Genomic DNA, 60948 nt, shown 5'->3' with positions numbered 1-60948 from the left:
GTGTGTGCCACTTGACCCGGCTTTTGCCCAATTTATTTACTTTCCGTTCTGTAGCTCTCTAGAATTTCTGCCTCTGGAATTGCTATTCTCAAAGTCAATCCTGACTTTATAGAAAGATCTGAAGCTCAGAGTTCTAGGAAGACTACATAGCTCCTTGCCTCTACTTCCTGGGCCAACTATTGCTTTATCTGGGCCTCTAAAATGAGTCTATAAACACCCGAAGGGCAGGTCTGTGGCCCACATTTGTTGCTTCCTGTAGGTCTAGCACAGTCCTAGCCCCAAGGAAACATTGCTGATCCTTCAGCTTTTGCCCTTGGACACAGCCCTTCACCTCTGCCCTCCCTCAAATCCTCTTAGAGGTAAATTAGTCCCCAAGAACAATCCAGCAAGCAAGTATTGTTGGTTTTCACAGGACTCTCAAGAAAGACTAAAATTAGAAGCCAATACTATTTTTTTATTTTGAGATTTAAAGTAAGCTTCAATTTCTCTTCAGATAAAAAAATCAGATTTGCTACTGTTGGTCACATTCTATTGTAGAGATAGGCAGATAGGAAGTAGCCAGTGCCATCTTACAGAGTGGGTATGCTCTGATTTGCCCACCGTTCCTCCTTTCCCACTTGGGGTACTTTTGAGAAGTCCTAACCCTGAAGGTTTCAAGTTTATGATTCATAACCATGGAATATCTGCCTACTTTGGACCTTCTTGGAGATCCTTGTTGCAGTCTCCTGGCCGTCTCTAAAAAGGCGCTTTCATTATTCCCCCAGGAACAAAAGTTTACCCAGCATACTTTAGCCAATACCCACAGACCAGGCTGCCGATGAAAGGGAAATTGAACAGAATTGTGGGCTTTTCCCGGCGATCACTCCTAAGAGCATGGCAGTGGGCTTTTCCCGACGATCACTCCTAAGAGCATGGAATACTCTCTGGAAAACTGGAGGTACCGTGCTTTATTTTGCGGAAGGATCAGTGACTGGTAAGGAGCAGCTTCATGAGTGGGAGGAGAGGACCATTCCAAGAAGTGTGAGATGCCTGTGATGGACTAGAGGCCGGGTGCTTGCAGCCTTCCTCTCCGGGGTCAGCAGCTTCTTTCTTAGCAGACACTTTGTCTCCTCAGATACCACAGTGGAGTATGTTAAATGAGACTTCTTCCCTGAAGCATCTTGATAGAGGTTGGGGAATAAAGAAAACCAGGGTGCACACTCTGTGGGTTCGTGAGTACAGACCTGTAGCCCTGTATAGCCCCTGGAAAGATGAGGAAGTCCAGATCTGGAATGGGTATTATATTGAGAGCTCCAAAACCAGTGAAGTAGCAGAAGGCAAGGGCAAGGGCTCAATAGGCTTCTTTATTTAACCCTCAGCAATCCTTGTGGGGGTTTATGCCCAAATTTACAAATGAACAAGAAAATGGAAAGGTGAACGTTCTGAGCGACTGCTAAGATCACACAGGCTTGGGTGTTTCCAAAACCTTTGCTGTTTGTTTGTTTGATTTTTGATATGGCATTTAATATAAAGGTCAAGCCGAAGTCACATCCTTTATAGAGCTTTATTTATTTATTTATTTATTTTGTCTCTATTTTTACTGTATTCCACACAGTGTAGTTGTTAAGGATGCAAGCTCTGAAGACAGAGTGCCTACGTAGATGTCCTAGCTCTTTGTCGTCTTAAAACATTTCTGTGTTTTTGTGTGCCTGACCCTAGCCAGGTGCCGCCAAAGCATTAGCAGTTGTGAGTCTAGCCTGTTCTCTTCCCGCTGTGCCTATGGTCTGCCTTGCTTCCGAGGAGTCCAGATCTACATCCTCTGTCTATACGCTATCGCCTCCCATGGATCCCCAGCTTCACGGTGCTTGTGGCTTTCTTCTGTCCTCCCAGCTGCAGCCTGTTCCTTTTTTTGGCCTCACTCAGGTTGAGTGGCTTCTTTGCCTGGGTCTAGCTGGCTTCTCTATGGCTTCCCTACTCCACCATCTGACACCAAGGCGGAATTCATGGCTTCAGATATCTTCCTCTGCATTTGGAAAGATTCTCAGTGGCAACCCTGATCACATAGGAGGCTGACTCTACCTCTCGAGTTTCCCACCATCCCTCTAATTTTCCAAAACCCCGAACAGAGGGAGAATCACCCGAGTTTTTATTGCTCTCTTCCCTCTCCTTTCATGAACTTGCAGTAAAGGCCAGGACCAGTTTCTGTCAGTAGATACTAGTCTGGGCCACAGCCGACTGGCCACTTGTACTCAGCGTTGTTTGGGTGCTCAGCTCCCAGCCTTGCCTCTTTTAACTATTTTCCCATCATGTATTCCTAAATGAGCTTACCCAATGGTTGCCTGTTCTATTTTCCAAAGGTCTGTTAGCAACTCATTTGAATTTTACACGTGAAGTTGCTGTGAGCAACCTTCCTTTCACTATGAGATTGGAGCAAAATGTTGCAAGTGGGTTGCCCTATTTCTTTATCAAAAGAGTATTCCCTTGGCAAACCTCACCAGAAGTCCTCTTTCCCCACCCTCTGCACTTGCTTTGACACTGAAACAACAATGAGGCTTTGAGGAGCCTCCCATCCACTAGCCCCACTTCTAACTGCAGGAGACCGGCCGGTGGCTCTCCTGCTGCCACAGAGGCAACCCCTCCCAGCCAGCTTTGAAAACCAAGAACTTTCCAATCATCGTTGGCACGCCCCTCTTCCTCATTAGACATTGCCCATCTGTCTGCTAGTGTATCATCACAGCTTATGATCTACCTGGGTGAATCAACTTCACCTGCTCTCTAGTCCCCGTGACCCAAAGTCCTGACCCCTGGTTGCCCTCAGCAAGCCAGCCGGGTCTCAGTGAGATCATTCCAGAGCACACCACTTCATCTCCATGGCCTGCTTCAGCTCTTCAGTGTTCCTCCCTCACCCCGCGGTCCAAATCTGGAGTTGCCTTGGCGGCTCCCCAGCTACAGGCCCTCTTTAACTTATCCCTGGACTCGGTCTCACTTCTAAACCTGAAAGTCAAGCTTCCTGTGGCTCCTCAGTGCCACCTGTCTTCTGCCAGGCACTCATGCCCAGTGTCCTGGGTTGCCAGGCACCTGCACACGATGGCTCTCAGAAGGCAGTTACTTGGTGGCTAACGGAGCCTGGCCAGCGAGCTGTGCTGTATGACTCTGCTCCGGATTTCCTTACCAACCTGGAAACTAGCTTCTACAGTCACACTGTGTGCCAGTCCCTACCCACTGTGAGGCTCCTGGTGACTTGAATGATAACTTTGTTTGTTTTCTAGAGTAATAGTAATGTTACCGTGGCCCCTGCCTTTCGTGTTATTTAAGACCGATGCCTAGTTTTTGCTATAAAATCAACTGACTACATTCACTCCACAACTTACAAAGTCACCGGATGTGGTGGCGCACGCCTTTAATCCCAGCACCTATCTTGTTGAACCTGAACACCCAAAAGTTACAGTTTGGGATTTGGGATAGAGTTCAATGATAAAGCATGTGTTTAACTGTTCAAAGCCCTGGATTCTGTCATTGGAACTGGAAAAAAGTTATTCTGGCTCTGCCTTCCCCAACCAAGAAGGCAGGTACTGTGAACAGAGCCTACTTTTTTAGCTGCTACTAAAAGACTAAAAAGGGAGAATTTAGTTCAAGGCAAAGCCTTGAGCATTCCTTTGCCTACCCCTTTCCTCCCTTCTCCAAGGCTGCCCTTGATGTTCAGTTTAGTCTGATTTCATTTAGATAAGCTTGCTGGAGAGCCTTGGGAAGAGAGATGATGCTCCCGATGGGTCTGCAGCAACCTACCACCATGTTTATTATGCAGGTATTTATTGCAAAGATGGCCTATGCCTGGAATTCCAGTACTTGGAGGCAGAGGAGCAAGAGTTCTAGGGTAGTCTAGGCTGTACATTGAGACAACGACTCGAAATTAGGCACATTTAAAGAAAAATTTTATTTTTAATTACATGTAAGCATAGGTGTCCAGAGGCGCCAGATTCCCTGGAACTGGAGCTATAGGCAGTTATGAACTACCTTACCTGGGTGCTGAGAGCCAAACCCTGGTACCAAGCCATTCCCAAGACCCAAAAATGAATTTATAAAATGTAGCACCAGGAGTTGAACTACTGCCTAATGCATGCTAGGCAATCTCTTTCTCTCTTTCTTTCTCTCTTTTATGAGACATGGCTTCCCTATGTAATCCTGGCTGTCCTAGAACTCACTCTATAGACCAGGTTGGCGTCAAATTCAGAGATCTGCCTGCTTCTGCTCCCAAGTGCTGGGATTAAAGGCATGGACCACCACTGCCTGACAGGCAATCTCTTTAAACCATGTTTCATCTATCCCCATCCCAATAACTCCAATTAAAAAAAATAGATTGTGTAGGCAACTGCATTAAGCCAGGGTAGTGCGCTGGAGAGGACTATTAAGCTGCACAGAGAGAGGACTGGGATGGTGCTCATGCTACGTCATAAAGAACAACATGAAAATTGGCTGAAGGGTTAGTAATATCGCTTGGTTAGAGCATGTGCGAGGCTCTGGGTTCAGGTCTCAGCACAGCAATCCTAAAACCAAGCACAGGGGCATATGCCTACAATACCAGGACTTGAGACGCTGATGCAGGAGGATTGCTATGAGTTTCAAGCTAGGCTGAGCTATATTATTAGTCCCAGGCCAGCTATAGTCTTGTCTTAACAACAAAACCAAACTGATAAAGATTATCAGTGATTGAAATATGGAATGACCTTTTTTTTTCTGTCTCTCTTGTCCTAACTTTTAAACTCTGTCTACTTCATAACCAATACTTGCCATTGCCCCTGGCAACCCCTCCACATAGTGGCAACTCAGCAAATGCCAATTGTTTTTAAACCAAGCAGATGACTGGTGCAGGTTGGGCAGATCACTCAAGTGGGCTGAGGGCAGGGTGCCTGGAGAAGAGGCTAGCCAAGAACATGCCTCATAAGCAGGGTGGTGGGAAGGCATGGTGGACACAGAGGGCCTTGGCATATCCTCTGAGGTGTGGAGCAATGGTGTCCCTATGAGCAACAGGGAGATGAGCTGAGTGGCTGTTCTTGGTGGGAGTGGGCTTCTCAGAGGACATTGAAGAGGAAGCATAAGGTGATCAGTAGGGTTTCCCACCTTAGGGGAGGGATAATATGGAAGATGAACATGGACTAGGAAGGGGTAACTTCTGGGGAGAGAACTGCTATTGGGATTTATATAGTAATAGCTCTGATGTCTCAGGCAGATATCCCTGGCAGGGCTGTGCTCTCTGGGGAAACCTAGCAGCCTCTCCTACAAGAGAACAGTCTTGTCACTTCCTTGTGACAGGCTCCATACTCAGAACAGACATCTAGAACTCCTGCCACGTAAACATGACCTCTCACCAGACTCGGGAGTCCGGGACAGAGGGGTTGCTGCCCCTGTGAGCGACCTGATGGCAAGAGCTGAAAGCCACAGCTATGTGTAGGTCAGCGAATGGGACATAGAGATGTGTGTGCCTCGGGTACCCTGGCCCCAGCTGCCTTCCACAGAGAGCTTCTCCTCTTTCCTCTCTGGGGCCAGGCAAACCTAGGGAGGGAGGGTATCCAGGGGACATGGAGTCCCCGAAAGCCAGACCATTTCCTCTCCTTCTCCAGCCTCAATAGATCACAGTATTCTGTCCGGAGGCACAGGGTGGGGGTTGCAGGTGGGGGAAGGGAGAGAGGTGCTGAGAGGGGCTAGGATTTGCTGAGTTTAACCATCCAAGTGGTAATTCTTCAGCCTGAACTAGCCAGCTCAAACTGTCAGGACTGCGGAGCAGACCTCAGCTTCTCTAAACACCACAGCCGTGCAAGACTGACCTATGTCCAGTCTTAGGGAGCAGCCTTGCAATGACCCCAACCTCTCTCTCCCCTTCTGCTCTTAGCCCGGAAGCTGTAGGCTGACTCACAGGCACAGGTGTCTTGCGAAATTTCATTTCATTTCTCTTCCCTTCCTGCCCTGTATCTTCCCTTCTTCACTCATTTCGTTTCATTTTATTTATTTATTTTCCAGAGCTGAGGATCAGCTGAACCCAGGGCCTCAAGCATGCTAGGTAGGCATTTTATGACCAAATTACAGTCCTAGCCCAGTTTCTCATAGCAAATGCCATTAAACTTTTCGCTAACAACTGAAGGAACCACTGAATACCCGATCCTGTTGGGCCTGTCGGCATCAGCCACAGCCCAAGCTGCACTGAGAGAGAATTTGCTACTCCATGCCTGTAAATAGAACAAGCCCTTGAGGGTGGGGCAAGGTGCCCAGGCTGTTCTGAAGGCAGCACTCTGCAGAGGCTGCCCCTGGGGAGCTCAGACAGATGCAGAAGGTGGCTTTTCCAGCAGGCCAGGCAGGCGGCCCCCCAGTCCTCGGCTTATCTCCCACTGGCAGCTGCGTGTTCACGCTCCTTGCTTCTGCTCCTACAGCGTGTCTGACAGACTCTTGGTGTGTGTACTGGTATGCATGTCCATGTGTGTGCTCACCCATGTCTGCTCCAGACAGGCACAAGGCACAAACTCTGCGTGGATGATCTGGGGTTGTGACTTTTTCTGTCAGCACAAGTGTAGACCTGGTCTTCTTCTTTGTTTTTTCATTTTTTTATTTTGTTTTGCTTTGTTTTTTGAGGCAGTGTTTATCTGTGAAACACTCCTGGCTGTTCTGGAACTCACTTTATAGAACAGGCTGACTTTGAACTCACAGAGATCTGCTTACCTCTGCCTCCCAAGTGCTAGGATTAAGGACTTCGCCACCACCACTGGGTTATAGACCTGGTCTTCTTCTACAGCCCCTTGGCTCATTTGCTGTCTCCGAGGAGGGAGCTTGCTCCTTCCTGGGCCTGAAGTAGCTTTCTTTTTAAGACAGTAGATCTTTTTAAAACCTACCATCAAGTGCTTCTCTTCCCCAGGGCAAGCTGATGTTCTGGGCTGCCTGGCAGAATACATAGGAACATAATTGTCCTTCTGAGCTTGGTCTGGGCTGAGCTGTCATTGTCTCCACACTCCTGGCCCAGGGGATGGCCCTTAGTTTGTCTAGAAAACATTGTTGAATGTGTGGATTATGGACTTGACCCGGGAAGCAGCAATTCATTTTCATAAACACTTGGAGTTGGCCCTGCTCTGGTGTGCCAGCCACCTCTGTTCTGAGTCACTTCCTGAGCCAGTGGTCTAAAAACCATATAGATAGACCACTACTTTGCTTTAATTTTTAAAATTAATTTATTTTTATTTACGTGCCTTGGAGTTTTGCCCTGAGTGTTGGGGTCCCCTGGAATTGGAATTACAGACAATTGTGAGCTGTCATGTGGGTGGGTGCTGGGAATTGAACCCAGGTCCTCTGGAAGAGCAGTCAATGCTCTTAACCACCGAGCCATCTCTTCAGCCCCTTAAATTTTTTTTAATCACATCATTATTCTGTAATTGTACTGCATGTTTGTGGGTGCGCATGCTCTGTGTGCATGTGGAGGTGGTTGGACAAGTTGTAGGTGCTGGTGTCCTCTCCTGCGTGGGTCCCAGGGATTGAATTTAGGTTGCCAGTAAGGGCAGCAGTTAAGTCTTCTCATCTGACTCCTTATCGCCACTGTGGAAAACGACTTGGAATTTCCTTTTCAGGCTGATCATGTGTATATCCTACAATAGAGAAATCCCATCCCTGAGGATATACCTGGAGAACCTGAGGCACACTTGGAGCCTTTAGGAACATCGCACAGCAATCTCAAACTAGAAATGCCGATAAGGAAGATGGCACATTCGATTGTAGGACTTCCACACGAGAGAGCACTAGACAAGGAAAAAGTTGAACAGATTATAGTTCTGCTCATTAGCCTGGAAGAAAAACAGTAAAACTATACAATGATGAACCAGATAGCAAGACACACGCACGTACACGCACACACGCATGCGCGTACACACACACATACACCACTCACTCATGCACAGATATACATGGTGTGAGCCCAACTATAAAAAGTTAAGACAAACAAACAAAAAAAAACCACACAAAAAAACTAGCATCCAGTCAGGCAGCAGAGGTGCACATCTTTAATCCCAGCACTGAGGAGGCAGAGGCAGGTGGATCTCTGTAAATTAGAGGCCAGCCTGGTCTACAGGGCTAGTTCCAGGACTGGTAGGGCTACACAGAGAAATCCTGTCTCAAAAAAAAAAACCCAAAAAACAACAACAAAAAAAACCCCCAAATAACAACAGCTACATCCCCCCAAACAAAAGCAAACAAACAAACAAACATCCTAAAGAATATCGTGTAGTGATACACAGACAGGTAAGAAGCCACCTCAAATAAAAAAGGATACCAGCACACCTGTGAGAGGGTGAAGCACGAGTACAGCCTGAGCCTAGAGTTCAAGGTTAACCCCAGCAAACAGTGAGTCTGTCTCGAAAGTAACAAAAAGAAACAAAAAGATAACAACTGGGTGCTGGTGGTATAACTTGGTGGCAGAATCCTTGCTTAATATGAATTAGGTCCTGGATTCCGCCTCAGTACAATAAAATAAAAAATAAAGTAAAATAAAATTGTGGAGGGCTTCAAAGTCATTTGAACTTATTTAAAGAAAAAGCAAAAAACATGGTCTTGCTACGTAGCCCAGGCTACCCTGGAAGTGGCAGTCCCACTGCAGCCTTGCAAATGATGGGTCTGCAGGTGTAGATCACGGACTGCACGGACTGGCTTCCTACACATTTTACTGTGGGAAGAGAGAGCAGTGTGTGGTCTCCCTCTGCCTCCCGTTTCCATCCAGACCCCGTTCTCTCCCCAGCCGGCAGAGGAGGGGCCACAAGGTCCCTTATAACAGCTCCTTTCTTTATTTCTGAGTGGGTCAGAGGCATGTGGGGGGTGAGGGCCTCCCTTCTGCAGCTGGGCCCTGGCTCCTCCAGGGTGGTGGGAAGGCCCGGGGAGAGCAGGGTCAGACGAAGCCGGCTGGCCCTGCTGTTTGTGCCAACTCTGGATTAGGCCAGGGCTCTGGCCCACCTGTTGCTTCACTCAACCAGCGTGAGCATGGCCACTGAGCGCTTGCTGCAGGACTGGGTGCTGCCGAGCGTACAGAGACGTGGAAGGGGTTTATTGTTGTTAGTGTAGTTTTCATTTGTTTGTTCGTTTTTTGCCTTACCCCACAAACACAAAGCCCAGGCTGGCTCCAAACGCCGGCTCCTCCTGCCTCCACCTCCGGAGTGGTGGGACTGTGGGCACTTGCCATTACGCCGGGTGAGAGGTGATTTCTGAACTCTATGATCTAACAGTATTACTAGAGGGGACCATACCCCCCCCCAACTGTGTTATCAGCAAAATAAAGACTAGACATCACACAACCGCCCACCAGAAGCTGTGCTGGCGATGCTGCTATACAGACGGCTCAATCACAGGCTTCAAGCTTATAGCCCAATGGCAGAGAAATGGCTATATCAAACGAATGCAACCCGTCGGGCGGGATGGGGGCTTCCTCCGGCTGAGCGCTCGGTCTGGTTAATCTAACAGCAACCAAGACCCAAGAAATACGTGGTAGAAAGGAGGCTAGCCTCTCTATCTGAGAGTGGGCAGATGAAGTGTGCTGAAGCCACCTTCTAGAACTGTCCCTGGCTGGAAGAAGTAGGGGGAACACGTGAAGAAGAGAGCCCCCCTCCCCCCACCTTGTCCTTGCAAGCTCATGGATGCACACAGGCCAAGGCAAGAGGGAGGCCATGGAGGGGGTGAGGAGGAGACAGAGGACTGGGGAGAGGCTGGAGAGTTCTTCTGAAGGAGTCCTGCATTAAGGCTTTAGGGCTGAAGCAAGGACACAGTGAAGGAAGGGCTAGACTTCCTGGATGGAGGAACCAGCTGGGGCAAAGACATAGGCTAGGAAATCAGGCAAGGAGGGCAATACAAGATGGCTCGTAATAGTGTTTGCCTTCAAATCCTTAGGTCAGCTCATCTTACTCTTCCCTCCCTCCCCCTCTCCCTCCCTCCCTCCCTCCCTCCCTCCCTCCCTCCCTCCCTCCCTTCCTTTTCTTTCCCCCCAGGCTGGCCTCAAACAGAGATCCACCTGGCCCCGCCTCTACTTTCCAAATGCTGGGATTAAAATCATGAACCACCACACGGCTTTTCTTTCTATAAGACAAGGTCTCAATAGCTAGCCTAGGATGTCCTGGAACTCTCTCTATAGACTAAGCTGGTTTTTGAACTCACAGAGATTCCCCCCACCTTGTTTCTCAAGTGCTGGGATTAAAGGTGTGCACCACCATGTCTGTCCTTCCTCCTTTTTAACACTGGGTTTAGTGTATTGCTCAGGCTACCCTCAAACTCTTGGATCTAAACGATCCTCCTGCTTCAGTCTCCAAATTATTGGGGACAGAGATGCTCTGTTGAAATGCTAGGTTTTTATTTTGGGGCATTTTCCAGACAGTTTTACTTTTATATAACCCAGCTTCCCTTGAACTGGATATGTAACCAGTCCAGGCTGGCCACAAACTCACAGCCATCTTGCTTCCCACTTGTGAGTGTTGAGAACACAGGCCGCATGGCTATACCTAGTGTAACCTTTGATCTCAAATGTGCTAGGACACCTGCCGGCTCTAGGGGAGGCTTGTCCCCACTGGCTCAGGGTGGAGGTAGATTGAGCAGCCTGGCCTGGAATGGGGAGGCAGGTTGGTGGATCGTGGAGAAGTCAAAAGTCAAAATTCCAGAATGGCTCCTGATTAGAGGAAGTAGGCGTGGCACACTGGGAGAGCCTCCACCCTGCACAACCGTGGCTCTGAGTGCCTGTGCTTGGGGCTGATGGCTGAGGCTGGTATGTGAACAAGGCCCCTGCTTCACCTTAGCCAGGGCTTTTCTAAATGCCTGCTTGTGACGTGAAAAATACTCGCACGTAGCAAGATTGTCATAAATCACAGCTGTGCACATTAAAGCGCCATCCTTAGGAGAGCCTTTAATTCAATCAATTGAATTCAATCAAAAAGAAACTCCTTACAGACTCAAAGGTGGTTTTGTCCTGGAGAAGCGGGAAGGTACAGGAGAAACGAGAGTCAAGCTTTTCTTTTCCATAGACTTTTCAAAACTTACACCGTTTCGGAGACTGGAGAGATGGCTCCGTGGTTTGGAGCACTCGCTCTTTCAAAGAGGATCTTGAGGGAGTTTCCATGCGCCCACATGGCAGCTCCCAAGTCCCCAAGTACAGTTCCAGGGAACCCAGCTCCCTCCTCTGCTCTCTGCGGGTACCAGACACGCAAGCAGAGCACATACATACATGTAGGCAAAACACGTATACACATAAAATACGTTTTGAAATAAAATTACAGTTTTTGAAACAGTGCATAATAAAAAAAAATACGGCCCTCGCCTTTGCTCGGTCATTCTTGTACGAGAGGGTGGTGACAGAGGACGATGTTCTTTTAATGTTCTAAATTAGCAAAATACAATTCATGATGAAATTTCTGTCTCGGAAACGGGGCATTCATCCAAAGCATCCTCCTGGCAGAGTGGGAAAAGTGGAATGGTCCGACCGCGCACCTGCAACCCCGCGGATGGCCGGCAGGGGTCAGGCGAGCTCCACGCAGAGCCCGAGCAGGTCCCGCGGTGTCCACCGCTACGCTAAGCGGCTCGCAGAGCTTTGAGGCCGGAGGCGGAAAGAGAGCACTCGGGATCTGTGTAGGCTGCGGATCGCGACCAACGACCACCCAGGTCCGAGGGTCCCAGCTCCCATCAAGGCCCGCGAAGTGCTAGGCACTTCCCCTAATCTCACAAACTGCTGCTTTACACGGTCTCAGGCTCCACCCAACCTTTCCCCGGCGTCGGGGCGTGGCTGACTCACCCTTGGTCCCTTAGGTTTAAGTAACTCCCGTTTCAGGGCTTTGCACGGGGGCCTTAAGCAATCTTGCCTGGAGCACCCAGTTGGTTGCAAAGGTCAGGGAACTGGTGTGCGAAGTGAAGCAATATTACAGAGGTAAGGGACTACCACTTCGCTACAGGGTTAAGACTCAAGTCTCTGGGGACAAACTCCCTCCAGGCCCACGCTGGGTTGTTGTAATATTCTGTGGCTGCCTTAGCCCAGTGTCACTTCCCAGGGGACCCGGGTGTCTACATTTATGTATCACTAGATTCTGATAAAGACCATGACCAGGCCACAATTAACACATCTCATTAGCCCCTGCCAGCTGCCCAATCCACTTTTCAGGATACAGTTTGTTTTGTCTTTTATTTTATTTATTTATTTATCTTTATTAACTTTTTTATGTGATTTGGTATGAAGGTGTCAAATCCCCTGGAACTAGATTTTCAGACAGTTGTAAGCTGCCATGTGGTTGCTGGGAATTGAACCCAGGTCCTCTGGAAGAACAGAGTTCTTAACCGCTGAGCCATCTCTCCAGCCCTTGTCTTTTATTTTTAAAATATTTCTTGAGTATATCACATTAAACAACAACAACAACAACAGGAAAACAGTCACATCCTTCCTTTGTTGTTACAGCTGGATGAACACAGGTTGGGGAACTGTAGAGATTTCAAGGTTCCAGATGCACTGGCCCTCCCACCGCCAGGATCTTCTGTTGCGTCATAGCATGGTAGGGGACCTCACATGACAGCAGGCACACTTGTTTAACAGCCTTATCTTATAAAGCCACCAAAGTCACGAGGGTCCAACTACCCAAGCCATTAGCAGACGGCTGGGGTTAGGACTTTTTAACGTGTGTACTTGGGGGCACTCTCAAGTTGGTAGGGTCCCAGGGGGCATGACTGGGCGATATGCTTCTGTTAATTTGTGGAGGTCAGAGAACGACTTGAGAATCAGTTCTCTCCATCCGCCACGTGGGTTTCAGGACTCCAATGCAGATGGTCAGGCTGCTAGGCAAGCCTTCATGCCTTGGCTGACCATTAGGACCCAGAACAGCTAAGTGAAGGGGCAGCAGCGGGCTCTGGATCGTCTCCTTAAGATGAGACTGGGTTGGGGTTGGGCAGGTGCCAGCTTCACCTGTCTCAAGCCTCAGCTCTTGGCTGTAGGCTCAGACCAAGTACCGCTGGGCTAGGATCCAGGAAAACCACTTAGACCTTTGGGAACTGAGGAGTTGACAACTCGGGTGCTCCACCTAGGATGCTATATGCATCAGCCCCAGGTTGGGATGTTCAGGTGCTCCACCTAGGATGCTATATGCATCAGTCCCGGGTTGGGATGTTCGGGTGCTCCACCTAGGATGCTATATGCATCAGCCCGGGGTTGGGATGCTCGGGTGCTCTACCTAGGAGGCTATATGCATCAGTCCCGGGTTGGGATGTTCAGGTGCTCCACCTAGGATGCTATATGCATCAGCCCCAGGTTGGGATGTTCAGGTGCTCCACCTAGGAGGCTATATGCATCAGCCCGGGGTTGGGATGCTCGGGTGCTCTACCTAGGAGGCTATATGCATCAGTCCCGGGTTGGGATGTTCAGGTGCTCCACCTAGGATGCTATATGCATCAGCCCCAGGTTGGGATGTTCAGGTGCTCCACCTAGGAGGCTATATGCATCAGTCCCGGGTTGGGATGTTCAGGTGCTCCACCTAGGAGGCTATATGCATCAGCCCCACGTTGAGATGTTCAGGATGTTCCATTTTTTTCACTACTAGCCCATCTGTTTCAATTCTGACCTTGAAAACATCAAGCTGTCTGGATAGTAAGTAACAAAATAAAAACAAAACCACCCTCAGAGATTGGGCTGGGCATGGTGGTGGCACATTCCTTTAATCCCAGAATTTGGGAGGCAGAGGCAGAAGGATCTGAGTTTAAGACCTGCCACGGATACATATTGAGACAAACCAAAACTCAGAGATGTGCCGGGTGTGTTCATGCCTGTAATCTTGGCACTAAGCAGGCAGGGGCAGGCTAGATCCTGTCTCAAAACCAAACAACTCTCAAGGATGGTCTCCAGAAACTTAATACGGTTCTCCTGCCTTTTGATGCTGGAAAGCCCCACTTTCTTTAAGAGAAATCACAGGGAGGTGCATATGCCTCATGCCTGTAATCCCAGCTCTTGAGGTTAAGGGCAGATCTATAGTCCAAGATCTTAGTTCAAAGCCAGTCTGGGCTACAGGGAGCCCCAAATAAAACCATGGAGAAGTTGGAAGGGGAGGGAGGAGATAGCAGACTCAGTGCTACATGGCTTGCCTAACACACTCCAGGTTCAACCTCAGCACCACAAAAGAAAAAGTTGCTGGGAGATTCGGGTCTGCGACTTCCCACTCCAGACTCCTGGCAAAGACACTCGGGATACAGACAAGTGGCTTGCTTCTCCTCCAGACACTGCTTTGGGCACAGAAGGGTTCGATTTGCAGTATGTTTAATACAAAATGGCAGCAGCCGCTGTGCAGCCATAACAAAATTAGCCACAGGGTGTCTAGAGAAATGTACACAGGCAGAGACTGGAGTTGAGCCAGGCAACCCGGGCTGGCCACAGGGCCTGTGCCTGCTGCCCAGTCGGCTGCAGAAGGTCACACGAACAGTCCCAGCGCTGGCCCGTGACAGAGTGATGCAGTCAGATTCAGGCACACCAGGGACGCCATCCAGAGACAATCTTTCATGCTGTCATGGCTAGACCAGGACTCTGTCTTCCATGGGTCTGTCACATAGATGTTCTGGAACTGTTTAGACCTTAGGGAAACAGCTAACGAGGACAGGGTTTTTGCCTCTTCCTCAAGAAAAGAGACCGTTAAGAAAATTGGAAGCAGCAGCACTCCCGCTACAGTTGCGTTAAAGGGCTCCCTGCCAGACGTTTGCCCCAGCTCAGGAGTAGGGCACCTGCATATCCCAGGTGCCATCCCAGAGGGTCAGAACATCAACATCGGAAGTGGAGAGTAAGGGCACAGTCACTGAAGCCCCCTACGAGCCCCAGAAAACCCCAAGTCCTTTGTGTGGTCCATTTTAAGCTTTCCTGACAGACTGGGCTGACACGGTCGGAGAACCCCACCTCGTGCGGGTGGTGTGCCTCTGCTTCTAAAGGAAGGCCTCAGTGCTAGGACGGGGGCGATCGGCGGTGCTAGCGGAAGTCGGCATTGAATGCTCTGCCAATGACCAGCCGCCTCACTTCACTGGTCCCGGCTCCGATCTCATACAGTTTGGCATCTCGAAGGAAGCGGCCCATGGGGAAGTCATTAATGTAGCCATTTCCACCTGTGAAGAGAAACAACAGGTGGAAGAGAAAGGACAGAATTGAAGGCTTGAAAAATAGAGCCAAGGAGTCATTCTCTAGTACCTTCAGGGATTGGTTTCTTTGCATATAACCTGTGTGCATTCTCCCAATACCCTCCACTCCCCGTGTAGGCAAATGCTCTACCACTGAGTTATGACCCCAGCTCATATTTTACATATGTCTAGGTTGTTTATATATCTAATGTGATACAAGTGCCATTTAAATAGTTGTTATATTGGGATGTTTAGACATGACAAGAGAAGTCTATGTTCATCTCAGGACAATTTTCCTTTTGTCTTACACTTATTTATTTTGTGTGTACTTGTATGCATGCCCATGTGCCTTGGCACACATGTAGAGGTTGGAGGACGTGTGTGTGTGTGTGTGTGTGTGTGTGTGTGTGAATTTTCTCCTTTAATCAAGTGTGTCCTGGGGACCAAACTTCCTTCCTTCTGTGAAAGGGTGTGCCTATCCTAGGCTGGCCCTCAACTCACAAAATAGCCAAAGCTGACCTTGAACTTCTGATCCTCTAACCTCTAACTTCCTGAGTTCTGGGATCTCAGGTATGTGCTACTGAGTGTGCTACACTGAGCTAGAGCCCAGGTTGGCCAAGAAGTTACTAAGTAGCCCAGGTTGCAGTCCTCCTGCTTCAGTTTCCCAAGTGCTGGGATTATAGGTGTGCACTCCCATGCCCAGCCTTTTCTGAATATGTTTGATCGTTGGTTGAACGCAGAAGAACCCCAGGATATACAGGCTCTGGAGGACAGCTGTCTAAAGAGAAGCAGAGGCAATGAGGGACGCTTGTTGGGGCCAGGAAGGCATGGGAGAGCTGGTCTAGAAGGTCAGAATGCTGAGGACCTAGAGATGGACAGGGCAAAACCTGGGCTGTGGACTGCAGAGTGTTCACCTAGTGTGCCCAGAGTTCTGGATTCAGTCCCCAGCACCACACACAAACCATGTGCAGTGGCCTATGCCTATAATCCCAGTCGTCAGGAGGTGGAGGCAGGAGGATTCGAAGTTCCAGGTCATCCTTAGTTATAGGACATTCTCACACACCTGAGACCTCGTTTAAAAAAAAGCTGCAGAATCAGTGGCAGAGATGGAATTCAAACCTAAGCCACCGATGAATGAGGCTGCTCCCCCCGAGACTCTCTCTCCCCATTTCCTGCTGGCCTTAGGCCAGGCAGGGAAGATAAGGAACACTTGGAGCCTCCAACCTCCCCCCTGCCATTTATTTTCCTCTTCCCTTTTTATTTTTGGGGTTTTTCTTTGAGACAGGGTTTCTCTGTGTAGCCTTGACTGTCCTGGAATTCACCCCATAAACCATGCTGGCCTTGAACTCAAGATCCATTGGCTTCTGACTCCTGAGTGCCGGCAGTAAAGGCGTGTGCCACCACCACCCTATGGGTTTTTTTCCCCCTCTTAAAAAATTGATTTTATGTATCTGGATGTTTTGCCAGCATGTCTGCTCACCACATCCATGCCCGGCGCTCTCGGAGGCCACACAGGATGTTGGTTCCCCCTAGAACTGCAGTTACAGATGGTTGTGAGCTGTCAGGTGGGTGCTGGGAATAGAACCTGGGTCCTCTGGAAGAGAAGCCAGTGTTCTTAAGCACTGAACTGTGTCTCCGGGCCCCACTCTCTTTACTTACTGATGGCCATTACAAAAACTTCCCTTTCCTCATCGCTGGAGGCAGACAGAGCCTAGGGAGCCAGCATGACTGTGGCTAGCATAAGCCGAATGAGGAGTGGAGAGGGAGGGCCACTCACCTAAACACTGAATGCCGTCCAGGGCTACCTGCGTGGCACACTCGGCTGCATACAGAATCACACCGGCACAGTCCTGTGGGATGAGGCTTTGCTCAGCAGGGTCCTGACAAACACACAGGCCCCGTCCCCGTCCCCGGAGATGACCCACCAATCCGCCTCTTCTTCCCCCAGAGCTGGCCCTCACCTTGGCAACGATGTGGCCTTCATCACAGGCCTTGGCGACGTTGTAGACATATTGTCGACATGCCATGAGGCGGGTGTACATGTCAGCCATCTTCCCCTGCATCAGCTGGGTACAAAGGGAGGCGCTGGGTCAACACGCTGGAACATTCTAAGGACTAAAAGCAGGTCAAGGGCAAGGACAAGCTGAGGGGCCAGAGAGAGTTGCCGCCTGTGGGGCTAACTTTCGGCAGCTCCTCCAGGCAGGCGGGCGGGATGAGAGATGCAGCTCCCTTTCCCCTAAACTCCAGCAGCTTTACCCTCCAGCCTTGCAGAGTCGAGTTCGTCCGTCTCCAATAGGAATGGGCAGGACAAAGTGACGGACCTCCAAAGCCAGGCTGACTGGGAAAGGGGCTGCATTCTAAGAACTCAAGCTCATTGCTAGAAGACAATAACCTGAACCGCACCACTATCTCCTCCTCTCCTTTAATCCAGCAAAAGAGGACACTTCAGAAAGTATTTCCCTTACCTGGAATTGGCCGATTTTCTGGCCAAAGGCTTCCCTTACGTGCAAATAGGGAATGGTGTGGTCCAGGACAGCCTGCATGATCCTGCCGGAGGAAGACAGCATGGGGGTGTGATGTCAAGTGGGGTGAAAGGGTGTCAGAGGATTAGGCCTGAGGGTTGAGGTGGGAGGAGGAGGAGGAGGAGGAACTGAAGTCCCCGACAGAGACTCCCTGCTGTCTCAGTGACAGCATTGCCTGCCCAGCTCCCAGGCAGGCCCTCTGAGATCTGTTGGGTGTGGTGGAGCAGCAGGCAGGTGTCAGAGTCTGCGTTTCTTGTTTCACAACCACACTGACTAAGCAGAGTTGCTCTCGGGCCTTACCTGCCATCTGTCACATAGTGACATTTCCCTCTGTGTGAAGAAATTAAATACAGGAGGAGATTCACAAGGACAGAGGATAAACCACAAAGTAGCTTCCTTTGTTCCTCCCTTCCTTATCAGGGGGAGGCTGCTAATCTAACAAGACTGGCAAGTTCAGGTTGCCCTGGGTTTCACACTCATCCAGGGGTGCACTAGCTTCCCCAATAAGCCTCACACTGGTGAAGCTTACCCAGGAGGTCCCCAGCCCCCTCACACTTACCCAAGGGGTCCACCTGCCAGCACCAGGCGTTCCAGGTCCAGCCCACTCATCAATACGTAGACCCCCTTACTCTCTTGGCTCAGGATATTAGCAGCTGCCGGGATAAACGCCAGAGAGGGCCGTTCATAGCCTCTTCACTTTTACACAAGGTACTATGTTACACAAGGCACAAAAGCACACTATTTGACCTCCAACTCGCGTTTCCGGCGAGAGGAAAATATGGCTTTTGTCACTTCAGTCAGAAGCGGGGTTCTCGGGACCCTGCACCGTCCACAACACTACAGAGCCCCAAGTTGTTAGGGCTTTCTTTCCTCACCCTGGACTCCCTAGGATTGGTTTGGAAGTCACGCTCCCCTCTTCGCTTCTTTCTACACCTGATGTCTACTCATGCAGAAATCAGAGGGCTCATCCGACTGAGGTCGTGTGCTCAAGTTCAGGGTCACCTTTCTGTGATGTCCATGAGAACTGCTTGGTTGAGAGTTAGGGTGGTCGTGACAGAAGCCGATGGGCAGCTACCCCCTAGTGAGGACTCGGGAGATGTGGACTTGACAACTTAATCCACCTTTAAGGCTGGTGAATGCATTTTCTGTCTTTTCTAAGAGGCGAGTCTGTATGGATTCTTCCTCGAGACTCTTTCTGGACATGGCATTCTGTTTCTGGAAGGTTCACACTGATACAGGAAACGGTCCTTATTCATGACCAGATCCACGCCCTCTACTCTCTCACAGAGCTACATGGTGTCACGTTCACAGTTACGGCACAGGGAAGAAAATATTCCTGCAAAATCAAATTACCTCTCCTTCATCGAGTCTGGCTTCTGTCAATTTATTTCAGAAGGGCTTTTAGCATCATTACCGAGTGTAATTCAGAGTGTTGTGGTTTGGACACAAAATGGCCCCCTGCGGGCCGGTGTGCTGAAGTCGGGGTTCTCCGTGCAGCAGTGTTCTGGGGTGGGGTTTGGGACGTGACTGGACCGTGAAGGCTGGCCCAATCAATGGATTAACCCGATGATGGATTCCTAATTTGACAGCATTAATGAGACAATGGAGACAAACACAAGGCCTCCAGGAAAAATGGGCCACTGGGTGTGTGCCTTTGAGAGTCTAATGGGACTCTGGCCTCTTTTTGATCTCTGCTACTTATCCTGATAAGCCGTTCTCCCCAGGCCCTTCTACCTTTATGCTCTGGCTCACAGTACTGCAGGAACAGCAGTACTGTGGAGCCAACAGATCATAGGCTTGACACCTGAAACCATGAGCCAAAAGAACTTCTTCCTCCTTTAACACATTTCTGTTGCGTTATTTACAAAGGAGACAAGAAGCCGGCCTAGCACAGAGAGATGGAAGGATGTCAGCGGTGATGGTAAGCCTGGGTCCCTTTCACCAGCCTTCATCTGGGCAGGCAAGCAAGCAGCAGCAGGGGCTGTGGCCAGGGCAGACAGCTGTCCAGCAGCTGTAAGCCCACAGCCTAGCTGCATATCATGGAACACGTAATGGTGGTGAACCTCAGTAATGCTGAGATGGGCTTCTCCAGCTTGCAGAGGAGCCAGGATGGAGACTCCCTTATTATTGGGACACTTACCAGGAACTTTGCAGTCGTCGAAAACAAGCTCACAGGTGTTGGAGCCCCTCATGCCCAGCTTGTCGAGCTTCTTGGAGGTACTAAAACCAGGCATACCCTTCGCAGGAAAACCAAAGGAGGTCCTGGTTAGACTTGCCCCAAGGGGGCCTAGTAAAGGGGAAACTCACTCTACCTACCGATTCGGATACCTGCCCACATCTTACTCCCGAATTCTCTCTCTGGATGCAAAACTCCAGTCTTCAAGTCCCACCCACTTTCTTCCCAATACCTCTGCCGCCAGTCTGCTGCTCCTAAGTTCTCAGGGGAGCAGTTCTTCCTCAGCAAAACATCAAGTCCCCAGCTCTCCTCACTCTCCCAGGGGCACGACTCTGAAGACACTCTCAGAGCCCATGCCAATTCCTCTGTCCCCTTTTCCTTAGCCACCTGTTCCACGAGCACGCTGTGACCAGGGTGACTTGGATGCACGTGTCATCAGGTGACAGGGGAGTGAAGGCACACGCTGTTTCGTTACCCCCAGGCCTTTCCAGTTCCCGTCTCAGCCAGCGACTCCTCCTCCTCAAGGGGTGCCCTGCCAAACTCTTGCTTAACTTAACCATGTAGTAAACTTTCTACCATTCCCCTGCAGCTAGGTCCCCAAGCCTCAGTGGCACCTGTACTCTTTCTTCACCAACAGTAGGCAGAAGGTGTGAAGCCAACACCTGCTCCCTTAACTTATATATCTCCAACTTTTTCCAGGCTGGGGCGCAAGCCTTTAATCCCTGCACTTGGGAGGCTAGGGCAGGCGGATCTCTGTGAGTTCAAGGGAAGCTTGCTCTATACAGTGAGTTCTAGGCTTGACAGGGCTACACAAAGAGATTCCATCTTAAAAAAAACAATAAAGCAACAACAAAAGATGACCCTGGTTTTCTTTTTTCTATACAGAAAACTTTGCTGTCTCTTGCTTTTATTTTTTTGGGACAGTCCTGGACCTTATTACAAGGATCAGGCTAACCTCAGACTTGCTTCTGCCCGTCAAGTGCCGCTCATATTACAAATACACATCACCTTGTCCAGCTCCTGGCTTGTTTAAAACTAAAGCAGAACCAAAATGGAACTCTTGAGTTCTAATCTAACTCCTGATGTATCCCGTCCTTGTCCATACTATTGGAGGGACAGCGTCCAAATCGGCATTTGCATTCCCGCCCATGCCTCAGTCTCCCCCACAGCTCCTACTCAGCCCAGTAAGAAAATCCCATAGCTTCCTTTTCTTCTTCCTTGACTCTGTAGACAGACAGCTTTTCTGCCTTCAGACTTGACCCAGCCTCTCTGGATCTCTTTTTTCTTTTTCTTTCTTTTTTTTCTGTAGTGTTGAAAACTGAACCCAGGGTCTTGCGTGCTAAGCAGATGCTCTACTTCTGAGCAACTGGATCAGCACCAGACTTGACTTCTGGGCCACCTTCCTCAGCTTCTGCTACTGGCTCCCTCCTGGGAGCAGAGCACAGAACACTGAACACTGATTGAATCTCAATCGGCTGGAAAGTCTCTCTGATCCCATGCTCACCTTCTCCACAATGAAGGCTGTGATGCCCCGAGAAGCTGGTACGGCAGACAGATCTGTCTTGGCGTAGACAACGAGGACATCGGCGTCAGGGCCATTGGTGATCCAGAACTTGTTGCCATTCAGAACGTAGTGATCGCCTAAGGGACAGCAGGCCGCTGGCTGTTGGCTGAAGTCTCCTGTCCTGCTTCAGCCAACCAGTCCGGTAACTGCTGCCGCCTTGCTGAGAAGCCGTACTGGGAACCCAGCAGAGACCCCTACCTGCCTTTTCCAGCTGCCTTGTGGCAAGCGGCCTCACCTTTCTTTTCTGCTTTAAGCTTCATGGAGACGACATCAGAGCCAGCATTGGGCTCACTCATGGCCAGGGCTCCGATGAAGTCACCGCTGATCAGCTACAAGGAAAACCAAGACCCGCCTTGTTAGGACCTTGGAAGCCCCCTGCAGCAGCTCCCGGGACTGCTCTTCCTGCCCATATTCCACCCTGCAAACTCCCTGCAGAGCAAGGTGGAGTAGCTATCTGGAAGGCCTCTTTTTCTTCCCTTCTACATCCACCACTTTTGGCAGCAGTGGGGATTGGCTCCAGGATCTCAGGCATGCTAAGCATGGGATTTACCACCGAGCCCTCCCCTCAGCCCCCAGTCTTTAGACTTTTAAAAATTATATTTTTATTTATTTGCTCTCTGTGTTTATGTATGCACAAAGGTCACTGTGTGTGTGTGTGTGTGTGTGTGTGTATGTGCGTGCGCACACTCATATCAGAGGACAACTTGCGGAAGAAAGTTGGTGCTTTCTCCACTATGCGTATCAAAGTCAGGTTATCAAGCTTGGTGGCAGGCAGGCACTTTTTACCCACTCTTATTTGCCTTGAGACATGGCCTTGCCAAATCACCCAAGCTGGGACTCATGATCTTCCTTCTTCTGCCTCCCAAGCAGCTGAAACTCCACACGTCACCACAGCTCTGACTGACGGCCCCACCCCCATTTTTTCTTTTTTTTTTTGTTTTTGAGACAGGGTTTCTCTGTGTAGCTCTGGCTGTCCTAGACCTTGCTCTCCTAGACCTTGCTCTATAGACCAAGCTGGCCTTGAACTCAAAGATTCCCCGGTCTCTGCCGCCTAAGTGCTGGGATCAAAGGTGTGCGCCACCACCACACGGTTAGATTTTTTGATTTAAGTATTTCAATTCAATCTCAGTCACTCTCCTAATTCTGTTTAGTTTGTGGGAACAAGACGAGAATGAGAATCTGCTTGTCCCCACCAAGGGGAGGGCATGTCATACAGTGGTAGTGCCGAGTCCCTGCGGATTCCTTCATTCCCGTCTCACCTTGGGAAGGTATTTCTCTTTCTGCGCCTCATTCCCATTGCGAACAATCTGGTTGACGCAGAGGTTGGAGTGGGCACCGTAGCTGAGCCCTATTGCTCCAGAAGCTCGGGATATCTCTTCCATCACCAACACATGTTCTAGGTAGCCCAGGCCAGAGCCGCCATACTGAACTGGGAGTGGGGCAGTGTGGGAAGCAGAAAGGCAACCAGGTTACACCGGAACAATGACAGGAGTCTTTTATGTTTTAATTGTTTGGTTTTGAGATACAGGGTTTCCCAGTAGCTATGGAGCCAGTCCTGGAACTCACTCTATAGACCAGGCTGGCCTCGAACTCACAGAGATCCGCCTGCCTCTGCCTCCCAAGTGCTGGGATTAGAGGCGTGCGCCTGTACCGCCCGGCAGGAATCTTTTATTAATTGGCAGAAAAGAAACACCCTGGTAGCTATTCTAGGTTCCCCTAGTGAGGCTGGCAGGCTGTTGCCAGGGGCTCTGCTCAGAAGGACATACTCCTTGTTCTGCTTGACGCTGGCGAGGAATTGCACTTCAGAGACTATCACGGCCGACTCTGGCTTTATCCCAGACATCTTCAGTAAGGACAAGCAAAAACCTGAGCACCCACTCCTCCAGAAGCTACAGAAGGCGGAAGCAGATGGATGCAGGAAGAAAGAAGGCAAAGAAACATGAAGGGGGTGGGCAGGAAGGGGGCCATGCTCAGAGCACCAGAACCATTTACTGGGTATGTGCAGAGGCCTCAAGAAGGTGAGATTTTAGAAAAGATTTATTAGTGTTTTTCCTTACCTATCATGTGCTTAATGCCACATGTGTACGGGTGTCCCCCAATACCAGAAGAGCCCCTAGAGCGGTGACTCTCAATCCCTTTGGGAAACCTACATCCAAAAATATTTACATCACCATTTACAACGGTGGCGAAATTACAGTTATGAAGTAGCAATAACTTTATAGTTGGGGGTTACATAGGAAGGTTGAGAACCACTGCCCTGAGCTAGAGTTATAGGTAGCTGTGCTCCACACAGTGTGGATACCAAGGGCTGAACCTGGTATCTGGAAGACAGGGGATGCTCTTAACCACCGAGCCATCTCTCTGGCCCAGAGGTGAGAGTTTAAAGCATAGCTTTGGGAACAAAGTGGGGCTGATACATATCTATGTAGCATACTCTACAGATGTGCACACAGGTACGCACACACACACACACAGAGATATCCAAAAAAAATTTTTTTTTAAAAGAGGTTTTCAGAACGGGCACAGTAGCACACACCTGTAACCCCAGACTTGGAAGGTGGAGGTGGGAAGATCATGAGTTCAATGCTGTCTTTGGCTACGTAGCAAACTCAGTGCTGGCCTGGGCTATCGGAGGCCCGATCTCAAAAAATTAGGAGGGAAAGGAAAAGAACAGAAAACGGAAAAGAGAAAGAAAGCACGTACTCCTTGAAAGCTGTCCCCCAAAAATCCAAGTGTCTAGGTCCCATGGTTCCATAAACACGCTCGTCTGAGCTCTCAGGCCACACCATGCTCAGGGGAGTGAAGCTGCCAACTGCAACTCCAGGAAGTAAAGTAGGAAACAGAACTCCTGTCTGGCCTTCAAAACTCATCCTTCAGCTGGGGCCTGCTGGTGTAGGCCTATGTCTCAGCCACCTGAGAGCCAGGAAGAACACATTCAAGTCTTACCTGTCTACGGAGGGAGTTCAAGGCCAGCTAGGGAAACTTGGTGAGACCCAGACTCAAGATAAAACAATAGGAAAAGAGGTGGAGAAATAGCTCAATGTTAGGGCTCGTGTCTGGCATGTGCAAGGCCTTAGGTTCAATCCCCAGCACAAACAATAGCCCTGGCTTTCTTTTTGAAGTTCCCACTTGAAAGGACTTTATCTGAGTTCTTGTTTTTTTTTGTTTTTGTTTTTATTTTCTGAGACAGGGTTTCTCTGTGTACCAGTCTTAGCTGTCCTGGGACTCGCTCTGTAGACCAGGCTGGCCTCAAACTCATAGAGATCCAGCCATCTCCCTCTGGCTCCAGACTGTTGGGATTAAAGGCATGGGCCACAACCATCTGGCTTGATTTCTTATTTTTTAAGTGTGGTGCTGGGGGTCAAACTTAGGACTTCATGCAAAGTATATACACTCTTGCCAATAAGCTACTCCCCTGCTCCAGATTTCTTCCGCTTCATTTCTTTCCTTTTCTTCTTTCCACCTTTGTTCTCAAATTTCTGCTCTTCTTGCTCTTCCTGCCTTGCCTCTGAGTGTTGGGATTATAGGCACCATTCATTTCTGTCATGTTGGGGACAGGCATTCTAACAACTGAGCTGTATCCTCAGCTTCTTCCTCAGGGTCTCATACACCTCAGGGTGGCCTTGAACCTCCAACCTTCCTACCTCAGTCACTCAAGTGCTGGGGTTACAGGAGTTTAATCACACAGCCTGGCTTCAGCCCCTTGATTTTAAATTCCTTCTTTGTTTTATTAAATACATTCTCATTCAGAAGCATGTTATGTTGGGCTGGATCATAAACCCTCAAAGCACAAAGAGAATCTTGCTAGGGGGGTTCCCAAAAGGCCCTTCCTTCCCTATGTCAATGTGAAACTCGCTCACATTGACATGGTTTAAATGAAACAGTTTCATTGTATCACCAGAGTAAGTTTCCAGGGTCAACTCAAACCCCAGGAGGACATAAGGTGAAATATACAGACACCCATCAAACCAACACCTGTCTCTGATACCAAATCCAGTCACATCTCTTACATAAAGAAAACGGCAATATAACTTATGCATACCTGCCCATATCCTCTAAATCCTCCACTATTCATTATGTGAATAGTACATGCTTTGTACAAATAGTAGTATTTATACAAATATTTGTACAAATATTAGCTTTATTCCCCTTAAACATTTTTACATTTATTTATTTTATGCACACGGGTGTTTGTCTGTCTGTCTGTATGTATACCATATGATGCCTGGTGCCCTTGGTTGACAGAGCTCCTGCAACCAGAGTCAATGGATGGATGTGGGGCACCATTTGGGTGCTGGGAACCAGAGGCGGGTCCTTTGCAAGAGCAACCAGTGCTCTTCACCACTGAGCCATCACTCCAGCTACACCCCACAACCCCTTTTCGAGTGAGGATCTTAGCTCTGTAGCCCAGGTTGGCTCTGGACTTCCAGTCTTCCTGCCTTAGCCTTCCAAATATGGGATTAGACAGTTGCTCTGCTGGGCAGTGGTAGCTCACACCTCCAATCCCAGCACCCAGGAAGCAAAGGCCAGTGGATCTCTGAGTTCGAGGTCAGCCTGGTCTGCAGAGACAGTTCCAGGACAGCTGGGACTACCTGAGAAACCCTGTTTTGATTAGAACAAAAACAAAACAAACAAACAAAAACAAAACAAAAAAACCCAAACCAAACAAACAAGAGTCAGAGAGAGAAAGAGAGAGAACCAGTTCTTTTGTATTGCCCTCATGGCCAGGAGCGTGGCTGAATGAGGAGGCCAACAGCTCAGGCATTTACTGTCATGGCAACCCAGGCAGAGTCTTTTTCTGGAAGGCAACACAGAACCATAATATACCAGCGTCCTGCCTTTTTACCCCAAACAAGTTGTAACACACACAGGGGATACTGTGCAGGCCCAAGAGCCTACTAAAACTCAAGATTATCATGGGACCACCTTACCTGAGGACCCAGACATTCCTCTTAGTCCCATTTCTGACCCCAAATGAGCTTGGTGGACAGGCCATGAGCAGAGTACTTTTCCTAAAGATTCGCACGTACAGGCCATTAGTGAGACAGAGCTCAGGGGTCCCCGAGGGAACCGATCCACTAGGACAGTTATTCTACACTCCCCCAAATCGCCTGGAGGCATCTGTAGAGCATGCAGATTCCATAGGATGCAAGGCTCTCATTAAATCTTCAGCATGGAATTAAAATACCGGGTCAAGAGTCTGAGAGATCCTGCCTTTTTGCCATCCCTAAGGATGATGTCAACGGCACTGCTTCAGGTTCAAGGATGAGGAAGTCCTTTGGGAACGATCTCTCCCTTCTCTTTCTGTTTGGTTGTTGATTTCCGCGTGTGCGTATGAGTGGACCTATGTATACGTACGTATGTATGATGCATGTGCACATGTGTATGTGAGTGCACACACACTCCTGTGGACACGCGGGAGGCCAGAGGAAGATATCTGGCATCCTCTTCTATCACTCTCTACCTTGTCCAGCTGTCCTGGAACTTGCTTTGTAGATCAGGCTGGCCTCGAATTCAGAGATCTGCCTTCCTCTGGTGGGATTAAAGGCGTGTGCCACCATGTGCTGTGGGACAATGGTCTTCTACCTTATAAAGATTTGTCACTTGTATTGCTTTAATAAAACGCTGATTGGCCAGTAGCCAGGCAGGAAATATAGGCGGAACGACCAGAACAGGAGAATTCTGGGAAAAGGAAAGGTTCAGTCTGCAGTTGTCATCCAGACAAAGGAAGCAAGATGAGAATGCCTCACTGATAAATGGTACCAAGCCACATGGCTGACACAGACAAGAGTTATGTTAATATAAGTTATAAGAGTAATAACAGCACATACCTTTAATCCCAGCACCTGGGAGGCAGACAGGCAGATGTCTGTGAGTTCAAAGCCAGCCTGGTCTATAGAGCTAGTTCCAGGACAGGCCCCAAAGCTACAGAGAAACCCTATCTCAAAAAACCAAAAAAAAAAAAAAAAAAAAAAAAAAGAAAGAAAAGAAAAGAAATCCTGTCTTGAAAAACCAAATTAAAGAAAAAAAAGAGTTAATAAGAATCCTGAGCTAATAGCTCAACTAGTTTATAATTAATGTAGGCCTCTGTGTGTTTCTTTGGGACTGAACGCCTGTGGGACTGGGTGGGACAGAAACCTCTGTCAACAATCATGCCTGGCTTATGTTGTTCCTTTTGAGGTAGGATCTCTCACTGAACCTATAACTCATGTTTTTTGGCTAGGATAGCAGCATGTGAGCCCAAGCAAGCCCCAGCAAGCCTCCAGTCCCTTCTGGGATTCCAGGCAATGGTGGGACAGGCCCTGCTTTTATAGAGTGCTGTGCTCTGAGCTCTGGTCCTCATGTTTACATAGCAAATGCTCCTAGCTTGAGCCTTCTTTCCAGCCCCTTGTTTTTGTTTTTCTGAATCAGGGTCTCAGTCTGTAGCCTAGGCTGGTCTGGAACTTACTGCATAGCACAGGCTGACCTTGAACTCAGAACTGCCCTTCTGTTTCAGGCCCCTGAATGTTGGGAGTACAGGAATGTGCCACCATACCCACTTCCCTTTGCGTCTGTTTTAGCAAAAGAGAGAGTCTCAGTAGGAAGAGAAGCCATACTCACCAGGGGCTGTGATGCCCAGTACTCCCAGGCTCCCCAGCTGCTTCCAGAACTCCTATCAAGAGAACAGAGTGAGGCGAGTTTCAAGGCGGCAGTTAGCCATAGGTGGCCCGGACAACAAGATCAAGTCATTCAAAGAAAGGAACTATACACTTAGGCAGGCCCCTGTCAGCAGGAGATGGGGTGCACCTTTCTGGGCACCAGTGCAACACAGCACTGCTCCAGAAGCTGCCACTCCCACCCTCAGCCTCGCAACTCACTCTCAGGTTCTTGAACTCGTTGCTCTGATCAATCTCTTGGGCTTTGGGGGCCAGGTTCTCATGCACGAACTTAGATATAGTCTGACGAAGCTAGAGAAGAAAGTTAGACAGAGGCTATTGAAACCAAGACGTGATTGCCACTGAGAGTAATGTCCCTGTGGCTGAAGGCCACAGGCACCTTCACCATGTAGTGTCAGGTCAAAGCTTAGGGGTCCCACTGAATTATGCTTCTTCAGAAGCATCAGAAAGGAGGGAGCTTCGCTGGGCAGTGGTGGCGCACACATTTAATCCCAGCACTTGGGATGCAGAGGCAGGTGGATCTCTGTGAGTTTGAGGCCAGCCTGGTCTACAAGAGTTAGTTCCAGGACAGGCACCAAAGCTACAGAGAAACTCTGTCTCGAAAAACCAAAAAAAAAACAAAAAGAAAAAAAAAAAAAGAAAGGAGGGAGCTTTAACTGAGAAACGCCTCTATCAGATCCCACTGTAGACAAGCTTATAGAGCATTTTGCATTTTCTTTTTTCTTTTTTGTTTTTTCAAAACAAGGTTCCTCTGTGTAGCTGTGGAGCTTTTTTTGGAACTTGCTCTGTAGATCAGGCTGGCCTCAAACTCAGAGATCTACCTATCTCTGCCTCCCGAGTGCTGGGATTAAAGGTGTGTGCCATCACTGCCCGACTTGGGCATTTTCTTAATTAGTGATCAATGCGGGAGGGCACAGTCTAAAATTATTCCGTGCCTTCCTGCTGTACTACTCAGAGTAACACACAAGCCTCGAAGCCAGTCCGTACATCCTGTCCTCCACTGGCCGTCCAGCCTTCCCCGTACCTTCCCACTACCCATTCCTGACACTCCAGACACTCCCACGCTGTCCTGACACTTGCCAGTCTCTCCACCATCCTTGAGACTGTGGCTGAACGAGATTACTCAATGAGATGAGACACTGCCCTGCTGGAAAAATTACAGCCCTAGCCCTGAGCACCAGAGACCCAGGTGTGAAGCCCGAGGTCTCCAAAGCGGCTCTCTGCCAATCATACAGCCAGGGGCTGCTTCTGTTCTTTGTTTTTAAAATCATATTTATTTGTTTTGTGTGTGTATGGCGGAGTTCCACGGTGCATGTCTGGATCAGGGGACGACTTTTGGGGTCAGTTCTTTCTTGCTACCACGTGGGTCCTGAGACTCAAACTCAGGTCAGCAGATTTAGTGGCAAGTGCCCTTGACCACTGGGCCATCTTGCTGGCCTACTTTGATGCAATGAGACCAGGGCTATGGGAGAATCACAGACCCAAGCACTTCACGCAGCCTCTAAGTGACACAGCCTCCTGCCCCCAGCTAGAGCTCTGGTTCAGCACCGCTCGTAACCACAGTCTTCATTTCTCTGCCCCACCTCCACCTTTCATTTGGCTACAAGAGCAAAACTTACTTAATATTTAACTTCTCCCCATCTGAAGCCAGAGTTTGCCATGTCATCCAGGCCTTGCCAAACTACTATAGAAGAACAGAACATCGCAGGCTGGAGAGATGGCTCAGCAGGTTAAATGTGCACCCTGTGAGCCTGAAGGCCTTTGTTTAGTGCCCCCTGAGCCCATGGAGAGGCGGAAGGAGAGAACAAGCTCTAAAAAGCTGTCCTATTACCGTCACATATACACACAATAATAATACAGCTAAAAAAAAAATCTTCAAAAAAAAAAAAAAGCTTGTTATAGTGGCATGGAAGTAGGCAGATCTTGAGTCCAGCTAGGTTGGTCTATATAGTGAGACAGTCTCAGAGAGAGAGAGAGAGAGAGAGAGAGAGAGAGAGAGAGAGAGAGAGAGAGAGAATTATAGGATAGAATATGTTCAAAGTCCATGGAAATGTCCTTATGCAACTTAACGCTATGTACAACGAATACACACAAGTGGTGTATGTTTTTGGGGGGCGCATGCCTATCTATAATCCTAGCACTCAGGAAGCTGGGCAGGAAGATACTAAAATCTCTAGGCCAGCTTAGCCACTTAGCAACATCCTGTCTCAAAACAAGGAACAGTATAAAATACCAACTACAAACAAAGGCAATCCTCTTTATAGTACTCAGAGTCAGGCCAGTGCACTGCAAAAACACTGATTTAGAAAGGCAAGTGCGGGGATAGACGACCGGTCAGTGGTTAAGAGCGTGTGCTGGCTAGTTGTATTTTTTTCTTTTTTAAAAAATCAACTTGATACAAGCTAGGGTTGTTGGAAAGGAGGGCGCTTCCATTGAGAAAAAGCCTCCACATGATTCAGCTGTAGATAAGCTTAATTAGTGATCAATGGGGGACGATCAAGTCTATTGTGGGTGGGATCACCAGAGGGTGAGGGGTGGGTCTGGGCTCTATGGGAAAGGCTGCGCGCAAGCCAGGAGGAGCAAGCCAGTTAGCAGTCCCCCCCCCCAATGACCTCTGCATCAGCTCCTGCCTCCAGGTTGCTGCCCTGTTTGAGTTCCTGTCCTGACTTCCTTCAGTGATGGACTAAGGTGTGGAAGTAGAAGACAAATTAACCCTTTCCTCCTCATGCTGCTTTCGGTCACGGTGGGTTTTTTTTTGTTGTTGTTGTTTTTGTTTTTTTAATATTTATTTATTTATTATGTATACAATATTCGGTCTGTGTGAGTATGCCTGCAGCCCAGAAGGCGGCACCAGACCCCATCACAGATGGTTGTGAGCCACTATGTGGTTGCTGGGAATTGAACTCAGGACTTTTGGAAGAGAAGACAATGCTCTTAACCTCTGAGCCATCTCTCCAGCCCCGGTCACGTGTTTTATTGAAGCAATGGTAACCCTAACTAGGACAGAAGTTGGTACCAGGACAGTGTCTGTGGCAGACCTGACTGTGTCGTTTTGGGGAGGATCATGGGAGGTCTTTGTGACCTTGAGCTAGGGAATGTTCAAAGCTGGGTGAACTGTTGTAGGAGTCTGGGAGATAAGAGAGTTGAGAGAAATGCCGAGGATGAGGATGGAGGCCTGGCTTGTGAAGTTCCACAGGGAAGTTTGAGAGTCACTAAAGACTTTCCTGGGGCCGTTGCATATTTCGGGTTAAGAATCTGTGGTTCTGGTGAGCTGGGGCTGAAGAGTCGGCTGGGATTAACACGCTGTCAGCACCACTACAGTGAAGCCTTTGCTTTGCTAGGACAATCGATGCTGGAGCTGAGGAACTAGTGTTGTGTGAGAAGAGCCCAGCATCACGGAGGTGTTTCCTCAGAGGCAGCACACAGACACTGAGGTGCAGAGGCGACCAAGGTTGTACCTTGTGCTGGTAGCTGAACGTGATCATGTATAAGAGTCACCCAGGGATGTGTTTGTGTCAAATTGACCACAGGTCACTTGTGCTGGCTACTGTTACATCATTTTGACACAAGCTAGGGTCATCAAGAGAGGAGGGAGCCTTAGTTGAGGAAATGCCTCCATAAGATTGGCTGTAGATGGGCTGAAGAGATGGCTCAGAGGTTAAGAGCACTGCCTGCCCTTCTAAAGGTCCTGAGTTCAATTCCCAGCAACCACATAGTGGCTCACAGCCATCTGTAATGAGATCTCGCACCCTCTTCTGGCCTGCGGGCATACATGCAGACAGAACACTGTATTCATAATAAATCTTAAAAAAAAAAGGCATTTTCTTAACTAGTAATTGATGGGGGAGATCACAGTGTGGCCATCCTTGGGCAGTTGGTTCTGGGGTCTATAAGAAAGCAGGCCGGCCGAGCAAGCCATGAGGAGCAAGTCAGTAAGCAGCACCCCTCCATGGCCTCCACATCGGTTCCTCCCTCTCGGTTCCTGCCCTGTTTGAATTGCTGTCCTGACTTCCTTCGAGGATGGACTAAGATGTAGAAGTGTAAGCCAAATAAAATAAACCCGTTCCTTTCTAAGTTGCTTTTGGTAATGGTGTTTTATTGCAACAATAATAATCCTACCAAAGACTTCCCGCCTTTGCAGATGACCTAGGTTCGATTCCAAGCACTCCAATTCCAGGGGTTAGGATACCATCTTCTAACCTCTGCTAGCACCAGGTGGGCATGTGGGACACATACATACATTCTGGCAGAAACACTTGTACACATAGAGTAAGTAAATATACAAATTAGTTAAAAAGGTAAATGAGTTCACCAGCAAATACCCAATTCCTTTATTGCTGTAGGATGGTATAGAGACAAAAATGATATTCCATATGAACATTAACGTTCCAGATGCTTAGGAACAGGACTGTGGTAGGGAAACCCACAGATTCAGCTGGCCCGAGCTAGTGGGAGGACACTGATTCCGGACTGACAATTGGGGCACCTGCATAGGACCAAACTAGGTCCCCTGAAAACAGCTGATAATGGTGTGGCTTGGACAGTGTGTGGGGACACTGGCAGTGGCACCAGGATTGATTTTGTGGACCCATTCTCTATGGAGAGATGTCTTGCTCAGCCTCGGCACGGGGGTGAGGGGGGAGAGGAGAAAGGGCCTTGGTCCCGTCTCAAGGAGGTGATGGGACGAACTTAGTTGACTTCCCAGGGGAAGTCTTACCCTCTCTGAGGGAGGGGAGTGGGAGAAGAGGAGGGAGGGAGAACTGGGATTGGCATGTAAATAAATCAATCAATAAAATAACAATAAAACACGACTGTGGGAAAGTTACATCCTCAAAGTATGTTTGCCCCAAAGATCTGAATGCAACCATTGTTCTCTAGGACACAGAGAACACAACAGGTTGGGAACCAGTCAACACGAAGACAGGCTAGTGGAACGACAAGCTGGGACCTTAGTATCCAGGTTATGACAGTCTTCTGGCCTGGGGTTTCCAGACTCTTCCTCCACCTAGGCTGACATTCATAGCAACACTCGCCCTTGTACACATCTGACTCAAGTAGCAATTGTGTGCTAAACAATCACTCCATAGGACTTTTCTTAGGCAATCTATAGCAATTGCTTAATACATACATTGCTGGGACCCGAGCCATCCCAGGACGTATTTACTAGGGTTTTATTTAGAGCCTTAAATCCAGCAATAAGGGTGGACAGGCAATCTGTGAACACATCCTTCAAGGTCTTCTTCAGCCTTGTGCTCTAGGCCTTGAGGAAGGGAAGGAAGCAAACAAAGGGTGCACTTCAGAATTCCTTAAGTCTCCCACTGAAAAAAACAACCAATGCCTTGTTGGTTATGGATCAACCATAATCTCAACCTTCAACAGAGAACCACAATGTAAAGCCTGGTGTGGTGGTCCACGCCTTTAAACCCCTCACTCTGGAGGCAGAAGCAATCAGACCACTGGAGTTCAAGGCCAGCCTGGTCTGCAAAGGCAGAGTCTAGAGGGAAGGGGACCGACACACGCAGAGTATTGGCTGGAGTCTGAGTCGACGCCTGATTGCCACTAGGGGCAGGGCCAACCAATCCTCCTACCCAAATACCACCAGTCTCCCGGGAGCTTTGGTTTTTTTACTCTTCTATTTCCTTCTAGCAGCTCTGCGTTGCTGTCTGTTGCAAATATTCCCTCACTAGAGATAATGATGAGTCAGAGGCTTGGGCATTAGCTAAGAGGAGGAAGGCAACAGTCCCTTTCCCTGGCTTACTAGTGACGCTTCCAAGGCCCGGCAGGCACAAGTTACTTGTGGGATGGGACACGGGCCATGAGGCCTTCGGGCCGGCCTCCCTACCTGCTTCTGCTCCTCGTTTAACCCGTTGATAGCATCGTCCACAGGCAGCATCGAGTGAGCCCGCTGCGGGACAGCGAGGGGCGATGGTCGCAGTCTCCAACTGGACACCCGTCGCCCCAGCAGCCTGACTGCAGTCGCCATCTCTGCCTTGCACCGGGAGCTTCGGCTGCATTAGCTCCACCAATCTAGTCTCACAACTCTGTCCAATTGGAGAGGGGGTGGGGCTAGTCTCACAACTCTGTCCAATTGGAGAGGGGGTGGGGCTTCAGAAGCCAATCACACGCGGAGACCAGCCGAAGGCTTTGCTGCTCTTGCAGTCACGCAAACCAATCAGTCGTGAGGCGGTAGCCTTCCCTGCCTCCGGTGGTTGCCGCCTGCGGTACTTTCTTTCCTAAGTCTCTTTCCTGGGATAGAAGAGCCCACAAAATAGTATCTCGTGCTGAGATTGTAACCTTTAACCACAGAAGACTACCTTCGGGGTACTCCAACATAGGACGGACCGAGCGCATGTTTGGAGGAACAAACTGTCCAGACAGATCTAGGCTAGACATCAGTAAATACTCTCTTGCCAACTCTGGTTTAAAACAGTAAGAGTCGCTTTGTTATGTAACGGGTCCTCCAGATACTAGAAGGACGTTTTCTCGACAGAAAAGGAAGAGTGTTTGAGGTCCTCTGAAAAAGCCACATGTGTGCAGATTCTACAGACTGATTTAGAACTTTCTGGTTGTGGAGATTGGGCATTGAGGATTCTCAGCCAAAGTTATCTTGGAGACGGGCTGGAGAGATGGCTCGGTAGTTCATGCTGTTCTGCCAGAGGACCTGAGTTCAATTCCCAGCGCCCACATAGGAAGCTCGCAAGTGCCTCTAACTCCAGCTCCAGAGGATCTGATACTGTTGGCCTATATAAACACCCGAACATACACACACATACATAAATTAAAAAGATAATAGAAATGTACCTTTAAAAATTGTCTTGGAGCCGGGCGGTGGTGGCGCACGCCTTTAATCCCAGCACTTGGGAGGCAGAGGCAGGCGGATCTCTGTGAGTTCGAGACCAGCCTGGTCTACAAGAGCTAGTTCCAGGACAGGCTCCAAAACCACAGAGAAACCCTGTCTCGAAAAAACCAAAAAAAAAAAAAAAAATTGTCTTGGAGAATTCCTTTAGTAGTCATTTATCTCCAGCTTCTGTATCAGACCTAATATTCCTGACTATCAGGTAAGAAAATTTATTTTTAATTAATTAATTAACTTGAGACAGGATCTCTCTATGTAGTCCTGTTGCCTAGAACTTCTGAATTTGAACCCAAAGAAATCTGCCTGCCTCTGCCTCCTAGGTACTTTGACTAAACATGTGCATCACCCCACCCACCTGGAATTTATTAATTTAGCCGATCGCTAACTTGTATGCCATCAGATAGCATCTGAAATCCATGGCGGAGATTTCCTTGGTTTGCGTTAACTCACCTCCCCAACACGGGAACCGATGTCTTTGGTAAATGCACCGATTTGTGACTCCCTTCGGCTCTGTGACTATACAGATACCCTGTAGCTATTCCTGTGGGGGGGGGCAGCCTCGACAAAAATATTCTCTTCCAGAGTGGAGGCATGGGAATCTAGAAATATAGTAAAGAATGCAAAGATGTGAATGAAAGTAATAAAATGCAGAAACATATAGGATAGTATCAGGAGGGAATTTTTCAGTGAGTACTGAAAATTCTCTCGTGTTTTATCTTCCAATAGCTCAATAAAATCCTGATTTCAAAGGGTAAGAGCAGAACAAAAGGACTGCCTTAAAATACAAATTGAAAGTCTGGGGTACATTTATCGCTCATGCCCTGAACTAAATAGTCTAGACAAACCACTCCCGGGGTGGAATCTCAAGTTATTTCCATAAAGGGAACTAGTTGGATCCTTAAACTTTTGTTTTTGGTAGGAACCAACTACTTCCCTATTTCAGGAGCACGAGGTCTCGCAACTAGTCATAACTGTTGACAAGAGAAAGAGAGAGAGAGAAAGAGAGAGAGAGAGAGAAAGAGAGAGAGAGAGAGAGAGAGAGAGAGAGAGAGAGAGAGAGGAACTCTGTTTGAGTTAGAAGCACAATAACCTTGAATGAACTAGAAACAGGTCCCAAACTCTCTGACCTTTGGCCTCTTTGGGCCCCCACATTCCCAAGGTAGAGTTTGTCATCAAGGACAATCTGAATTTTGGTTCCCAGGATGTGGTCACTCGGGTACCTTTGAGGAGAGATCTGTCCTTTGTGTCAAGAAGAAAGACTGACTAACCTAACAGGAGTCAGAGTCTTACCCCTTAATTCCCTTGATGAGACTCTCCACTTCTCTGATAATGCTCTTGGATAGCTAGCTCCTCTCAAGTGTGTCGCACCCAAAGTCCAGGAAGGGGCTTTGCACACTTGGGACTTTGAACACATTTCTTGGATCTTTGCTGTCTCTTTAATACTTGACAACAGTATCCCTCAGACTTCAAAGCTATCATGAGGTATGCTCACTTGGGCAGAGGACACAGTGCAGTGTGAAGCGGGTAAGCTGATCAGCCAATGCATTCCCCTCGCTCAAGGGACCAGGCAGGTCAGTATGATCCCGCAAATGCCCTACGTAAAATGGGAACAGATCAGGCCCAAAGCAAAGTTTGAATAGCCAATAACTGCATCTGGACTCGAGATACAGGGACAATATAAGTTGCAGTTTGCAAAGGTGCAAGAATTTTGCTTATATACTGACTGTCAGTAAAAAGGTTAAATGGAATATCAGCATATTTCTCTAAGGCCATTTGTACAGCGATCAGTTCAGCTACCTGAGCAGATTTAGCATTAGCAGGCTGAATATCAAAATCAGGAGGAGAGGCTACCCCAGCTCTCCCGGTGGAAGACCCATCGGTAAACACATTCCGTGCCCCTGCCAGAGGCTGCAAAGAAATAACTTTAGGGAAGCATACCAGATTATTTTTGGAAAAGGTGACCAACTTATCAGAAGGATGATGATTATCAGACCTGCAGGGATTGGTGCATAAAAACAAGGTCCAATCTTCAGCAAAATTTTGCAGCCAAGTTATTTTTGCCTGGGTATATGGTGTAATAACCTTATCAGGTAACAGTCCAAAGATTTGAAAACTAAGTTTATTACAGGTGGCACATTTTCATGTACCCATAGGATGGGTCCTTGCTGCCAAAACACTCCAGTAGGACTATGTTGAGAGGGAAAATTAACAGCAGCGGCTGACTATAGTCAATATAATGAATATGAGCAGAGGCAAGCTTTTCTTCAATTAAAGTAATACATTGCCTTGCCTGAGGTGTCAACTCATGAAAGGAGGTTGGATCTGGATTCCCCTGCAAAATGTCCATAGAATCATCTACTGCTCTAAGATCTTACAGAAACCTCCATTTACCAGACTTTTTCTTAATAACGAAGATAGGAGTATTCCAGGGAGAAGTGGATGGCACTATGCGTCCTGCCTTTAGCTGTTTTTGGAACTCACTCTGTAGACCAGGCTGGTCTTGAACTCACAGAGTTACACCGGTCTCTGCCTTCAGTTGCTGGGATTAAAGGTGTCTGCCACCACACCGGGCTTTTCCCCCAGGGCTGATTAACCGTCCCTTATCCCTTTACCTGCAGGGCAATTCCTTTCAACGTATCCGGACTATTTGCATTGAAAATAAATAAATAAATAAATACCCCCCCCCAAAAAAAAAACGAAAAAAAAAAAAAAAGAAAACAAGTCCTCCACCTAGCTCTACCCTCCCTAAGGGCAGAAACAATTACCTGACCCATCTGGTGAGTGCCATCAATGTCCCTGCATAACTGGATAAAATCATTTAAATTCCCATTTCCATGGGACATATAGCCTCTTGACAGTATTTGTTAGCATTTTCAATAGGCCAATCGCTTAAACCCACAGTGGCATTACTCAATGCGGTATTTTTGCAATTTTCCTGCATTTCGCCTCTCCATAACAAATAATCCCCCCCCCCTCCCGCAAAGACAAGCCCTGCAAAGCTGCATCCAGTCACTGGTGTAAGGTCGAGTTCCGTAAAGGATTCCATTAAAGCCACAGTGAAGGGGGCATGAGTTCCATAGGCCGTAACTGCTTCTTTTTGTTACTTAATGTCCTAAAAGGCCAGGGGGTTATACTGCCTGATCCTCTGCCCTTGCAGATCAATAATTTCCACAACAGGATAAATCTGTAAATCTGTCTTTCTCTGTTTAGATTTAGTCTGTTTTGGATCTCTCGGATTTCCGCCTCTAAGTCTATAGAGGTAGAAGCAGCAGTACAAGGATTTGAAGTGGCAAGGAATGTTTTTTTGCGGTGGAGGTCTCATGGAAACATCTCTCTTTGCTTCCTTCCTTTCCTCTTTTTCTAAATTCTTTTTTATCAGTGCGCTCTCCTTTCTTCTTCCTCTTCTATACCCCTTCTAATATTCTTAACTTCCCGCTCCTCCAAACTCTTCATAGAACTCATAGATTCTGCATCCTGAATCTCCTCAAGGGTTTTGTTCAAACTCTCTAATTGCTCTTTTACTTTACATCATCACTGAGAAGAGCATCTCTGACTAAGCGCCATAGTGAAAACATAGCTATGGGAAATTCTTCTGGCCCTCGCTCTTTCAGTGCTTTTACCTTTCCCTGCTCCCAATCAGTAATATTAAAGCCCCCTGCGTATAGAAACCAGGTACTAAACTCTCTCAAAAAATTAGGCAACAAACTATCTTACACAAAAGAAGCTGTCTTAAGGAACTCTTGTGCTGTCTACTTTTAATACCGGTGCCTTCCTTGCCTTGCTTCTCTAAAAGCACTATCAATTGGCCCTTTATCAGCAATCAATACCGAAACAGAATTACTTGCACCCATTACCAATACACCCTCACCACTCAATTTCCTTCCTGCTGGCCAGCCTTCTGAGGGCGACCTCTCAGGGATCCCTACTTCCCGATCTCGCTGATGGGCTTCGGATTGTAGTTGCTGATGATCCCAGGGGGGCCTCCAATTGTACAACACCCTATTCAGTGTTACTCCCTCGGTACAGTTCACGCGCCACTGTACCCACTATGCGAGTTGGGCAAGGGCCTGGAGATTGAAAGAACACACAAGAGACCTGGGTTGTTCGAAAGGAGATCAGCAGAATGCTGTACTATAGAACTAAGTAATTGTATACTTAGTTCTATAGTACAGCACCCAGAAAACCAAAAGTTTGAGGCCAGCCTGGGCCTCAGATACATAGTGGGATCTCTGATACAATGGCACAGACTGCGGGTAGGAAGAAAGTTGCAACTGTGTTGTATCATGAAGTTAAAGCAGGGAAAAGGGGATTTCAAGAAGATATTAAAGACTGATGGGATCGCTGCGGACACAACTTGGTGGTAGAGTGCTTGCTTAGTCTGCATGAAGTCCTGTGTGTGATTCCCAGCGCCGTGTAAACCCCATGTGGTGGCATGTGGCTATAATCCCAGCAGTTGGGAGGCAGAGGCTGGAGGACCAGAAGTCCAAGATCATCACTACATAGTGAGTTTGGGGTCAGCCTGGGCTACATGAACTCTCTGCTGAGGAGAACTTTAAGTCTGCCAAGCTGGTTGCCAACTACATGATCACTGTGGGCCGTAGCCTGATTTAGCAATAAGTTGGAAACCATGGACGACACCCTGTACCTACTTTTTCATTCCTGGAATATCACTATCTGTCTGTAGCAGTCCCTGTTCCTCCAGATGCCCAAGGGAGGCCTACCCTGTCTGCAGGCCCTCAGGCCACGGGGACAAACCTCTGATTTGGAACACTGCCCCTCCCATATCCTTCTCCAAACCACAGCTCTGTCACAACTGGCTTAATGAGACTTCAGGAGGAGGGGAAGGGAGGAGGGAGGAACAGAAGGAGGGGGAGGGAGAGGAGCAACTTATTTTATGGAGCCAGCAAAGCAATGATACCAAAATCTGACAAAGAAAAAAAATATACAAGTCAGCATTTCTCATGGACAGACACAGATTAGAATGGCCACATGTTAGAATATTTCATCTAATGTTATGAAAAACAGATAATAGAGTCAACTCTGAGAGAAAAATTCTGAGGTGTTCAAAATTTAATTTCAAGGATCAGGGAGTAGAGGGAGGAGACAAAACAAGTCAACTAGTTAGCAGCTGCAGGTAAAACTAACCAAGCCATGCCAAGTTAAGTAGTTAGCAGCTGCAGGTAAAACTAACCAAGCCATGCCAAGTTAAGTAGTTAGCAGCTGCAGGTAAAACTAACCAAGCCATGCCAAGTTAAGTAGTTAGTAGCTGCAGGTAAAACTGAGTCATGCCAAGTTAACTAGTCAGTAGATGCAGGTAAAACTAACCAAGTCATGCTAAAACGTTCAAAGTTATCACAGCGGATTGGTGGGGCCTCTGCAATCTGCTAACTACAAACTGGATGAATGTGAGGTCTGCCTGTGAGGCTGGAGAGGTGGCTGGAGAAGTGGCCGGAGAGGTGGCTCAGCGCTTGAGAATGTTTGTTGCTCAACGTTTTTGCTGTTCTTCCTGGAGGATCTGAGTTCGATTCCTAGCACTCAAATGGCAGCTCACAACCGCTGTGATTCCAGTTCCAGAGGATTCCAGGCCCCTGCCCTTCAGCATTCTAGATCACTACACTCATGTGCAGATACCTCCCACATACATAATTAGAAACAATGACAGTAAATTTAAAAAAGGGTTCTGCTCCTGGTTTGCACTCCTACCCAGACCTTCCTTGTTCCACCCTCTGATCTGTAGCTGAAGTCGGTTATTTTGCTTTCTTCAGAAACTCTGGTGCTGTGGACAATTTTTAGCTGTTAGCCAGCTTTGCAGTTGGTGGTGGTGCAGGCTGGAGAGACCTCAGAGGCAGAGGTGACACAGAGACCTCAACCTAATGTCTCCTAGTAGAAATGAAGATGTTCAAAAGAGACACAAAGGACCTCAAGAAATTGGATGTCCCCCTAGGAATCTTGTGCTTGGAGAAGGAAAACCCTGAAGCCTGCTGCCAGGCAGTGCGGAACTTATCTCCCGGAAAGGGATTCCTCACGGTTCTGAAAACTGTCGACCTTGTGGAGAAGCTGGTGCTGACGGTGATGGTGGGCAGGACCACACCTCGGCCAGGATTAGTGTCAGGAATAACTCTTGTCCTCTATTTAAACCTAAGCCTCATGCCAGGATCCCCAAAAGACCCTCAGGGACGGGGTGTTGTAGTTTCATTTCTGTCACTGTGATAAAATACCTTAGCAAAAAGCGACTTGGTGGGGGGAGGGGCAGGAGAGAGGACTCAGTGGTCAAGAGTGCTTGGTGCTCTTGTAGAGGACCTGAGTTTGGTTTCCAGCACCCACCTCCGCCACTCACATCAGCTTGTAACTCCAGCTCCAGGGGGAACTGGCCTTTGCTGCCACACACACATACACCCACACACCCACACACACACCCACACACACACACACACACACACACACACTTTTTAAAAAATCATCCTAGGAGAGAGAGAGAATGTGTGATTTAGTTCACAATGGTTACAGTCAATTCATCATAGCAAGGAAGTCAAGGCAGGAACTCAGCTGGTCACGCTACATCGAGAACAGTGAGAAATGCATACAGTTCTCTATTCCTATACAGTCCAGGGCCCCAAAACCAAGGCATGGGGTTGCCCACAGTCGGCCGAGTCCTACCGCGTCCATTAATACATAATCATGTCAGTCCCCCCCACACATGCACCCAGGCCAACCTGACGAAGACAGTCTCTCATGGAGACTGCCGGGGCGATTCTCGGCTTTACCAGGTTGACAGCGAATGCTTACCGTCATGGCAGGTGGGGAGAGACTGTGTCACCGGGCTTGTGTCCTCTTTCCAGTGTGACCACATGGAATAGATCTCTTGTTCTTTCTACTGCTGCTTGTTTCTTTGGCTGACCTGTTGGGGACAGGTGCTGCAGCCCGGCAGAGCTGTCATCCCAACAACCCTCATCACACCGTCACTGTTTTTTCTTCATTTTTCTGGTTATTTGAGACAGGGTTTCTCTGTGTAGCCCTGGCTGTCCTGGAACTCATGCTGTAGACCAGGCTGGCCTCGAACTCATATAGATCTCCTTGCCCCTGACTCTCTAGTGCCAGGATTAAAGGCATGTGCCACCAGTGAGGGACAGAGATGAGGTTTTATTACCAAGAAGACACGTGCCTTCAATCAGAAACGTGAACCCAGGAGAGACAACTCACTTGACAGGGATTTCTTGCCTGGCTTATATAAGAGTCTGAGGACACCTAGGGTTATTATTAATTTTAGATTTATTTATCTGTTTTATATGCAGGGTGTTTTGCCTTCATGTATGCATGTACATCACATTTCTGGTGCCCTCTGAGGGCTTCGGAGTCCATGGAACTGGACTTGTAGACAGCTGTGAGCCACCCTGTGGGTGCTAGGAATGGAAGCTGGGCCCTCTGCAAGAACAAGGGTTATCAGTCGCTGAGTCATCTCTCTAGCCCTGCACGTTGGTTCTTTAGTGAAGAGATTTAACAGAGACTGTTTCATGTCAGTGTGCGGGTTAGGTCACACATACTGGCAGGAGCCTGTTTTTCTTCTTTCTTCTTCTTCTTTTTTTTTTTTTTTAAGAAGTCTTATGTACCCCAGGCTGGTCTTCAACTAACTACATACACCATACCAAGTAGTGCTGGCTGGTCTGGAACTCATATAACCCAGGCTGACCTAGAACCCAGAGAGGTTGCCCCTCTCTGCCTCCTGAGTGCTGAGACTAAAGGTTGCAACACCACACGTGACTTTATTGAAATTCTTTGGCTGCTGTGTTGGCATGGGAGGCTCACACGTTTAAGTCCAGTGTGGTTGCAAGTCATTTGTGCGGTTGACTAAGTACTTGTTAGCTGGCTAAATTCCAATAATGCATTTCCCAAGAGATAACTCTAGTTAGAAAAAAGCCAGACATTGTACAACTTGACAAGGAGCATAAATCTAAACACCACTTTTAGCCTGAAACAAAGAAAGTGCAGGTAAGGTTGGGCTCAGAGGAGATGATCACAGATGCCCCATGGCCAAAGGGAAGACTTAGTCCTTCCCCATTTTCTTCTTGTGCAGAAAGGCGGTTTCACAAATGTAGATCTGTTTCATAGGCACTGGTTTATTTTATAAAGAATTTTAGAGGCTGGACAGATGGCTCCGTGGTTAAGAGCACTGGCTGTTCTTCCAGAGGTCTTGAGTTCAATTCCCAGCAGCAACATGGTGGCTCACAACCATTTGTAGTGGGATCTGATGCCCTTTTCTGACGTGAAGGTGTAAATGTAGATGAAGCATCCATAAAACATACAGTAAATAAATAAATAAATCTTAAGAAAAGAATTTTAAAAGCTACAAAATTTTAAATAAATAAGCAATGTTTTTGTTTTTTATTTTGAATCTGAGCAATCAGCGGTAGAGCTCTTGTCTAGAGCAGACAAGTTTGCACTTGATCTTTAGCACGGAAAGGAAAAAAACCCTGAGCAGGTATGTGGACCTGGTGTTGGCAATGCATGGCAGAATGACACTGGAGGATGATGGAGCCCAGGAGTCCAGGCCCCTCAACAGCATAAGACATGTCAAAACACTAGCACCACCACTGGGAAAAATAACCAAGTCCAACGCCAGAAAGGACTCTTATTGTGGAGACTCCAACTTAAGAGCAAGTTTTTTCAATTTAGGTGGTTTTTTTGGTGGGGGAGAGGTGTCTGATTTTTTTGGAGGGGTGACTTTTAATAAGATAGTATCTCACACTGTAGCACAATAGCTCAGACTGGTCCCAGAACTCGTTATGTAGCCCAGGCTAGTCTCTGACTTGTAGCGTTCTCCTGCCTTAGTCTCCCTGCTGGGACTATAGGCATTTACCACCATACATGCCCTGCTTTTATTTTATTTTACTTGTTTTGTTGTTTCTAGTGATGATGGTGGTGATGGTTTTTATTGATTTACTTACTATTTATGTATGTATGCATATATTTATTTATTCTGTTCTGAGAGTGGAATCAAGTTGAATTTTTACCTTTGTTTTTTAAAATTTTTTATTTATTTATGTACATTTTTAGGTATAAGTGCTCTGTCTGCAAGCTAAGGATCCCACTATAGATGGTTGTGAGCCAGCATGTGGTTGCTGGGAATTGAACTCAGGACCTTTGGAAGCACAGCCAGTGCTCTTAACCACTGAACCATCTCTCCAGGTCTCTTGTTTACCTTTGTTTTACCAGACATCTGAGGGCAGGATGTCTGCAGGCCAGAAGCCCCTGCTCAGCTAAATTAGCTAAAACTGAGCGGCCAGTGGAGGACCTTTGACTCCATGACAACCCTGTATGCAGGCCGGGTGGCAGGTACTCTAGTAGGAAAACATCCAGGTTTACAACAAGCTGTCTCATTTCCTATGTCCCTAAAGAAATTAGGAAACAGAATTGACAGAGGAAAATGGATTTACAGCTTAGTCAAACCAAAGAGAGGAAGAACCTGATTTGTTTCCACGGTGCCTCTAGCAATCTTAGCATTTAGTGACCCACGAGGTCAGAGGGTATTAACTTGCTGAGTGTGATGCTGTGGGATTTTTTGGTTTTGTTTTGTTTTGAGAGCTATAGTTTTTCTCAGCTTTTGGTGAGCTTACCTAGATAGCTACTGTGTTGAACGATCAACAGTACCTAAAGTCACCCGAGCCAAGGCTTCCAAGTGTGCTGGCTCATGCCCAAGAAGATTACAAGAAGGCAGACAGGAGCGAGTAGAGCAAACACAGACGTATTAATGAAGACCTGAGAAAGAACTCCCCAGAGTGGGAGGGGCTTCAAGTGAAGAATACAGACCTGTTGCCCTGCCCAGTGGTCTGTTCCCAGGTCTGCCGGAGGGAACTGAATGCAGATGAAGGCCATCTTTATAGAGAGTACTCATTTTGGGTCTGTCATGGCTGAGTCTGGAATGAGGCCACATAGTTTATGCGTGGTCCCTCATCCCAACCAGGGGAGGGATCATGTGTGTGACCAGCCACATGTGTAAGTCATCCGCCCCATTAGCGTCCGAGGGGAGGCGTCTCAGTGAGACAGTATAGTGAGTCTTTTTCCTGGGGTTGACGGTAGGTGTTCACAGGGCCTCTGGTCACCTCCGTTCTCAGCATATAGAGTTCTATGTTGTTAAAAGTCATGCCATTACAGAGACTTCTGAATAAATATTCAAAAAATTAAATTAAAGATGGCTGGTGGTGGCGCATGCCTTTAATCCCACCACTTGGGAGGCAGAGACAGAGCTCTGTGAGTTCCAGGCCAGCCTGGTCTACAGAGTGAGTTCCAGGATAGCCAGGGTAACACAGAGAAATCCTGTCTTGAAATACCGATAAGTAATTAAGTAAATTCATGTATTTAATGTGTACGAGTGTTTGCTTGTATGTCTGTCTATATGTCACATACCTGAGCCCAGAGAGGCCAGAAGAGGGGATCTGATTCCCTGGATAGTAGTCACAGATGGTGGTGAGCAGCCCTGTGGGTGGTGGAATCAAACCCAAGTTCTCCGGAGAAGAACAGCCGGTGCTCCTAACTGCTGAGCCATACCTCAAGCCCCTCTTTTTCTGCACTTAACAGCAAATTTATGTTTGTGTTGTGTGCATATATGTGCACGTGGGTGCCTAAGAAGGCTAGAGAGATCCTCAGATCTTCATCCGAGCCACCTCTCCAGCGCCTGGAGACATTTGATATTTAGATAAGTCCAGGCCTGAGGAAGATGAGACAGCCATTCTGTCTCAAAGAGCCCCATTAGGACACACTTTTGGGGGGAGGATTGGGAAGGATTTGTCATGAAGAAAGGGCAGCACGAGAAGGCTGTCGTGATGCTGCTGGGGCTGGAGATGGCTCAGGAGTTAAGAGCATTTGTTGCTTTGGCAGAAGACTTGAACTTGGTTCCTAGTGTCCACGTCCTATGACTTCCAGCCTCCTGTAACTCTAGCTTCAGAGAATGTAAATCTCTTCTGGCTTCCATGGGTATTTTTACACATGCAATGCAAGCACTTGCGTGTATGTGCGTATGTATGTGTACGCGCACGAACACACACACACACACACAATGTTTAAAAATCTTTTGAGCTGGGTGTAGGAATACAACTTCAAGATGTAGCCTTGTCATTCTAAAACTAAGACCAAGCAGATGGAGACAGACACACCTTTAATCCCAGAACCTGGGAGGCAGAGGCAGGCAGCTTTCTATAAATCAGCCAGCCAGAGCTACATAGTGAGACCCCCGTCTCAAAAAATAACAAGCAACTCGGGAGGCAGAGACAGGTGGATCTCTGTGAGTTCAAGACCAGCCTGGTCTACAGAGCTAGTTCCAGGACAGGCTCCAAAGTCACAGAGAAACTCTGTCTCGAAAAACAAAACAAAAAAACCAAAAACAACAACAAAAAACAAGCAGCCGGGCAGTGGTGGCGCACACCTTTAATCCCAGCACTCAGAGACAGAGACAGGCAGATGTCTGAGTTTGAGGCCAACCTGGTCTACAGAGCGAGTTCTATCTAGGATAGGCTCCGAAAGCTACAGAGAGAAATCCTGTCTCGAAAAACCAAAAATAAATAAATAAATAAAATTAAATAAAAAATTAAATAAAAGAACACATACTGCTCTTATGGAGGACCCAAATTTTGTTCCCAACACCCATATCGAGTGTCTTACAACCTCCTGTAACTCCAGCTCCAGGGGATCCAATGCCTCTGACCTTTGGGGGCACTTACATTCATGTGAATATATATATATGCATATTTGTGTGTGTGTAAAATAGATACATATATTACACACATATATAATATATATATTTCACATGTATATATAATTTAAAATAAAGTAAAATCTTTAAAAATTAAAAATAAAGTCCATGCAGAGAAAGGTTGAATTACTTTGCTCGCACCCACAGGATCTCGGAACCATAACCATGGCCTGTGAGCTCACTTGGAAAGAATTCTGTGTAATTCTACCTCTGTTGCACAGTTGACGAAATACTGAATCGGGGCCGCAGGCCTATCATTAGCCCTAACTGTCTGCTAGCCAGGGCCAAGGCAGTTGCACGGTCAGATCCGAACTGAGATTAGCACATGGGAGGTGTAGGTGTTACTGAGGTGGAGTGGTTGAGCAGAATGAGGAGATGCCAACAGCTGTGCTAAGCATGATGAATGGAGGAGGCGATTTATGGCACTAATAAATCACGTCCTTTTCTCATGAGATATTGACAAGGACTGACCCAGGGGGACTTACTGTACTGGGTCTCACTATGTTGGACAGTCAGCCCCATATATCAAGGAAAAGCTTCAGAAAGTGGCATTGGGTCCTCTAAACCCTTAAATATAACTTCTAGATGTAGCTAGATGTAGTCTTACTTTTTTTTTTTTTTTTTTTTTTTGGCGACGAGGTCTCTCTGTGTAACAGTTCTAGCTGTCCTGGAACTAGCTCTTATAGACGAGGCTGGTCTCAAACTCACAGAGAAGATCCGCCTGCCTCTGCCTGCTGGGATTAAAGGCTAGCCTGCTTCTTCTTCCTCCCCCTCCCCTCCCCTCCCTTCCCCTCCCTCCTCCTCCTCCTCCTCCTCCTCCTCCTCCTCCTCCTCCTCCTCCTCCTCCTCCTCCTCCTCCTCCTCCTCCTCCTTCTCCTCCTCCTCCTCCTCCTTCTTGTACACAATATTCTGCCGGCATGCCAGAAGAGGGCACCAGATCTCATTACAGATGGTTGTGAGCCACCATGTGGTTGCTGGGTCTTGAACTCAAGACCTCTGGAAGAGGGCCGGGCGGTGGTGGCGCACACCTTTAATCCCAGCACTCTGGACTCGGGAGGCAGAGGCAGGCGGATCTCTGGGAGTTCGAGGCCAGCCTGGTCTACTAGAGCTAGTTCCGGGACAGGCACCAAAGCTACAGAGAAACCCTGTCTCGGGAGAAAAAAAAAAGACCTCTGGAAGAGCAGCAAGTGCCCTTAACCTCTGAGTTATCTCTCCAGCCCAGCCTTACCATTCTTAGACTGAGATCAAGCAGGGGAAGAAAGACACGGCCTGAGATGAAAAGAGAGATCAAAGGCTAAATAAGAGGCTAGCTATGTCTTTGACTGCTTTTTGAGAAACCGTGACACACACCCCTAAGCCAGACAGGAAATACTTCTCTGAAGTCAGCAGGAAGGGAGGCTCATTTTAACCTCCAGCAGCCTAGACAGTGCAGCAAGGCATACCTCAAGGACAGCAGTCACCAAAGACACCCTGAACTACACACAGGCCGAAGGGGTCATCTGACTAGAACTGCCCTTGACTCTGAAGAGCTAGAATCACCCTAGAAAAGTGGTTGTTAGCCATGTCTGGCCAAAGCAGCCAAGTTCCCGCTACACTGCAGCTCCCCTTGGACGGGAGGAACACTAGGCAGTTCTGGGCATGCTCAGCAGGCCTTACTCTGTTCTTTAACGATTTGAAGGCCACCTAGGCCAGTTTTATTCTTCCACTCTGCACCTTTCATTATTAAAAGGGTTGGGGAGGAGCTTCAGCAGAATTTAACTACCTGTTTAAGCGTTTCTGAGGTGAACGACCCATCTACTCCTGAGTGTTCTATTCCCTTATTGAGGTAAGACTTCTTGCAGATTGGGCTATCAGCTTAACCAGTCAGGGATCCCATTAACTATACTTAGTTAATTTACTAAGTATAAACATTGCTGAACCTAGATACCATCCGCTACAGTGACAGATGAGTTATTCCAAGATATGGGAGGCCATACCTCAAGACACACAGTTCTCAGTAAGGCCATTCGCATGGGTGGCCTTCAGACATATGCGAAATCTCTTTGCTACATAAAGCCAGTACTGTCTACAGCCAGAAACAAGGATAGGGTATCAGCTATTCATTGATACATCTCTCAAATATGTTTTAATCAGGTCTTGTCAATGTCCATGTAATATTTTTATCCTTTTGCTATAAAAAACTTAATAAAGATTATCACTTAGCATAAGACTTTGTTGCAATAATTTTTCCTGGAGAGACACAATTGCCTATTCACAGGCTGAAGCCATGGCTCAGTGATTAGGAACATTGGTTGCTCTTCCAGAGGAACTGGGTACAATTCCCAGTATCCACATGGCAGTTCATAACCGTCTCTAATTCCAGTTCCAGGGCATCTGATACCCTGGCACCAATGGCATGTACATGGTGTGCAGAGACATAAATGCAGGCAAAACACATTCATACACATAAAAAAATTAAAAAACACAAACAAAACAAATATCTATTCACCCCACATGGGCATAAAACCAGACCAAAGTCTATCATACTGATGTTTACCTTGGTGAGATTCACAGGTCCCAAAGAGACAAGGGACAAGTCTCACTTTAGTACCCATGGCTCCTCCCAATACCTCTCATCCTGCCCCCTACCCTAAACTTCTCCAGCCCAGGGGCTGGGCTTCCCTCCCCCAGCTTCCCTTTTCTATATAACCCGGCCATTTGTGTCACATGCTCCCTTTGGTTCTTCTCCCTCTCTTGGTCCTCTAGCCCTCTCCCCACCCTTCCTTTCTTCCACCCCACCACTTTTCCTTTCATGGCCCGGTTCAGTCTGGACCCTTCCAGATGCCTCTGGCTGTACTCTCCTTCCTACTTACACTTAAACCTCCCCCCCAACCATACCTAGGAACTACCAGGAACCAATGAGTTTAATGAACTTGCTTATAGGCCACAGGTGAGGGATTCCCTACAGGAATGTTGGAAGTCAGCTCTGTTGCCAAAGCTCCACCCATTACGAATGGTGACCATCCGGAAGCTGCATCATGGAGTCCTTTCTTTTAATTTCTTTAATGATTTATTTTTATTTTACATGCATTGATATTTTGTCTGCATGTATGTGTGTGTAAAGGTGCCAGATCTCCTGAAACTGGAGTTACAGACAGTTGTGAGCTGCCATGTAGGTGCTGGGAATTGAACTCGCGTCCTCCGAGAGAGCCAACCAATGCTCTTAACCACTGAGCCATCTCTCCAGGTCCCTCGCCTTCCATTTTCTATACAGACTTTCAGTTCTTGAGAGCAGTTGGGGAAGAAAGCAGAACAAGGGCTAAGATCAGGGTGCCCTGACTCTCCTTATCTCCATCTACTAGAGGACTAATCTTTCCATCACCACAGAACTGGCTACCAGTGTAGTATATGGCAGTGGTTGTCATGGCCACCAGGGCAAAGTCCAAGATGTCCTGTTATGACCTGTGAGCAGTAATGAAGCCATTTCCCCCTGCAGTTCTCAGCCCTGTGTATTCTCACTCAGACGCTCTTTGACACCATATAGTTTATTGTCTCAGATCTAAAAGATACTTTCTTTTTGTATCCACTCTATTTGTTTTGGAGTGGGCTGGCCCTCAAACTAAAGTTATGCAACAATATATTTGAACAGTCCTCCTTCAGGGTTCTAATCTTCTTTTTGGCAATGACTTAGAACAGGAATTCGGAGCCAGGTCTTAAGGAGGGAACTGATCATGAGTTTGCTATGCCAGAAATACGAGTAAACTTACTTGTGTCTTTCCACAATGCCAGAGTTTATTGAAAAGCAACCTATTGAAAAGGTACAGCTCTCTGCTTCCTGTTTGTGGATGAAGTTGAGCAGCCAGCTTCATGCTCTGTCGCTCTTCCTAGCTAGCTGATTCCATGTCTTCTCACTACGATGGACTCTTCCTCTGGTGCTCTAGGAATTTAGCAGAGTCCCTGTATTTGGGTAGACGTTAGAATGAACAGTTGTTTTCTAGAAGAACTTTGACCTTGAAGAATCATTGTAAACAGTAAAGAATCATTGTGGAAAACAGTGATTGTCTTCTGTGATTCCTGTACTTGTTTTTCTGCGGGGCCATTGCAGCCTTCGCATGACTTTGGCCACAAGGTGCCTTTGGCTTACCTGAGGCTCTTGGATTACCGTGTATTGCAAATAATACCTTTATATAACAATCAATAAATACTCCTTTGTACAGCTGTTTGGTGCAATCCATCAGAAAGACTGGATCTTCCTGTTGCTGCCTAAGTCTTGAAATTTCATCTTGGAGTGATTTCTTTCTTCAACCGACCCACGCTGCGCAGAGCACCCCAACACTCTGGAGCTAGAGTCACCGAGGCCACGCAATATATGGCAGGTCACAGTCTCTCTGTGTGCAGGTCCTGAAGGGCTATTGTGTGAAGCTGTGAAGGTGAAGCCTTGGTTGAAATGCGGACCCCAAAAAGTTGGAGATGACAGAGTCATGGGACATATGCCAAGAACCCCATCTAGGGAGTGCAACCAGGCCAAGAGAGAGATGTGTGCTGCACACGTTAAAGTGAGAGGGGCAGAGCCATCGAAGCCTTTTGCTATGCAAGTCCCAGACACTAGACATGGAACTACAGGATTTGGTGTTTGCCTTGCTGGGTTACGGTCTTGCTTTGGTTCAGTATTTCCTCGTTATACCACTATTTCTCCCATTTTGGATGGGCTGTAAGTGGAGTTGTATGTTGGAAGTATATAATTTGGTTTTTGATTTTACAGGAGGACCAGAATTAAGAGATTGCCTTCAGTTTCAGAAGAGAATTTGGACTTTTTAAGATTATTGAGACTATTAAAGACTATAGAGACTTTGGGGGTTGAATTAAGTGTGTTTTGCATTATGGGATGGCCATGCAACTTTAAGGAGCAAGGATGGAATGCAGTGGTATGATTGAAAAATGCCCTGCGTAGTCTCAAGTATTCGAACAATTGGTGGTCCCATCTGGGAAGATTTTAGAAACTTTAGGAGGTGGAGCCTTATTCTCCTGTTCTCTCTGGGGGTGGGTTTGAGGTTTATAGCCCAGCTCACCACTTCTTGTTCTCCTGTTCTCTCTCTCTCTCTCTCTCTCTCTCTCTCTCTCTCTCTCTTTCCCCTTCCTGTGTGTAGATGAAATGTGACCATCCAGCTTCCTGCTCCGGCTAGCATGTTTTCGTTTCTTCCTTGCCATGATGGACTCTTTCTCCTCTGAAACCGTGAGCCAAAACAAATCATTTCTCCTCCCCTCCACCCCTGCCATAAGTTACAAAATAAAACATAGTGCAATGGTTTCAAGGACAGAAATTTTCTAGACAATTTCACTTACGTTAGTAATTTGGCTAAGGCTAATGCAGCTTCTTTTTTTAAATTCTTAATTATTAATATTAACTATCATTTTAAACAATAAATATGCCTTTCTCTTTATATATAGATTTATATCTATAGATAGAGCTAGCTATAGATCTGTCTACCTACCTACCTACCTACCTACCTACCTACCTACCTACCTACCTATATACCTATAAATCTGTCTATTCATCTAGCTACTTATCTTGCTGGGTTGAGCAGAACTGAGTCCAGCTGTGAGGTGAAAGGGTAGAACTGGGTTGGAATATGAATGGTGTGTTCAGATCCAGACAGGCAAGCAATTGGACAGTCAAGTAGGCTGTGTCACTAGTGGGAACCCAGCCAAGTTGCAGTCCTACTGACAGTGGGAAGTTCTCTGCCTGTCAGTTCTTGATTACATGCCAGGCATCAGTGGTGCGGCTGTGACGTCTCAACTAGGTGTCGACAACTTTATGAGGTCTAGGTGAGGGATTTAATACCCTTTTCTCAGTCTGATATGTCTGATAGATTTTTTAAAAATATTTATTTATTACGTATACAATATTCTGTCTGTGTGTATGTCTGCAGGCCAGAAGAGGGCACCAGACCTCATTACAGATGGTTGTGAGCCACCATGTGGTTGCTGGGAATTGAACTCAGGACCTTTGGAAGAGCAGGCAATGCTCTTAACCACTGAGCCATCTCTCCAGCCCCTATCTGATACATTCTTAAAAAGATTTATTAGTTTATTTATACAGTATCCTGCTTGCAGGCCAGAAGAGGGCACCAGATCTCATTATAGATGGTTGTGAGCCACCATGTGGTTGCTGGGAATTGAACTCAGGACCTCTGGAAGAGCAGTCGGTGCTCTTAACTGCTGAGCATCTCTCCAGCCCCCCATCTGATACATTCTTTTTTTTTATTTTTTTTATTTTTTTTTAAATATTTTTTTATGGTTTATTTAACTTTATTTTATGTGCATTGGTGTGAAGGTGTCAGATCCCCTACAACTGGATCTTCAGACAGTTGTGAGCTGCCATGTGGGTGCTGGGAATTGAACCCGGGTCCTCTGGAAGAGTAGTCAGTGCTCTTAACCACTGAGCCATTTCTCCAGCCCCCCATCTGATACATTCTTGATCCTAATTTCCCTGGTATGATTTTAAAAGGTCTATGTAAACCTATGGTCTCAATTCACCCTAATAAGTTTGCAGGTGGCACCCATTCTGCTCCAAGGAGTAAGTCATTTGCCAGCCTGCTGCTCTCACTGGTTGATAACAAAAGCTACTTTGGCCTATAGCAAGGCAGAATATAGCTAGGTGGCAAAGCCAAACTGAATACAGGGAGAAAGAAGGATGGAGTTGAGAGAGACATAAGCCAACTGCCCAAGAAACAAGATGCCAGCAGGCCAGTAAAAGTCATGGCCACTTGACAATACATAGACGAATAGAAATGGGTTAATTTAAATGTAAGAGCTAGTTAGTAATAAACCTGAACTATATGCCAAGCAGTTTATAACTAATATTAAGCATTTGAGTAAGTAATTAGAAGTGGCTGTGGGGTGGAACAGAACAGAGAACCTTCATCTACACCAGCAGGGGTGGCTCTGGGTATGTAGTGTTGTTCACATGACCAACCAGGCATGAAGTCATCTTCTGCCTTCAATATGAAGTCAAAAGTGTGGGATATTTTTTGAAACCCCTTAAAGAAGGCTTCACAAATTAATGCAATCTTGGCTTTTCTTTTAAATATCTATTTGCTTAATATGTGTGTGCCTTGAAGTACAAATGTGTACCACATGTATGCAGTGACCATGGAGGCCAAAAGAGGGTGTTGGATCTGCTGGAGCTGAGGCAGCTGTTGGTGTTGGCAACTGAGCCTGGGTCCTCTGTAGTACAACTGCTCTCTTAACTACTGAGCCAGCTCTGCAGCTAACAAAGACACGGAGTTTAAGTTTACAAGAATATTATAAAATCTCCCCTGCCAAGTCCTAGATTATCAGCCAGCGGGTCCACTTCTTGGGGGTTAGCACTGGGAAGAGAGTGAGGACCCTAAATATCAACTCCTTGTAACTGAAAAGCAGTTAATACCATTCCTGGAAATAGTCTTCTGTAAGGTTTAGAACCCCAACTTAGAGATGTTGCCAGTTCCTTTACCAGGTTCTGGAGGGAAGAGATCTTTTTCTTTTAGTTCCATTTGGTTCTCTTGAAACAGGATCTCTTTTTTTTGAATCAGGGTCTCTCTATGTCTCAGTCTCCTGCCTCAACTTCCTGGGTATTTCAGGTATGTGTACTCTGCTTGTCTTGATCAGGGAACCAATGCTACAAGCAGCATCTACTAAGTTAAAGGTGTCCCTTGGGCCTCCAGACTGGGAGCAGCCCTTTTTCTGCTTTGTAGTGGAGAGACAGGAAGTGGGACTAGGGCTGCTCACGCAGGAGTTGGGTACCATCCCCAGGCTCCTGCTTATTTCCGTAGACAGCTAGATTCAACCATATGTGGATGACCTAGAGTAATGAGAATATTAGCCACCAACACTTCAATAGTGGAAGTCACTAAGGTAACCTTGAGAAAGACCCTAGCCATGCTACGTTCACATCAGATTCAAGCTGTATTATAAACTAAGTGACTGGGGGAAGATGGACGAAGTAGTAGGCCTTGTTATTAGATACCTCTGGAGTTAGTCTCGTGGGATTGTTGGGTATCCACCAAAGAAGGCCACTCAGACATAGGTTTAAGACAATAGGAAGTCTTTATTAGTCGGCCAGTGACTGCACTGAGTGTCCAGGATCCTGGTGTAGCCCTGAGCCTTCCTCAGTGTGAGCTTTTAAATGCAAAAACCATGTTCTGGGTTGACATGATACTTTGGTTAGCAAGAACAGTTAGTCAGAAGCAGAACTATAGAAGCCAAAAGGCAAGGTTAGTATGTTTAGAGACTTTTCCATATGGACTTTGAGGGATTAGGCCTTTGTTTTAGTTTTTGGATGGTGGTGCTGTCTGTGTGCTGAGTGCACAGCCTGGATGGTACTTCCACCATGGAGCCAGCTGTCTGGGGCTCTGTTATCTTAGGATAGACTTTTCCCCCCTATTTTTTTGAGACAGGGTTTTTCTGTGTAGCCCTGGCTGCCCTGGAACTTGCTATGTAGACCAGGTTGGTCTCAAACTCAGAAACCTGCCTGCTTCTGCCTCCTGAGTGCTGGGACTAAAGGCATGTGCCATCACTGGCTGGCCTCTCATTATTTCTTGTGATTTAAATTAACCCATTTATATTAATCTACATTCTGTCACATGACTTGTTACCTCTCTGTACTGCACAAGCTGCTACATCTCCTTCTGACTGGCAACTGTTTAGCTTTTAGTTATACCAATCATAGCAATCTTCACAATGTACAAATTGTAATGGTCTGCTCTGTCCCTTTAAGAGACAAGCCATGCCCACTCCCTCTGCAGTCCACTGAGGCAAACTGATTGTCAGCTTGCAGCCTGAGTCCTTTCTTTTCTTGTCTCCCTCTCGAAGAGGCAGCTTCTGTCTCTCCTCACTTCTCTCCTTCCCCCCTCTGTTTTTCTCTCTCTCTCTTTCTCCCTCTCTCTGTTTTTCTCCCTTTCCCCCGTCTCTTCCATAACCCACTAAATAAATACCCAACCTCACTCTGCATGGCATGCCTATCTGTCTGTCTCTTGCCTGCCATGTGACTCCCTGCCTGGGAGCTGCCTTTGGAGACCTGTGGCATGGTCTCTTGGCATGCCCATCTGTCTGTGTCTCCTTTTGGGACTCACTGCCCCTCATGGCCCACTGCAGCCACTTGGGAACTGTGCTGTCCCTGCCTGGGACTGGCTGCTCTAGGGGCCTGCTGCCCACTGCTGCTGCTTGGGGACCTGCAGCATTTCTCTTAATCCATTACACAAATATCCCACAACAGAGGTGAGCACCAGCCTTTGCGCAAGGCATCTCTGATATGTTTTACTGATGGGAGTAGTTGGATAAAGAACGGTTTAAAAACCTGCAGGAGGCTGGGCATGTTGCCACATGATGACTTTAATCACAGTACTTGGGAGGCAGAGGCAGACAGATCTCCATGAGTTCAAGGCCAGCCTATTCTATGTAACTAGTTCTAGGACAGCCAGGGCTACACTGAGACTTTATCTCAAAAACAGCACCAGGCAGGCACACAAGCGAGCGAACAAACAGACAATGATTGCAGGATATGTGATATTGGACTCCCATCAGACAGACCATAGACACAGGACCATCAATCTGAGCCTCTGCCCTAAGTTTTCTCTGGCATTGAAGCTTGTGGAGGTTTGAATGAGAATGTTTTATTTCTCTTAGGCTCATGTATTTGAATACTTGGTGTTATGGTAAAAAACAAAATGCTGCAGGTCCCTGAGTGGTGGCAGTGGGCAGCAGGCATGAGACCAAGGTGGGCTACGAAGGCAGCTGGTCCCAGGCAGAGAGCCGCGTGGAAGGTGAGAGCCACTCGGTGGGTAAGAGACAGAGATGTGTCATGCAGAGAAAGTGGGTATTTATTTAGTGGGTTTTAGAGGGGAAAGGGAAAAGGGGGAAGAGGAGAGAGAGAGAGAAAGAGAAACAGAGAGAGAGGGGAGGGGAGGAAGGGGAGAAGTGGAGAGAAGAGGAGAGGCAGAAGCTGCCTCTTTGGGAGAGACCAGGAAAGGAAAGAGCTCAGGCTGGAAACAGAAGGAAGATCTGCTTGGTGGGGGGGGGGGGCTTGTCTCTTAAAGGGACAGGACAGTTTATTACACTTGGTCTCCAGTTGGTGGCACTGTTTGGGGAGCTTTAGGATGTCCTTGCTGGGGAAGTATGTCACTAGGGGTGGTTTTTGAGAGTTGGTGTTCTTTGCTTCCTACATTTCAGGTCATGAACTCTCACAAGCCACTCTTTTGGAGGACCAGAGTTCATTTCCCAGCTCCCATGTCAAGTGGTTCAGTGCAGCTTGTAATTATAGTTCCAGGGAATCTGACTGGCCCTTTTGGACACACACACACACAGCATGCACACACACAATAATTTAAAATAAATAAATATAAAAACCAAAGCTAGATGTGAGCTCTCTGCTTGCTGCTCCTGCTGCCATGCCTGCTTGCTGTCCTTGGCAGCTAGTGACCAGCCTGAGCTAGCGGCCGAGCATTTATAATTAATATTAAGTCTCTAAGTGGTTGTTTGGGAGCAGGTAGCAGAACAGAGCTGATCATGGTCCCAATGAAAGACTTTGCCAGAAAGAGAAAGAATGAGTAAGAGAGTATGAATATAGCTGGGCCTGCCAATCACCTGGTCAGAAGATGGCACCACAGGAAATCTGACTCACCTGAAAACACGCTAAGGAGAAGGAGGAATAATTACACCTTAACACGTGATTGGGCGGCCATTGACAGAGCCTTTTCTTTCCCTTCTTTTTCTTTCAGACACTGACCTAAAGCTTATATATTCTTTCCTTGACACTCCGGGCTTCTTTAATCTTTCTCTGAACTCTGCCCCTCTTCTGCCATGACACTGCTTGCTGAACAGGCCACCTTTCTCGAACCCTAACTCAGAAAGTCTGCTTTCCCATTTCCTCCCTCCTTGCAGCCATTGCTGAAATGTATGGCCTGCCTGACCCTATTGTTTTCCTTTCAGTGAGGAATGTCCTCAGGCTTCCTTCTGGTGAACCTTAACTTATCTTGCTAGCAAGAATCCGATAGAGACTCTAATTTTCTAGGTAACATGTGCTTCCTGTGAGAACTCAGCAGGTAATCATTTTCCAGGGCCTTAGGCAAGCGCCTCTGGTGGGCTGTATGTTGGCTCAGCAGAAATAACTTTGGCAAAAAAGAGTTAACACTGATTAAAAACCACAGCGGCCTATGTGGTGCCTCCATCCATCAGCCCCTACACTGTGCCTCTGTGTTGATCAGGGCTATGGTAGCCCAGACCTTCTAGACCATTTTGTTCCCTCTTTTTCCCCAATGTGAGCACAGGCATAGCAGTGTGAGATATTTTAAGCAACTTTATTTCTTCGAAGCTGATACGGAGATCTCCTGGTCTCACTTTGTCCATGATGCTTTTACAGGTGGCCACGAGATGAGGTTGTACCCACGGCACGCTCTCTCCTTCCCAGTCCCTCTGTGCGCTCCCCAAGCAGGGCAAAGATAGGCACCACGTGTGTGAGTGTCAGAGTGTAAGTGTGTGAGAGATTGTGTGAGTGTGTGCATGTAAATGTGTGTATGTGTGTGTGAGAGAGTTGTGTGTGTGTGTTGATATTTTGTGCTCTAACAAATAAAGCTTGCCTAAAGATCAGAAGTAGCCACTAGTTAACCATAGAGGCCAGGCAGTGGTGGCACACACCTTTAATCCCTGCCCTTGAGATCACACACTTTAATCCCAGCACTGGGAGGGAGGAGACAGGAAGTGATTTGTCTGGGCAAAGAGAAGAATATAGGGCAAACAGAGACAGGAGCTACTCCCCTTTCAGGCAGAGGAGTTGGCAAGGTCAGGAGTGGCTGTGCCTTGCTCCTTTGTCTCTCTCATCTTTCAGCATTTGCTCCTATATCTGACTCCAGGTTTTTATTATTAAGACTAATTAGCATTTGCTGTAGGTGCCTGCATGTGTGTGTGTGTGTGTGTGTGTGTGTGTGTGTGTGTGTGAGAGAGAGAGAGAGAGAGAGAGAGAGAGAGAGAGAGAGAGAGAGAGAGAAAGAGAGAGAGAGAGAGAGAGATCCTTGTCAGTCAAGACAACTTTGGGTCCTGAGCCTTCCTGCAAGTCAGGAAGCTTAATTGTTGATAACTAAGGTATCTCTAGCATTTGGGAGATGACCCCAATTCCCAGTAAGTTTTTGGGTCTTGGTTTTCACCAACCAAAGTAACTTTGAAATTAAGTAATACATGCCAGTACTAATTCCTGGGCCTGTTGGTTTGACTTTCAATGCATTGCACATATTTCTACCATTAATTTATTTACATTTAACCAAGCAAAATATATCAAGATCAAACACAAGATAATAAAAACCATGCTGGCAAGGACAAGTAGTCCAAGAAACCCCCTTTTTAATGGAGTCTCCTTAGGGAAGACAAGATGAGGGAACTGAGGTCTCCTCTGTCAGAGTGGTTGTCCAACTGATCCCTCTTCTTGCAGTTGCTCTTGAGGAGAGGGAGCATAGGAAATCCCCAGGTGATGCTCTGGAGAGGAGGATAAAGGAGACACGGAAGACAGTCCCATCCCTCTTTTATTTTTATTACAGAGGGGTAACAAAACCCCTGGGGTGATTTGAATAAGAGTGGCCCCTATAGGATTGTAAGTTTGAATGCTTGATCCCCAGTTGGTGGAACTGTTTAGGAAGGATTAGGAAATGTGACCTTGTTGGAGGAGGTGTATCACTGCGGACGGGCTTTGAGGTTTCTCAAGTTCATGCCAAGCCCAGTTACTCTTCGCTGCCTGAAAACTTGTGGATCAAGTGAGCTCTTGGCTACTTCTCCAGCTCCATGCCTGCCTGCTGCTGCGCTCCCCACGGTGATGATCACGGACTCAACCTCTGAAACTGTAAGCCCCAATAGAACGCTTTTTATACAAGTTAACTTGGTTGGTCATGGCGTCTCCTCACAGCAATAGAACAGTGATTAAGACAGTCCCTAGCCTAGCAGTTTGGCCCAGATCGTCACATAGAAAACAACTGATGTTCTTCTGCACTCAAACTTGGCCTGGATTTAAACTGGAAGACAGAAGAAGCACCCTCAGAGGGAAATATCAGTCACAGCTCTATCTTTGTTGGTAGTGGTCTGTAACTTTGTCCCTTGAACTACAAGAGGATGACACTTCAAAATCAAATGTTCTCTTTCTGGTAGGCTTGCCTGGATTTTGGATAAGAAGAAATATCATCACTCCGAGGAAGAAGACTTCCTGATTGTTGCCAGTCTTCATCCCCAATGAACAACCCAACAGACAATGAAACTCACTGGGACTGATCTGCACTTGTAACAATGGATGCTCAGGGTCACTTGTCAGCCTGCACCTCCTCCTTCGGTCCTTCAGAAAAGGTGACCACCAATAACCTTGTTCAGGTTTAAAGCAAATGCCTTTCATAATCACAGCTACAATTACAAGGTGTAGTACATGCTATTTTGGCAACTTGTCATGTGCTGTTTAAGTTCACTGAAAAGTTGACGCTCGAGGTAGGATTTGGTACCTCTGCTTCAGATCTGAGCATGTTTGTCTCAAGTGTCCCCCCAAAGTCCCAGTCCTAAGTCAGACTGGCCCCCGACTCTGTAGCAGAGAGAACAATAAAACAGGCCAATAGCAAAAGCACAGTGCCCCGAGAGTGCTAAAAGGTAAGCCATTTCAGCTGGTCATTGATCCCAGCTCCCAAACAGTAATTCCATCATGGCGGTCTTAACGGTGTCCTCGGCTCGGTTCTGCTGAGCTGATGACGCTTTGCTGTGTACCTGCTACTTGCTATTTCTTCTATACTTTAATAAATTTGCTGATTCAAAATGAAAATCATGCATGTGGTAAGTAGATCACTCCCCAGACATAGAGAACACAAGATTTCTTGGCTCTTTTATTCTCTATGGGGCAAACCTCATATACATACACATATATGTTATATCTACTATATTAATATATATTAAGCCATGTAATCTGAATTTTAGTAAGATGGTAAATTTATTACTATGTCCTGTGATACTAAGAAAGAAAATAAATGGGAACCAGTAGGTAGAAGAAAAACATGTTAAAGGTATGCCAGGATAAAGATATTCTGGGTAAATAAGGCTTTCTGAATGGCAAGACAATCCTAAAGTAATGTAGCTAGATTCTTCCAGGACAAGAAAAATAAGACAAAGCTAGAAAGCCTACACAAGCCACGTAAAAACAGAGACTTGGAGAAGATACATGAATGGCATTAAAATCTCTAAGGTCAAAGTTTAGCACATTAACAACAAGTTTTTATTTAAATCAGTGGAGTACTTCTATTGATTTATTCTCTTGGCAACATTTACCAAAATCAGGACTAGTAAAAAACTATAT

The 60948-nt window shown here is 47.3% G+C and overlaps 1 protein-coding gene across 1 annotated transcript; it reads right to left on the bottom strand.

The window, feature by feature from the left end:
• Positions 1-14246: 14246 nt before the first annotated feature.
• Positions 14247-34074, bottom strand: Ivd (isovaleryl-CoA dehydrogenase). The gene is made up of 12 exons (XM_075961793.1): positions 33866-34074; positions 28225-28314; positions 27968-28019; positions 22627-22796; positions 21603-21696; positions 21308-21444; positions 19768-19864; positions 18187-18280; positions 17571-17652; positions 17067-17171; positions 16883-16955; positions 14247-15093 (listed from the first exon to the last, which is right to left on the bottom strand). Exons 1-12 carry the CDS (start codon positions 34004-34006, stop codon positions 14960-14962), a joined length of 1269 nt encoding a protein of 422 aa, XP_075817908.1. The 5' UTR covers positions 34007-34074; the 3' UTR covers positions 14247-14959.
• Between the last annotated feature and the right edge of the window lie 26874 nt (positions 34075-60948).

The sequence above is a fragment of the Microtus pennsylvanicus genome, chromosome 2 (genome assembly GCF_037038515.1).
Source record: "Microtus pennsylvanicus isolate mMicPen1 chromosome 2, mMicPen1.hap1, whole genome shotgun sequence".
In the NCBI taxonomy this organism is placed as follows: Eukaryota; Metazoa; Chordata; class Mammalia; order Rodentia; family Cricetidae; genus Microtus; species Microtus pennsylvanicus.
Note: the sequence above shows the minus strand (reverse complement) of the source record. Positions and strands in the feature narration are given on the sequence as shown.

Coding starts and splice junctions, on each gene's coding strand:
- Ivd (XM_075961793.1), bottom strand. CDS start 34,006: ATGGCGACTGCAGTCAGGCTGCTGGGGCGACGGGTGTCCAGTTGGAGA. Junction 19,865..21,307: donor CAGCCTTCATTGTGGAGAAG/GTGAGCATGGGA, acceptor TTTCCTGCGAAG/GGTATGCCTGGTTTTAGTAC. Junction 17,653..18,186: donor CTGGCAGGTGGACCCCTTGG/GTAAGTGTGAGG, acceptor TTCCTCCGGCAG/GATCATGCAGGCTGTCCTGG.